Source organism: Daphnia pulex, chromosome 1, assembly GCF_021134715.1.
Source record: "Daphnia pulex isolate KAP4 chromosome 1, ASM2113471v1".
NCBI classification, from domain to species: domain Eukaryota; kingdom Metazoa; phylum Arthropoda; class Branchiopoda; order Diplostraca; family Daphniidae; genus Daphnia; species Daphnia pulex.
In genome coordinates this window covers 1,237,363-1,308,229 of record NC_060017.1, presented here as the reverse complement: position 1 = coordinate 1,308,229, position 70,867 = coordinate 1,237,363, and the positions used below count along the sequence as shown (strand labels likewise).

At 41.8% G+C, this 70,867-nt stretch overlaps 5 protein-coding genes and 1 long non-coding RNA gene across 12 annotated transcripts in view; 2 read left to right on the top strand and 4 right to left on the bottom strand.

The window, feature by feature from the left end:
- Window positions 1-17,247: 17,247 nt before the first annotated feature.
- On the bottom strand, window positions 17,248-17,922 carry LOC124192409 (ATP synthase subunit b, mitochondrial-like; the record flags this gene model as incomplete). Its single annotated transcript, XM_046585663.1, has 3 exons — window positions 17,724-17,922; window positions 17,449-17,674; window positions 17,248-17,416 (listed from the first exon to the last, which is right to left on the bottom strand). Coding segments are annotated over exons 1-3 (417 nt in total), but the record flags the coding sequence as incomplete, so codon positions are not given.
- Window positions 17,923-18,413: 491 nt separating this feature from the next.
- Window positions 18,414-22,189, bottom strand: LOC124197216. Its single transcript, XM_046592596.1, has 6 exons — window positions 22,032-22,189; window positions 21,817-21,963; window positions 21,306-21,709; window positions 19,692-21,232; window positions 18,939-19,617; window positions 18,414-18,874 (listed from the first exon to the last, which is right to left on the bottom strand). The coding sequence occupies exons 2-6, from the start codon at window positions 21,955-21,957 to the stop codon at window positions 18,607-18,609; spliced, it is 3,033 nt and encodes a 1,010-aa protein (XP_046448552.1). The 5' UTR covers window positions 21,958-21,963; window positions 22,032-22,189; the 3' UTR covers window positions 18,414-18,606.
- An 861-nt stretch (window positions 22,190-23,050) lies between these two features.
- LOC124196843 (dmX-like protein 1) lies at window positions 23,051-24,234 on the top strand. The gene is made up of 4 exons (XM_046592110.1): window positions 23,051-23,212; window positions 23,285-23,508; window positions 23,567-23,668; window positions 23,731-24,234. The coding sequence occupies exons 1-4, from the start codon at window positions 23,185-23,187 to the stop codon at window positions 23,842-23,844; spliced, it is 468 nt and encodes a 155-aa protein (XP_046448066.1). The 5' UTR covers window positions 23,051-23,184; the 3' UTR covers window positions 23,845-24,234.
- Window positions 24,235-24,277: 43 nt separating this feature from the next.
- Window positions 24,278-26,571, bottom strand: LOC124196757 (protein LTV1 homolog). The gene is made up of 10 exons (XM_046592006.1): window positions 26,415-26,571; window positions 26,158-26,328; window positions 25,919-26,086; window positions 25,756-25,849; window positions 25,550-25,682; window positions 25,289-25,481; window positions 25,065-25,223; window positions 24,797-24,992; window positions 24,510-24,727; window positions 24,278-24,439 (listed from the first exon to the last, which is right to left on the bottom strand). Exons 1-10 carry the CDS (start codon window positions 26,415-26,417, stop codon window positions 24,326-24,328), a joined length of 1,449 nt encoding a protein of 482 aa, XP_046447962.1. The 5' UTR covers window positions 26,418-26,571; the 3' UTR covers window positions 24,278-24,325.
- A 2,327-nt stretch (window positions 26,572-28,898) lies between these two features.
- Window positions 28,899-46,756, top strand: LOC124196368 (serine-rich adhesin for platelets-like). 7 transcript variants are annotated; one of them, XM_046591512.1, is made up of 6 exons: window positions 28,900-29,176; window positions 33,817-34,157; window positions 37,136-37,396; window positions 37,503-39,179; window positions 39,252-39,438; window positions 43,866-46,756. In XM_046591512.1, the coding sequence occupies exons 3-6, from the start codon at window positions 37,185-37,187 to the stop codon at window positions 44,061-44,063; spliced, it is 2,274 nt and encodes a 757-aa protein (XP_046447468.1). In that variant the 5' UTR covers window positions 28,900-29,176; window positions 33,817-34,157; window positions 37,136-37,184; the 3' UTR covers window positions 44,064-46,756. The 7 variants fall into 7 exon arrangements, with proteins under 7 accessions (XP_046447625.1, XP_046447841.1, XP_046447554.1 ...); XM_046591446.1 differs by having other exon boundaries at window positions 37,133-37,396; XM_046591741.1 differs by lacking the exon at window positions 28,900-29,176 and adding an exon at window positions 29,184-29,647 and having other exon boundaries at window positions 37,133-37,396.
- Window positions 46,757-68,504: 21,748 nt separating this feature from the next.
- LOC124196331 overlaps window positions 68,505-70,867 on the bottom strand; it is a 4,101-nt gene continuing 1,738 nt past the window's right edge. The window contains exons 2-3 of the long non-coding RNA XR_006875668.1: window positions 68,866-68,976; window positions 68,505-68,775 (exon numbers count right to left, since the gene is read on the bottom strand). This is a non-coding gene — a long non-coding RNA (uncharacterized LOC124196331). The remainder of the gene's footprint in view (window positions 68,776-68,865; window positions 68,977-70,867) is intronic.

Sequence of the window (70,867 nt, the reverse complement as noted above, 5' to 3'; positions counted from 1 at the left end):
GATTTCCATCATTCATCATCTTTGACCTCCAGATGTCATTGCGCAGTGATCATTTCTGTTGTTTATTTGTCGTTCACTGGATGGCTTAGCAATAGGGATAATCAAATTCAATTGTGGTTTACCACTTTCTTGGTGCATGCCAAGTGAGAGGGTTGTTATGAAGGAGCAGTGTTTTTTTTTTAATTTATTTGAATGCCGAAGGTCATTGCCCCTGCAAAGTGTATAACCACACTGACTTTTCTTCTCGTCTAAGTCATCGGCATTAGCAAATACTATCAATATCTTAAATTTTATCATTATTTATTGATCAATTTTAAGTAACTTAAGTCTGCCATGATGGTTGTATCTTTTCGATATATCCTGCTGACAAAAAAACAAATCCAACCCAATTCTGCATTTCCTTTCTTCATTCGTTGAAGCCTTCTCTTTAACAACGTATTTTTGATTCTCAAATCAACTTCTTCTACTTTTGTTTACTTACTTTCAGATTTGTAATACCTTCGGCACCAACTGTGTTTCCTGTCTTTAAGAAATTGTCCCTGTTCTTTTACTTTTTGCTACTGATGTCCTTGTAATAGTCAATACTTAACAACTGGTCATCAAATACGTAAACGGACAGCAAAAAAACCTAACAAAAACATTTTCTTCGATAAACCCCTAAAAATGTATTTTATAAAACAGCAATTTGAGCATTTTCGTTCATGATAAAACACAAAAAACATTATGTGATCACATTAATTTTTTTAATCAAGAAGTAAAAAAAACCTTAACGCCAAGGTAGTTAAGCTTTTACTTTTTGCTACTGATGTCCTTGTAATAGTCAATACTTAACAAATTACCCATGGGCAGAGGTGGGAGTAGCTCATTGATTTGAGAGCATGCTCAGAGCTTCTCGCTCAGTGCTCAAAACTGAGTGGAACAACAGCTCTCCTCTCGCAAAAAATTGATCGCATTCGCGTAATTGCTCACCGCTCCAGTACTAAAACATGCCATTTCAAATCTGTATATTTACGTAAACAAAAACAGAAGGCTTCATGACACCAACTTGTCTTAATACAATTAAAGTAATTAAGAAATACACATACTTTATCACTTAGCTAGCACGAAGGATCTTACACTGGCAGCATTTTTTTACAGGTGGGAAATTATGGAGATCTTCCAGGGATCCACCATTACATACGTTAAAAAATCGTTCTACTTAACTAACATCGGTCGAGACCCTCTTTTTCAATCCTTCGAAGAATCTTTTCTTCTTTGGTTTCTTTACTTGTGGCGGCGAAAAATCACTGCAGCTCCCATCGTTATATGGCTGTTTTGTGTTCTACTGAAGAAATTAAATAAAAATAAATGACCAAACTAGCATAATGAAATATAATTGCATTGGGTTCTGTTCTAATTAGTCCTTAGCTCCTTACTCAAGTGTAGCATTATTTCCACGTCTTTAAACTTCTTGCGTCTGGAGGTCGGTGTCGTACACTTTTTTTCTTCGGGAATCCAATTGTCAACTTAAAGTGTGGTCGCTGATTGCTGCAAGATACATAAAGTCGCCATCAAATAACTTATCAAATCTTCTTTCAACACCATCGATCAAGCACGTGATTAGAGGCACCCAATTCGTTAATTTTTTTCTTCTTGGAAACCAATTAGTTTCACTTTTAAAACAGTTAAAACTGGTAAAACACATCCAACAGATATTTTTTATTCATTTTGGAAAACATACAGGGTATCAGCGATTGGTTTCATCACTTTGACGAATTCTTTGAGAATATCCTCTTCCGCTGTTTTCATCCTTTTAACTTTAAAATGATCAAAAACTGTTTGAACTTTGAAGTTCTTCATATTTCTTAGTTACGAAATGTTTCACTTTACATTGTGCATTATAGTAACTGTTTCAGCGTGTGGCATTATGAATAATGAACAGGTTCTCCCGTGATCTTTTTGATGTTTTCGGAGGTTACCGAGTTACGGTTTTGTTTATTCCAGATGGAAGATATTTTTGTATCCAGCTGTTTCTTCTATTTTTAAAATCATTGATTCACTATGTTATTTACGTCGTTCATGGCTAATAGGTTTAAAGTGAGACACGTACAGCGGAAATGACGTTGAAGACGGATCTGACTTTCTTCATTGTCACTGTCAACACGAGTGGCTTCATAACCTCCATATACTCGTTCAGTAATCAGTAGTTCGATATCCTCTTTTGTAAATAGCGGAAGTGTCAGCGAGGATAATAACTTGTTGACTACCTCGAGACTTTTAAAGTTTTGAAGGAGGCCACTAGACTGTCAAAAATATTATTCCATCTTGTAGTGCATGAAGTTGGAAGAGCGATCCCTAATCATGTTCTTACCAAAAACTTCAAAAGCCTCCTCAGAAGCAATAACAGACCGTTCAATCTTATTCCAAGGTCCCATAATCTTAGATAACGCCTGTCCAAGTGAATTTTTTAAGGTAACGATTTCAAATCAGTCAGTGATGTTCCTAAGACTACCTCCTAGTTAATGACTTTTCACGCACATCCAACAACCCAAATTAACAGAATACCGACGTTTTACTGGTTCACTATGTGAACGTTCCGTATCCAAACGACGCCCAACTATCCTGGTGGTGGCCAGCGTGTCTCTATTGCCTGGACGAAAGGAATAAAGCAAAGGCGAGCTCGTCTCGCAGCTGTTACCAATCTGTAAGGACAAACTTGGATCAAGCTTCTAAGATCAAGCGTCAAGCTTCTAGTGGAAGTTTCCGTAATTTTTGGTTCCTTTTTGCTAGGCCTGGAATTTAAAAAAAGAAAAACTATTTACCCCTGGACTTTTAGGAGCCCCTTCCGTTATGGATCAGCATGTCTCTTAAATTCCTAGTTTCCTCTTTTACCTCAAATCATTCTGGCTTTCTCGAGTCGCTGAATGATGGGCGACGCTAAAGGGTGGTTCCTCCCCTCGTGTACACTCTTTCGTAATATGAGGTAAGGATAGAGGGTACGAGATGAGGTCTTAAGTGCATTCTTATATCCTTCGAAGCCAAGGCGTGCCTTGGATCGGCGCCCGTTTCTCTTCCTTATTTTATTATTCCCCCTTTTTTCACGGCCTTCCACCTTCTTGCAATCACGCTCCATACCACATCACACAATTGTGTTATGTTATCCTCCTTTGTGGTTTTGAGTGATCTTGAAAATTCTCACAATGTTTTTAAGTTTAAAATATTTTCCTATCTCATGACATTACTTTGATTTGGGACTGTAGAAATTTGTACAACTATTTCTCTAATAGAAAAGGATGGATTCTTTTACGTTTGAAAGGTTACTACTTTATGTTTTTTCCCTTCTCTCCTTCTTCTCTTTCTACATTTTTGGTTTGTTTTCAAGTTTTCAAAAGGCCTGGGGCCCTATTTTTTATATGTTTGAAGTTGCGGGGTTTGGATTGACATTAAGAAACGTTAAAATGTTTTCAAATTTTTAAAATTATGTCCTTTCTGGTGACACTTAGAATTCTGACTGCAGCATTTGGCACAATCATTGCTTTAATGGAAGAGTTGAATTTTCTACGTTTCGTACGTTGAAAAGTTGCTGTTGCTTTTTCTGCCTGGTCTCCCTTGACGTCAGTTCAACAGCGCTGAATGACCTAAAATAACCTAAAATGACCTAACTAATTTAACCTAACTTTTGTGTGTCAAAACTGTTTTTAACGTCAAGACTTATTTGACGACAAGACTGTATTAGACGTCAAAAACAGTTTTGACTGTCAAAAACAGTCTTGACATAAAAAAATCGTTTAATTAAGTAAAATCAAGTTCTATTTGGTTCAATTGTGTCAGATTACATTAATTAGACCTAATTCTAACGAAAATATTATCCTGTGACTTCGTCACGTAAAAATAAATCACCTTTCCAAGGATGTCAAAACAGTTTTTACGTCAACGGAGACCCTGTTCTGCTTTTTTATGTTTGTGTAATATGTTATATGTCTACATTCTCTCGTGTTATCTTTCTCCATTTCTTTTCTGCACGGAAATAAATTTAAAATTTCTTGGAACATATATTAAAGTAGCAACTGAACTTCTTTGAACACCCTATCTAATGAATTTCATTATCAAGGACTTCTACTATACTGAGACTAATACGAGTCAGTCCTATTAAACAATATTTTCGCAAATTCCTTTGTACAGCAAAAATTTCATCAGCCTACCTTATTAATTGTCTTTCCCTCATTTTAGATGAAAATTAAACAAAACGAATTGTAATTAGGTTTCAATAAACTTCGTGTATACCAAAGAAATTAATCCCTTTTGAGATTTACGTGGAAAAATAGCAGGCTATACCTTGGTTATGGACCTAAAAGTGTTTGTTTCCCGTGGGTTTTGAGCCGGGTTAAGATTAACTGTAAAACGGGCAGCTGCTTCGAGGATAGAGGCTTTATCGATGGACATGACAATAATAATGAGATGGACAAGGGAGAATTTAAAGCCTTGGTGAATGTATTTCTCGATGGCGCAAATAACGAAACTTATGGATGCACCGAAGATTTGCAGTTTATCATCAGGAACGAGTACAACCGCATTAGGAAATTAATTTTTGCCACCCAAAAATAACCACAGTCATTTTATTAAAATCAATAGAAATCCAACTTATGATGAGAACGAGGATAACGATATCAATGACGGTTATTTTTTCGAATCTTTAGATGACTCATTTGGCACACACCAAGAGTCAGATTTTCCCAGCAACAATGAACTAGTAAACGATCAATCATACTGTACAAAAGTTCAGATCTTATCCTTGGTTTTTGCCTTCTTTCTTCGACACAACCTCACTAAGACAGCGCTTCAAGACTTATTGGTTATGTTAAATATACTATCTCCAAATTGTGTCCCCGGTTCAAAGTATCTCTTCGAGAAATTTTTCTTTAAGAATAAACGGTGAACAAGATATTCATTTTTGTTGTCCTTAATGTAAAAATTATCTTGGTAAATTTAAAAATTTCGGACAGCATATATGGATCCTCCCCCGAAAAGACGAAAGCTGAATGTTTCTAAAAGACAAGAACGCAATCGTCTTGCTCCACTTTTTCGATATCTTGCAACCGCCGACGATTCAAATTCTGACAGTGATTATGAGAGTAGCAATAGTAACTCTGGTAATACCGTAACAAGTGAAGAAGAAGGCACACAAATTGTGTCTAACATCTTGAGGAAAACGACAACGGAAAGGACGATCAACCGCCGCAGTCAAATGAAGGAGAAACGTGTGCAGCTACGTCAAGTGAAGAAGATGCGTCATCAGCCCATCAGATACGGACAGATACTATGAAAGAAACGATTCATACGAGTCTAATAGCTGCAGTGACAGTGAACTCAATTTGTTTTACGAGGATGAGGGATTTCTGCAGAGTGAATCTGATGACGAAGAATACGTTGAAATTGATTCCGACTACTGCGAAGCACTGTTGAACCCAGTAATAGAGATTGATGGTCACAGAGAACTCGAAAAGTTTCTCGGAAGTTGGGTCAATCGGTTCAATATTACACATTCTGCGTCGAATGCCCTTCTTAAATAAGGATTGAAGTCATTAAAGAAATAAAATGGAACATTTATAGATCTGCTGCTGGATCCTTGTATCCTACTCAAGACTCCAAGATCTGTTTTGTTAGACAACATTGCAGACGGGAAGTACTGGCATTTCGGCTTGAAACAAGGAATCCATCAGCAACTTGCTAATCTTCCACACAATTCTATTCCCGAATCCATCTCTATATTGGTGAATATTGATGGTATACCATTGACAAAAAGCAGCCGGAGTACCTTCTGGCCAATTCTTGGATTAATATATGGAGAAGAAATACCTTTCCTAATCGGTGTATACCATGGAACCGGAAAGCCCGATTATGTGAATTCTTTCTTGAGCAAATTTATTGATGAGGCTGTTCAATTAGAAAAGGATGGATTGGATCATCGAGGATAAAATGTTAAAGTACGATTGTCGGGATTCATATATGACGCACCAGCTCGGTCTTTCGTTGCTGGCACATCTGGACATACAGGGAAATTCACTTGTCCCAAATGAAAAGCTATTGGAATCAACTTTTTGAAGCTTGGTAAAAAAAGAAAGGGATAGTTTTTCTAGATCTGGAAGTTTTACTTCGCACGCATCAGACTTTTACCGACAGAGAAACACCAGAGCATCATAAAATTATATCAGTTCTAGAAGACCTTCAAATTGACATGATCAAAGACATTCCTTTGGACCACATGCATTTGGTCTCCATAGGTGTGATGGCTAAACTTCTCATTCATTGGGTGAATCGTCAAACTACACAGCATTTAATCACTCCTAAAATGCTTGAAGTAATATCAGACCGTCTAGAATTATTAAGAAATTTGGCTCCAAGTGAATTTTCACGACTTCCTCGCTCTCTTTCGGAACTGTGTCGTTGGAAAGCAACTGAATTAAACAGTTCCTGTTTTATACTGGCCCTATTGTACTAAAGGGAATTCTTCTTTCCCCGCTTTATAACCATTTTGTATGTTTCCATGTGGCAATCAAATTCCTTTGTTCACAACCTCTCTGTTTTACGCAAAATCATTATTGTAAACGGCTTTCGAAACATTTACTAGGGAATCAGAAGAGCTGTTTGGTGGGTATTTCATAACATTTAATGTACACTATCTCATCCACCTACATGATGATGTAATGTGGTTCGGTCCATTGGATCAATTTAGTATTTTCCCGTTTGAAAATTACTTACAGCAATTGAAAATACGGTTAGGCGCAGCAACAACCCACTTGCTCAATTAGTCAAACTTCTTAGTGAATCATCAAAAACTCAAATTATTTCGAATTGAAAACTACCCCAAATTCAGAGATTTTAAAACAAGAGCATAATAATGGGCAAACAAACTTTTCAACCGTGATTATCTCGTGAACGGGAAAAGATAAAAATCCGGACTTCATTCCGTTAGAATCGCCTTGCGATTCTGAACAGATTAGACCTAGTCCGGATTTGTAAAGTTCTTTTCCGGATTACGATCCGAAAAGTACCCCCACCATTTTGGTCCGGTTGAGTGGGAGATCGCTTGTTAAATGATTTGGATTTGTCAAATCCGACTAAATTTTCCAAATCCAGTACACTGCCCTGAACCCATTAAATGGAAAGCGGCTGCTGACGATCAAACTTATATCACATAAACAACATTGACTTCTTCCAATTTACCCTACCACCTAATCAAGTTTGGATTCCCAGTTATTTTAAGGGAAATACAGATCAATTCGGTAACCCTATTCGTTGCAATGAACGAATCTTTGCGAATGGTTATTCAGGAATAAAGAAGGAAAGGAGTTATTACTATAAAGTCTTTTATTGTATCTGTCGTTGCTATGACTCACTCTGCATATTGTTCTTTCTGCTGTACGTGTCTACGTGAGAGACCTCGAAATCATCTTCCTCGATTCTACAACGGTTTTTTAAATTCCGTTTACAACGGGATAAAAACCAGTAACTTTCTTACAAAGATGATCTCAATGGAACATATATTATAGATAACCTGTACTCTCCTCCTAAAAATTCCTATTTTAATGGTATCTTATATAACTGGGCGAGTAGCAAACATCATTTATATGTACATAGACAAGTGCATTGTTTAGCTTTCAATTAGGTTTAAAGTTGAAGCCCCTCTCTCGATTTTTGATCCTCTGAAGCCGTTTTTCCGGGATAAATACACGAATTCAAGTAAGCAACCACGGAAAAGTCATTAACTTATTGTTTACTAGTTTTTATTTTGTTTTGAAGTTCAAAGGGAAACTTTTTATTTACAAGATAATGCCTTTCGAAGACCGAAACGATTTTGTAGTCAGGAGAATTTTGAATTTAGGCAGAGACAACAGCAGAGACTTCCCTTGCTTCTCAGTATTAGACGAATGATGTGCGAAAGCCTGAGGTTGAAAAAAGCAAAAAAAAAATTGTTGACGCATTGGGTTGGGCTTAGAACTAGGAAAAAATGACTGCTAGTTGCCAAGTCCAATAATATTTTGATGTTGTATTGTGTTCAGATTTCTTCAAATATTTCAATTTATCGTGAAGACTGTCGTCTGGGGTTCTTTGGGACAGGCAATTTGGGGTGAAATTAGACTGCAGGGATCTGGAACAAAAGCCGAGATATACATGAAAATTAGTGTCCGTCTTCCATAAATGTAAAATCTACCTTATACCAGCTCTACATTTTTCTGTTGAAAGACATTACCTTGTGTAATAGAGGATTTATCTACCCCAAGAAATAGCCAGTTAAGATGACGTTGAAGTTGATGGAACCGCAAGACACATGATTTTGACATAGGGGAGACCGGGGCTATGTGGGACATTTTTTTTCTTTACGCTGCCATTTATAAAAAATGAGAATTATGAAAAAATAAAAACACAGGGGTGATTCCCTGGCATTCATTTACATTTGGTAATTTTTTCTATTTTTTCGATTGAATATTTGTATAGTTATGGGATGAAATGCAAAAATGCAAAAATGCCGAAAAATAAAAAGTTTAGGGTTAAACGGAACAGAGCCAGGGGTAAAATGGAACATCATTTTGCTTTGCAACGGCTTAATTATATTTACTAATTAATGCACTGGTGAAAAGTAAATTCATTTCCCTTTCAGAAGTGCTTTCTTTTTATTATTTTCACAAAGTAGAAGTGGAGATAATATCAAAAAAGTATTTTTCGATCAGTTTTCCTTGATTTTGTCGCCATTTTTTGGAATTAACATTGATCTGGCAATACCTGTTTTACCCCGTTTTCCATGTTCCGTTTAACCCGAACCCAAACAACATAAAAAAAATTAATTTTGACATACTTAGGAACACATTTTTTTCTAAAAATTAAAATCTCATCTTAAACTACGAAAAAAAACCTATCAAACAGCTATCTGGGTTTTATAAAAATATAAATAAAAGTATTACAAAAATGAAAAACTAAACGTCAGAATTTTTTTTTCCGATTCCGATTTTTTGGTTTTTCCCATAAAACTCGACAAACTCATCGAAATTTCAGGAAAAAAAGTTTATAAGATTAACAGAACATAATTTAACATACGATTTATTTATTTCATAATTTTTAGACAAATCGTTCATATTTAATTTTCCCTGTACATTTTAGCCCCTAGTCCCACATAGCCCCGGTCTCCCCTACAGCTTAAACTAGATAGATTTTGAATAAATTTCTTTTTATAATGTCTAGTAATGGAGAGGATTGACATCTTTTCACAATTACCACTTTGAAAGTACCACGTCATTTCTGCGTCAATATCAGAAACTTTGCTTATTTGTAAAGCGTTGGCAACCAACTCATCTTCTTCCGTTACCTCTTAAGTATATTTGCTGAATATCTAGCTGCCCATGCCTTTAATTTTTGATGTTTTTACTTTTGTCTACATTTAAAATAACTTGAAATAATTTTAAAAAAAGATATTGTCACGCGTCAAACGCATGATCAGAGTCTGAAACCGGAGGATCAGGAGCGGACGGAGCAGAGACCGTCAAACTGCAAGTGGATCGGAAGGAGATGGCGTCGAGTTCCCGAAAAGGTCTTCTAAAAGGCCCGGGAGAAGAGGGCTCTCGCTCTCAGTCTTTCTGAGTCGTCGTGTTGTCGAAACTTTTATTGTCATTCCTGTTTAGCCTAAATACTTTTACTTGTTAAACCCTTGTACCAAGTCACTATGAAGTCACTAGCATTTATCGGTGAAACTTTGTATTCTAGTGAACGTTCTATCTACATACACTTTATTCTAGCGAACATTGCTCAAGTTACTGGGTAGCTACACGGCTAGAACGGCTACGGTCCAGAAAACGACATCAGAATAGCTACTGCCACCACGCGTAGCGTTACTAGAAGTCCTGGCCACAGGAAAAACATCCGAATTTTGTTCAAAAACGTGAAAACTCGCATTTTCAACAAAATTGGGTCTTCCATCAAGTTTTTTTTTTTTGCATAAAAAAATAATAAAAAACGGAAAAAATAAAAATGGTCTAGGCGCCGATTTTCAGAACGGAATATGACCACTCTTCCAGTTAGGCTATTCACTGTTGAAATTTAGTTAAAAATAGCTAACAGCAAAGCCTTTCGGTGTGCAGAACACTAGTCCAGTAAAGCTACGCGTGGTGGCAGTAGCTGTTCTGATGTCGTTTTCTGGACCGTCAGCACTTTCTTTCTCCCCCTCTTCCACCCACCCGGGGTATCTCACATTGAAACACCCCTAACAAAGCTGTTACGAACAAATCCAACAAGGTGAGGGTACCACCTCCTCATGGACCATGGAACCACGATGTATTAGGAGAGGTGGGAAAACGCAGCAGGGCGCCCCCTCTTAAAACTGTGCCAACTTTCTGAAATTGTTTACACTTCTGCCGCTAGGTTCTCTAGTAATAGTGGCCCTGAGATTTGGCGCGAATTCTCAGAAGTAAAACGTCTGCCATTGTTGAAAGTAAATTCCATTTCGTTGTTTCATTTTATAATTTCGTTCTTTAACTTAGGGTGTTGTGTTTTTGATAAATCGTGTTGCGAAATGGTGAAGTGTTTCCTTTTTTGGATGTTCTACGGGATACAAATCAGCAAAAGAAAATGATGCCAAGGTATTTAAACCACCGAAAGAAGAAAGGCAATTCATTTTATGGGGAAAGAAAATGGAAAGAAGTGACAGAAAATTTTCTAGAAAAGATCATGTGTTCTAGACATTTTAAAGAAGAATTCATCATCAAGAACTCTGTTAATGGTGGTGCTCCATTGAGTCGTTGGAAATTGAGAGATGATGCCACACCAACCCTTTTTCTTGGTAAGTTACGCTTTATAAATAATTACTGTATTATTCATGAACTTATTTTAACAAGCAATCCACCACTCAAGTGCACCAAATCCATGGACCCCCCTTATTTTTCCCATTCCGCTATGGGACCTAAAAATCTGAAATAATTCAGGGATATCCAATTTTTTACTCCGGATTCACCTGTTTTTGCAGAATTGAAATATTCCCTGCCGTTCCGGAGATATTTAATGTTAAAGTTTGACTTTTTTCAAATTTTAACAATTTTGGGGGGTCTTTGGCATCGCTTTTTGGGTAAATGCTAACCTTAAAAAACAAACAAATTCAACCAAAAGTTTGCTCGGCCATCCCTTAACACCAATCCAAAAGGAATTTACATTTCGGATTAGATTGGCCGAGTTATTCCCAATCTAGTAAAGTGTAATTTTGACCAGTTTCCCACCTAGACTAGTCGCCATTTTTTATGACTCTCCCTCGCGTTCCTAGCGGATGACAGACGAAGCATACGAGTTCTCTACACCTCGGGCTTCATATTGGCGGTCACTAGACTATATGAAAAGGCCTACAGTATGTCCCCCGGTCTAAAGTGAAGGCCAGGAAAGCGTAGCTTCGTCTGTCATCCGCTAGGAACGCGAGGGAGAGTCATAAAAAATGGCGACTAGTCTGGGTGGGAAACTGGTCAAAATTACACTTTACTAGATTGGGAATAACTCGGCCAATCTAATCCGGAATGTAAATTCCTTTTGGATTGGTGTTAAGGGATGGCCGAGCAAACTTTTAGTTGAATTTGTTTGTTTTTTAAGGTTAGCATTTACCCAAAAAGCGATGCCAAAGACCCCCCAAAATTGTTAAAATTTGAAAAAAGTCAAACTTTAACATTAAATATCTCCCGAACGGCAGGGAATATTTCAATTCTGCAAAAACAGGTGAATCCGGAGTAAAAAATTGGATATCCCTGAATTATTTCAGATTTTTAGGTCCCATAGCGGAATGGGAAAAATAAGGGGGGTCCATGGATTTGGTGCACTTGAGTGGTGGATTGCTTGTTAAATATGCAGGTTACAAAGATGGGGTAGCCCCAAGCAAAAATTATCGGAAACAAACAACCTCTCCATTATCAAACAATGCATTCCATAAACAACCAGAAGAGAAACTTGATGATCGAACAACATCTGATGTCAACAGTGTTGAAGTCCCTCTAGGTGGAGAGAACGGTCTGGAACACACAACCCAAAGAACAAGAGGTGAAAATTAAAAATAGTATATAATAAAGTTGTTGGTTATGATAATTCAAACACACACCACTAGGTGGCCTTCGTACATCTATATACGTCCGTGTGTGCGACGTCTGTGCGCGTCTCTATAGTAACGTCTTAACGTCGTTAGTCGTAGGAGTAAAGGAGCCGAAAATAGTCTCTCAGAGATTAACTCTGTTAATAAAGTGAACCTTTTTACTGCTGTCATTACGTGTAATACTAAAGGTACGAATCAAGTGTCTGATTTCATATACGTGTAACGCATATTTGTGTAGCTCATCATATTACGTGTAGTTGAGAAAAGCCCTACTGTTGATGGCTATGTGTATCGTGTAATTGAGAAAAGCCCTACTGTTGAAGGCAGAGAGAAGCCCACATACTGTTTGTGATGGCTAGCTTAAATAAAGAAAGAAAAGAACGAAACGCCCTTGTTATTTCTTCCGACCAACAAAAGTATATCATGCTCCCATTACTATTCCCCTCTATGACGATTACGTTTGTTAGATTCCTCAATTTTAACTATTTTTCTCCTAATGAACAATAATGACGACAACACTAATTATTTATTTAAATTTATATTATTTAAATCAATAAATTGTAATTGATTTTACGTTATTACAAACAAGCGTGGTGTTAATTTTATTTTTACTGAACTAAAACACCCTTAAACCACGATGCTTTAACCACAATGGTTAAACTTCGCGCCAGATTCCAGGGCCACTAACACTAGAGAACCTAGCGGCAGAAGTGAGAATGATTACCGAAAGTTGGCACAGTTTTTTCCTCTCGCGTTCGCCCACCTCTCCTAATACATCGTGATTGAAAGTAGAAAAATTACGAAAAAATACTTTCGAAGGAATCAACGAACGTATTTCAAATCTCAGTCTTAGAGTTCTTAAGAGATTTGAAAGTAGAACCAAGCAGACTAATTGTATCGCTATTTCTAAATGTATGACTTTCTATTTATAAACCTTCCCAGTTCCCACTAATGTATTTATGCTTCCAGACCTCAACAGTCAACTGCCACCTCCATCATCTTTAAATTTCAAGGAGTTTGCTACAAACAGAACAAGACGTAATCAGTGTGATTCAAAGAGTCGCTAAAGCAACACAATTTTCACCTGAAAGGAAATCACAAGACAAATCTATAGGCAATAAGTGGGAGTTGAAATCGTAAAAGATGCCTACAAAATTATTTGCTGAATATATACCTCGTGATAAATTTTATGTTAGTGCCATCACGTGATGGCACTATTATGTCAAATAAACACGAAAATGGAACAAATGCTTTTTTGTTCAGCTCAACATGGTTAACCGTGGTATGACTTTTCGTTGAAAGCAAATTTTTGAAACGGATTTGATTAGCGTATCTGCTGATGTAAGAATCATATTCTAATAACCAATGTTTATCGATAGATGATTGGAGATTGTGACGTTATAAGGCCCTGATTACACCAGAAACTGCTCATCCCGAATATTAATTTATAGCATGACTAACAGAGATAATTTTCATACGGGATAATTCCATGCAGTTGAAATATATTATGGATTATCATCGACGGCGATTTGCCACTAATCTTTTCTTGGCATGCTTCGTCCTTAACTGGTTGTGATCGACTCTGATGTCTGTACAGTTTAGAGAAACAAAGTGTCTGTCACGTAGGTACAGTATCCTACAAAAAAATCCGAACAGCGATTTTTTTGTTTTAAGCCACCTATCCATATATCGGGAAACTGTGCTTGGCTTTTTTACATAAATTTAGGGGGATAGGAACAAAGCGAAAGGTGGGAATAAAGTAATGTCTCGAATAGCCTTAGGCTCGTTGTAAATTTTTGGACAAGTGACGAGAAAACCTAAAAGCTGCGGGAATAATTCGTTGTTCATTTTTTCGCGCCATGACAATTCCAGACAGCCTGTCTGATTTATTTTTGGGGGGGATGGGGTGGAGACATGGCCATGGGCTAATTGAGCCTATAACTCCTTTTTTCATTCTTCCCAGTTCCCACCATTCGCTTTGTTCCTTGCCTCCCGGATTTAGGTCTAAAGCCAAACAGTTTCCCGAAATATGGATAGGTGGCTCAAAACAAAAAAATCGCCGTTCGGATTTTTTTGTAGGATTACGTACAACTAAATGTGGCGGTGCGCTCCAGGGGTATTTCAAGAAAATAGTTGGAGACCTTCATTGGTGTAACTGCTAGTCTTAAGCCTCTTGGAATGTTACCGCAACCTTTGGCTTTTTCAAATTAAACTGGTTCAAACACTCACGATGCTATTATAAGTCAAGTTCATTGTTTCAAACGTGTGATATCTTATTAGCCCTACATGCAGGCAATTTCAAAATAGAAAGAAAATGCAAATCTACCTGGGGCGAATTGAAACAAGACGTAAACACATCTGCAAAAAAGGAGCTCACCAGGGATTGTTTCAATTGGGAAATGACTCAAATGAGCTGGTGCTTTAGTAGTGAACCAATAAAAATTTGTGTTTTAATTGAACAATAATAATTTAATTATGAAGAATGCGTTTCTTGTAGTAATTTACCAATTTTCCGTTCTCGTATTCAATTGATAATCATGAAATCAGATGATTTATCATCCACGAATGTTGGAACCAATACAATTATATTTATCATGATTATTTAAAATTTTTAGGATGAATGATGTTGTAATCCAACTTAGATGAAATGAAGGGATTCTCTCAAAGTAGGTAAAGACCGAAATATATCTACCCATCACGCAATATCGATTATCAATAATCATGACCTAAAATATAAATTAATACCAACCACGCTATATACATCCGGTTGTAGGATTACGCGTCGATATAAAGTCGGGAGTGAACGTCGAAGTTTAGATATGTTCTTGCAAACTTGTGATACAATTCGTTCATTAAACAAAGCCAAACGAAGGTCTATTGATTGTTCACATACGAAAATTAAGAAGCAACCAATTAGTATAGACAAGTTCGGGATGCTGAGTTGCACAACCGCTAAATTAGGATCGTGCGCCAACGAGTCCTTTTAACGTTGTGGGGATAGTAGAAAGCGGGTTTTTTATTATTTAAGCATAGAATTACTTATCTAATCTTAGAAATGTTCAGGATTATCGTTGTTTAGAACATTCTGCTTTTTATAGAGTAATTTGAAATGTATAATTCAGCTTAGTTTACCCATTAAAATTAAAGAAAGTCCAAGCCTGGGATGCTGTTTAGTCTTTTCTTGTGTGTTTGAGCTTGTCACTTGTCAGCAGATCTGTCAAAAAACACAAGAAAAGACTAAACAGCATCCCAGGCTTGGACTTTCTTTAATTTTAATGGGTAAACTAAGCTGAATTATACATTTCAAATTACTCTATAAAAAGCAGAATGTTCTAAACAACGATAATCCTGAACATTTCTAAGATTAGATAAGTAATTCTATGCTTAAATAATAAAAAACCCGCTTTCTACTATCCCCACAACGTTAAAAGGACTCGTTGGCGCACGATCCTAATTTAGCGGTTGTGCAACTCAGCATCCCGAACTTGTCTATACTCATATTTAACGATATTCACTAAAATTGTCTAGATTTAGTTCTGAACTGATTTAAGAACCGCCCGAGGGAAGTCTTTGTTTGGATAGATATAACTTATCGGTAACTTTTGTTTAGGTAAATATACGGCAACAACGTAAACTCACAACTTTTTTACTCAGATAAATTTAAGCTTGCGGCAAACGTCACGTATATATGGTATATTTATCAATCTACCAGTTATTTATTCGAATTCAGTTGAATAGTATAAAAATGGATAGATTTTGACACCTAATAGTTAAAAAAAGGGCACATGACGGACGGATTGAAGCGGAATTACCTAAATTCAGCCCAATTGACTTGATCACCCAAAATTGTCTTGCGTGTTGGATATGGGAGGGAAGCCCAGCTCCCTCAAACGAGATCCGATCGGACGGCCGGAATAGTTACTGACCTTTTCATTTGGATTGTCTGTAGTGATCAGGTCGTATGAATTGTTTGGCTGATATTTGGACGGATCGACGCCAAAGGAAGACGACGCTGTTTGTGTTTTGCCATCCAACTCCAGCGGAAGAGCGCCAACGTTGTTCCCTTGTTCTGCAATGATTGATGACTGATCGGGAGCTTCCAGTGGGGAACTGATTTCCTCTTTCTCTGGGAGTGCTGCCGTGGATGGTAAGATCGGTAAGATGGTCTCCAGAGGCAAATCGGCAACGGTGATGGGTATGGCTGATGGACCCTCTGGGACACGTACAATTGGATACGTTAGCGGAAGTTCCGCTGGATTAGAATGTGCTTCCGCAGTTGGTGAATGATAGAGTTCAGATGTAGTCATAAGCTCTTGTTCTGGAAGAAACTTGGAATAGGAAGGATCCTCCAGCTTCTGAATTGGTTCTTGAATTGGCTCTTGAACATTAGATGACGTCACTGTTTCAACTGAATCTGAATTGCGTAATCCGCTGTCGAAATCTGTTGGCAGTGCTGGAAGCTCGGTCTCGTCAGACCCATCAGGTGAGTTTGGATAATTTTTGATTGGGCCAGTGTTATCAATTGCTTCCGGTTCATCTAAGGGAACGCCCTCAGCAGTCGTCAGTAAGAAGGATTGGCCAGGAGTCACTGCAACATCAGCTCCATTCTCATCATTAGGAATAAGGTGATAATCTTGATCGCTGCGAGGAACTCGTTGAATGTTGGCCAGTATGTTGCGTAATTTCAAAGCAGACGTACGAGGTGAACGAACCGGACTGGAGTAACTGCAGCCTAGCTTAAATGAAACCAGGCAAGCTACAGCTGCGCTATTTCTCTTTTGCATTAAAAATGGGCCAATATTATCTTAGTGGTTATAAAATGAATATTATAATTTGAGGCCTGATAACGTTGAGAAAATTCATGTTGCAAAGGCTCGGTGCGGTACTGGTTGTGGTGTCTGTTTTAGTTTCTGACTGAATGTGAGTGAACGACTAAGATAGCGACGGACTTATATAGCGCTGGCATATAACTTGATTTCCACCACAGCAGTCGCTTTCTCCGCAGTTTTCCTGCCATTATATAAACCCACGTACAAAAGCCAAGAACCGCAAAAATCATTTTGAAAAATGTTTTGAAGTTGAAATCGTTTCTTGTATACCGTTATCGCTGCCGGTTGCCCAGCAGAGAAACGGTTTCGGGGTTTTCGGAGACCACGGTTTCGTGGGTTTCGGAGCTGTTCGCGGTAAGCAGCTTCAAGCTGAAGGGCCACGTTTTTCCTCTTATTAACGGCGTCAAAAAGCATCTTCATGGCAAGAGCTCGATCCTGTTCAATCTTCCCTGTCGCGATTCTAGCATTTGGATTCTTCAATGTCCATATCTCGATCAGCGTTCATTTCCGCGTAGGATTTATAGTAGGAACATGGGAAATTTCAGGTGTGGGGCTAGAAAGGGATCAATTATTTCACTTACAGAAACTTCAGCGTCAAGGAATTTGGCTGTACCAGACCCAAGTTTCTTCACAGCATACACACCCATGATGGCAATCGATAGACCAGCGTAGAATTCATGTTCCATGATGTAGATTGTCTTGCTGCACAAATAGGTAGCCAAACCCAGTCTGAAAGTGTAGGGACCTGATTTCAAAGCTGCAAAATGTAGGTTTTATCTTTTTCACGCAAAATAATTGAAAGTTACCAATACAAGGGATGAAGCCCATGTGTACTTTGCCAGGATACACTTGACGGACTGGTCTTGGAAAGTTTACCACATCTCTTTCTGGGCATTTTGTTGTAGCAGCAGCTGCCGCTTTGAGGTGGCCGAGGTCTGTGTCATTCGAATAGACTGATTAGTCGATCCAACTAATCAAATGAAAGAGAAAATTTTCGTTTAGCTTACCGAAATGAATGGCGACGATCAAGTAAATTAGATGCGAGTCACAACCGTTTTTAAAAGGCCAGTCGAATCCACGTTGCGTTTTCTCTGCTCCAAATTGGTCATCATACGGGGAGTTCAACGGCTCATTCCACCTGTTAATTACCGGAGAGTAAACACTCGTATCACGTTGTGTCGATTACAAACAATCAAACATATTGCCACATTAAATCGTGCATTCCAGTTGTCCGTCATGATAATAAGACAGCTTGTTAATTCATGATCGAATCATCCCCGTAAAAAACAATTTCATTGAGCGTTCACCTTGAACTGAAATAAATTCAAAGTGGAGCCTAAATAATTGATAAGCAATTAAGCATTAGTACCATATCAGCATAGCGATTCCTGCAGACAAGCACGTAGGCGCAAACAGAATAACAAATGTCTTAATCAATCAAAGTAGTCATTACCCTTTGCATCTTCTGCAGTTTTTACAAGGCCAATACTTCACATTTTTTTTAAGTTGATTAAATACAAAGTGTAATCTTGATTATCCAATACAAAAAAGTTTCAACTGTGCATCAAGACTTCAAAAGTTTTTCGTGAACTAAACTACTAAAGCCATCCAAATAATTAACCGAGTTTTGATTTTAAATTTCAGGCTAATCATAACTCACGGATTAAGCTGCGATAAGTTTCGACCAAATTACAATTTCTTGCAAATGAGTTTGTGCATTGGCCAATGAGAATGCTGACACTCGACACCGCAGTAAACAGTGGAACGGCAACGACTGCAAAACTTCAACTTGTCAGGGATTTTCTTACAAGCGGCACAGCACTTCTCGTCAGCTGGTTCAATCTCGATGCTTTTCGTCAATACGGAATCCTGGTAGAGAGGCGAAAGGAAAGTAGCAAGCCAAGGACTGCTACCTCCTAGAGGAATATTCTTCTTCTGCCATTTGCTGGGCACGATTCTGTTAGCGGGAATTCAGAAAATCAGTTATGTATAAACCAAATTTAAATAAGTAAGTCGAATACCTAGTGGAGTTCAAACGCAGGAGAAAACGAAACAATTGAAATTCTTCGTCGGTCTCAGCATCCATTATCCTCTTAATGTCCTTGGGTGTCCCAAGTGGAAAAACTTTCTCAACAATCTTACGCTGCTCCGTTTCTTTTTCTTTAAGCACATGGAGAGCAGTAATCAGCAAAATTGGGGTTCCCGTTGGGGAAGTAAGAAGGGGCCGATGGAGTTTCAGTAGGTACCGATCGTCATTTCGACCGTAACTGACAAATTCAGCATCACTGGCCATCAATACTCCAAGCTTGAAACGCAATTTATCCGAAGCAGAACACTTTGAATCACGAAAATGGGCAAAACTAATTTCCTTTGATACAAATTGACTTCTCAGATGGTGTTCCACATTCTTGAATCCATCTTCAGAGGTGAGTGGCTCGTTTTTCCAGGGAACTAAATCGCCAATTATCCATTTATACTTTTTGGAGTGAAACTCGCACGGCCAGGGCTCCAGCAGGGATTTCTTCAACAACAAATCGACATGTCGACTTTTTGGATGGAGCGTTGCTTGAACATTTTTCGCAAGGATCGGAAAAGGAAATGTGAGCGATAACGGTTTGATTATCCTGGGTTGAGTCGCTGAAACTGTGACGTCATGGCAGGATTGGCAGGGGGCCTTCTCGCTAGTGGATATCTTCAATCCTATAAAAAATGGAAAGCTTAATAAAGGATTCATAGAATATAAATGCACCAATTTAAAATGTAACATTAGTCACCTGAAACGTTTCCATCACATTCAATGGCAATCCTAAGGGTGTACTGTTCTTCTGACTCAATACAACTTTCGACCTTCATGTACATTTTATTTTTAGGATCCAGCGGAAGTTGAGATTTGTTTTGCACAATCGGAAGATATTCCTCTACCCGCATTGATTTAAAAGACTCTAAGAATAGTAGTGGCTGAATAGTGATTCCGTGGAAAGCATCGATTACAATCGCAATGTACGTTTCATCAAAACCATGATCGCTAGGCAGTAAAAACGACACCGTCTTCACTGCTACTCCTTTTGAAGTATGATTGAATTCAAGTTCAAAATTGTCGATATACTGAATAGCGGCTAAGTCACGATGTTCATCGGGTAAGTCAGGAGGGACAACAACTAGCCGAAGTGTACGGGTACGTTCTTTGATGGCAGTAGAATTCACTTCGTAAATAACACCAGCTGAAAATCTCTTCATTTTCTTCCCGTTCTTCCAATCCTCCAGAACTCTTCTTGCCAGTCTGAATTGGGGAGCAATTTCAAGCTGACGTATATCTGGTAACCAACAATCATGTCTTAGTCGCTTTATCATTGAATCCAAAATGTAGTGGAATGTTAGAGGAGTGTAGAAACCTTCACCTCTTCTACATTTGTCCACCGTAGATCGGGTTATGGATGGGTTTGGTAATTTTGTTTGATGACAAATTTTGGCCAACTTTGTTAGGCATCGATTTAAATCAGGTGAAGGGACCAATTTTATGTTCTGAAAGTTTGGTACTTTTTGCCAGCAGAGAATCACTGGGTGTCTTATTCGAAGGGTACGCAAGTAATCTACGGCAGAATCCCTTAATTCAACATGGTCAGCCAATCTTAACCCGTAAATGGTGGGAATCATACTCAATAAAGCACAAAGGGATGTCTCGACGATATTGTTGATCGAATGATGACGGTCAGTTATTATTTTGGTATAAAACACTGCATTCGGGTTATCCGACAACTTTTGGCAGCATGCAACAACTAAATTGGCTAACCCAACATGACTCACGAAATCAGAGCAGTCGATGACGTCAAACTTGTTTGCGTCTGAATAGCAGAATTCCACTGCTTCTTCTAAGTGGAAAAAGATTTTGACTGTTGGAATCCGGCTGCGATAGGAAGACACCAATCTCTTGAGTATTTCGGAGCAGGAGTGGGTCATGATTTCTTCAACTGAAGTAATAAGCTCTCCTTTTGCCATTGGCAGATAACCTTCAAACGGAGTTGATAAGCAGAGGATTTTCCAATCATGGGTCTCGGGATTCAGCAAAGTTGGGTTGACGCACACTGGTTTTTCGTCATTTTGACGGCGACTGCTGCCGTATCTGTAGCATTCGAGCACTTCAACGTTTATCTTTTTTTTAACAAAAGGAGCCAATCCTATGAAATATTCACGATTTAGAAAAAGCTTAGCCAGTTCATTTAGTGAGGCCGTGAAGAGATCAGCATTGCTTAGTTTTGCTTTCTCTTGTAAAAGTCCTGGATATAAGATATCCCACAAGTCCAACAAGCACTGATTCCTAATAAATAAATATGGAAGAATTAGTCTGCACCACTATTATTATAAACCTTTTTAATTAAAGCCAAAGTTACCTTTGTCCCCAGACTTTTTTCAAGAGTGATTCAGAATTGGTTTTGTTTTTAGAGGAAACAGAATGCCAGTTACTCCACAAACTCTTCAATTTATCAAGGTGACTTTTGTTTGGAATTGAGACGTTATCTGGTAATTTCTCATTCGTCAACTCCTTCACAACAAAAAGAAACCTCTTCCTGGTTTCTTCTGGCCAATCCATATTGTACCACACATCCCACAGAAAACCAAAATCTTCATCATTGTCAGGATTGAAATCACTTGCTGACACAATTTTCAAAATTATGATATTTCGAGCCAAGACAGAAGGATGAAAATCGTTGAGATGAATCTCTAAATTTTGAGGATTCTTGGAAGTTGTTGCTTGAAAGGTATTTCTTAGATCACCACAACCCAATAAAAGAACCTTAGAAATGAAAAACATCAAGAGTAAATGGGTGATTGCTTCAACAATAAATAGTCATATTTAAAAATAAATATATCAAATATTCAACAATAGTTGCGAGCAAATACCTTAGTCACTTCATCCACGTCGCTAATATTTCCTACAAAACAGAAATCCTTGAGAACGTTTCGAACTCGTGCGTTCGGGAAAGGTGCAAATTCCGTTAGGTAATCGCTTGCTTTCAGCTCACGTCTTACCGGATTTAACATTTTCTTCTATTTTCAAATCCAAATAAACTGATATGTTGAACTAAGAATGGTCAAATACTGTAATAATACCTTACGTTTATAACAAGCTATGAGGGTTTCGGACTTTTGGCATGCTTTCTACCTTTCTACAATGGTCGCGCCTATTGCACTTCACACGTGAAGTACTCCAACTGTCAAAGTTGCTATTGCACTTCACGCAGCATTGCCAAACTGTACTTGTTTCTCAAAAAATATTTTGAAGTGCATCTAACCCATGTCCCATGTCTAACCTATATATGATTTTTAAAACCGCCGCAGGTTTTCACCCTCCTTGCTGACGTTCGATATGCTCACGAAAGAGGAGCAGAAAAAAAGCTGGGAATATATAGGGAAGAAATTATAACTGCCAATAACACAAACCAAATAATCAAAAAGTGATCGGTTCAACCAAATTAATGCATAATCTTATTAATCCGATCGCCGTCTTTACTTCGTAGTCTATGCTTTTACTTCCGTCTTTTTCTGCTCCTCACCTCTTTATCTCTTTTTTATTCACTCGTCCTCTGGACACGCATCCCATTTCCTTGAATGTGTTTGGACATCTGACTATTTCTCTTTTTCGTTTTAAAATTATCTGTCGCTATCCTTCCTCCTTGCTATCCTTCGCTATCCCTTCCTACACAAATTCGTTACTCTGTTCCCTCCTCCCACACCTTGCAACCGAAAGGGTTGACATTCCCTGGTTCGCAACATCCGCCATTTTTTCAGCTGGTGCTGCGGCGAAGCAAACTACTACTAACACCGGTAACAGCTAGCGTTTCTTTCTGCTTTGTCTCATCTTCTTGTTTTTTACTACTGTGTGTGCCACTGTGCCTCTACCAAAAATCAATGTTATGCTAATTTAATGGCGTTTTCTCTCATCTGCAGTGGTTTAAATAATGACTTTGGCTTGATAGAAGTCAAGTCTGACTTTTTATTAATGTTAACAATCTATTGTTTTTTTCTAGTTACGGAAACATAAGGTGGATGGAGTAAGAAGGATGACGGCCCATCCGTTACTTCCTTTGTGTAAGTTTGGGTAGACTGTGATCGATTGCGGCAATTAATTAATTTTTTTAAACCATTTAACAGTCACATCAATGTCACAGCAAGGGGACATCAGATTTTGTGTTTCTGGGGTCATCGAGTATTTTGGCCACAACCGGTCACAGTTCAGAGTCCCGCAACGTCGTTTTATGGGACACCCTAATGCCCCAACGCAAAGCAATTATTCACTGTAAGTTGGTTCCTTTTAACGTCAGTAAGGTTTGAATATCGCTAACGACTCTTCTGATGATTTTCCCTGCAGCATTTGTATGTCACGAAAACGGAGGCACCAGTTTGCTCTATGCGTCTCAGCATCAGCTCCTGATATCGGCTGGCCGCAAAGGAATCGTCTGCTTATGGGATTTGAGACAACGAACACTTCGTCACAAGTTCACTGCGCATGATTCTTCTGTTGCGATCAAATGCATGGCGTTAGATCCCAATGAAGAATTCTTTGCCACTGGATCTGCTGACGGTGATATCAAGGTATATAAGGTTCTTATCAACCAATATGGAAGTTGTAATGATTTGTATTCACTGAAAGGTCTGGAGCCTTGCTACACAACATTTACTTTACGCGTTTCCTGCTGAACATTCACGATCATCCTTTTTCCGTTCCATGGGGCAAGGAAATGGCGTAAATCAAGTATGTCCTTACATTTTTGTAAATGTGTGGGAATTACTGAATAGCTGTTCAATTTTTAACAGATTCATCTGGACACGTCAGGACGACTCTTTTCTTGTGGCTCTGATGGTTCAATGAAGCTTCGTCAATTACCCTATGTGGGGAGTAGAGAAACCGCTGTCTCAACTCTTTACTAGAAAAACAAATGTTTAATGGGGGCAGTTGCGGGTAATGGCTAAACGTTTAGTTAAATTTTTTTAATATTTCGATTTACTCGAATCCCTTGAATATTTTAAGGATGTCGTTGATACATGTCATTTATCTGGCTGTTCAGATTACTTATAGAATTGGATTGCGTTGTGCTAGTCACGTTTAGTATGCTATTACCTGTCAACCATTCCACTCTTCAGCGTCGTCGCTCGATGTTTCCAAACCTTTACCTTCCTTAAAACCATCACCACACCACCACACACTTTACTAACAACATTCTGAACGGCTGGTAATATGTCATTCCTCCTATTTTGTATGTCGCTAGCACGTTTGGTCGAGCAAGTGGAATACAAATGCGTTACGTGTGTGCTGATGTATTGAACCGTTTACAAATAATTCCAAAACCTCCGAACAAATGCGTCGTGGTGAATGTACATCTGGCGATGTATTCGAAGTTTGAAAAAACCACTACAACAATTTAATGCCACTAACATTTTTACGGTTGTTTATATGTTGTTTTTCTTGTAGTTTCTTTTCTTCTTTGAAAGCTAACGAGTTGGCTTTCTTTTCCTTTCTTCTTTCCTGTTAAGAAAATATAAAATTCAAACATTAATAGTGAAAACTGACACACGAAACATTTGTCGCTTATTACTTGACGATATTCTTTTACAAGTCGCTTCCTTTCGGTTCTCTGCTCTGGTGTTTCATCTTTTGGTCGAATGGATATAGTCGATAATGTGCTGATGATGGACTGCGTTTCGACACAGTTCTTTTTGGTCCCTTCAGTTTGTTGATCGAGTTGATCTAAGAACTTTTTGGTCAGACCGGGTTTCCCCAGGACATTAAGGGGAACACCTGTTTTGGGACACACTACGAATCAAACGAAATTTTTTAATTAGATTTGAGCTTTATGGACACCAAAGTTAAATTTCTTGGAACCTTTAATAATTCTGGAACTCTGTGGTTCAGAAATGAGTTTAGGATGATTGTAAATGTTAGAGTAAGTTGACAGGATAGACTCGCAATCCCATTTACGTTCCTGTTCACCTTCTTCACTTGAACTGCTGTCATTTTCTTCGTCGCTCTGGTACTTTTCCAAGTACCTTTCTACAGCTCCTTCCACCTCGTCTCTTGCCTAAAATTCGATTCACAAGAATGACGTCGATATTCACAACCTGAGAATAAATAAAAGATAACTGCAACTTACTACTTTGCCAATTTCACGACCCAATCTGATGCCTTCTGTCTTGTCATGTTCATAGGCCGCAGCCAATTTCAACACTTCATCGTCTTGTAAGGTGATGTGTCCTTCGATCTCTTCGCAATCTAAAGCGCCCATTTCTTCGTCGTCATACTGAGCCATCATCTACAAATAAAAATCCATAAATACTGTAATCTTTGAATCAAATGAAAGTGGTCAAATCAGAATACATGTTCAAATCTGTCGTCTAGTAACGAGAGCTGGGCATTTCTTCTGATAACTGAACTGGTCATCGAATATTCAGTAAAATGCGATTTGTTATCGTCATTGAAATCGGGTGAACGTTGTCCTGAGTCGCTTCGCATGTCACACAATACGTCGTCGTTTTCTTCTTCATCGTCACCACTGGAGCCATCATCTTCGCTATTAATCATAATTATAAAATGAATATAAGCAAATCCAAATTCAATTCAATTGTCTCGAGAACATACTCTGTTTCAACGTCAGAAGGTACTCCATTAGCAAATGCAATAAAGTCATCTTCTAGTTCATTATCAGGATCATCGAAATTAAAGTCGTCGTCCAAAGCTGCAACTATGTCTGGGTCCAAGTCCGGCCTCGGTCCTACAATTTTCAGTAACTTTTAAATCCTTTCTCAAATTTTGACATTAAATTCAAGGCTTAAAGAAATGAAAACCTGAGTGGGGAGCAGCTCTATTTAGTAGTCCAACTTTTTCTTCCACTTTTGATTGGAAAACTGAGGAGGGCAGGGCAAGTTTGTAGGGATGGTCCTAACCACAAATAGAAAAAAAAATGTCAACTAATAGTTCTATCATACAGCCAATCCTATAGATCCTTACTGAAAGTCCTCTGGCAACTGGTGCTTTCCAGACTCTTGAATTTTTAGAATCTTCTGCCAGTTCCCATTCAGCAGTTTGTTTAACATCACGCAAGTGCTGCAGGTAATTATAATCATCATCAAAGTATATTCCAAGTTTAGCTAGTTCTTCTTTCTGTTGGGCAGGATCCTGAATATTAAAACCTTTTATAAATCACACTTCCCTTTAATTTTGATTTGTTTATTTTGATTTATTCATACCTTTGGTTTAGAGGATGCAGGGATTTCAGTACTTTTTTCTGGTTTCAGAGCAATTGGAACTAGAACTCTTTGAGGAGCCTGCTCGTCAGCGGCAAGAGGATCCTTTTGACTTCGATGTACCAAGTTGAAGGTGACTGCATTTTTCTTGTCTATAAATTTCTTTGTTTTGGGCTGTCAAAAAGAGATGTCAAAACGAAATGTTATCATGGTATTATTTTCAAAAAGTTATTAATGTGACTAAAAGAATCTTCACGTACCATTTTCCGATAGTGTAAATAGATCTAATCGTAGTTAACTGAATAAATCAACGGACTTCACAAAAAATGTCAAACAAGTACCATGCAAGTACAAGACCACAATCCTTCACGCTTCTAAAACCTGTACATTCGTCTGCTCAACACAGAGCAGTGAAAAGTGATTGCCAGATTTAAAATGTTTTATTTTAATTGCAAATTTGGCGTAAATTTTGATATTTATCTGTTATTGTGGTGGAGTGGAGTAAAAAAAAATCGAATACGGTTAGCCGAAAAACATTCACAATCATATTTGGTGATATAATTTCATTTTTCAACGAATTATTACACGAACTTTGGATATCGTACAGAGATGGCGTTTACACGGAACGAAAAATAGTTAATTGTGGAACAAAAACTGTAGGCAGCGTACGTACGCCGCAAGGTACCCGAAGGGAATGTTAAGGGTATTCTAGTTGGTATAGTAGTATTGGTATAGTTTTACAAAGACAGAGTTATAGAATAGTTATAGAATAATAAAAATATTCCGTTATAAAGGTAGGCCTATTATTAAGATGGATTAATAACATTTAAAAAAAATTTATGCCCTTAGTTTCCGGAAGATTGTAATAAGCAAAAATCGAGAAAGAGATTAAAAGAATATTTCCGCATGTTTCTATCCAAACATTAAATAAAAATTAAATTCCAAAAAAACCTAATATGATATGGCGCGGCGTAGGGGTAAGGCGTGACTTTGGTGCGGCGGAGGCTTCGCCCCACCACCCCACGTCACACCGGATCTTGTTAAAATTAAATTTAAGTAACTACCTATCAGCACTTCTGTTACTGGAGATTGATAGCGTTCGGTGATAACATACAGTGACTTCTATTCTATCATACAATAGTAGTCGATTGTCACGTTACGTTTATATCCCTGTCACATGTCTCTGTATTATCGTCTGCTGTAACAGCTATTGAAATTCTGTCAAAAAGTAACCAGAACTCCGTTTGATCAAATGCCTGAATCGATTGCAGCCAAATTTTCAGAATAGATGTAAAAAATTGTAAGCTACCGATTACTGCCATTGAAATGCAATAAAATTGTTGATTACAATCAATAATTGCCAAAAACTAGTGCATCCATCTATGTAGTGTTACGAGAACTGAGGGTGCCCATGTAAACCATACTGCAAACGAAACTTTGACCAGTAACCCTTCGGGTAACTAAACACAGTCCTTTTACCACTTTTGATAGATTGTTATGAATTACTAACGACAATACGAGCGACCCATTTTCAAAAGCCACACCAGTACACTTAGTGGTTTTTTACTAATTTATGTGGTGCTGTATGACAGAACAGAACTCGGTGGTGACTAGCTACTCTTACGCTTTCCTTTCAGAGATAAAAGTCATTTCTTGGCAGCCGAATAAAGTGACCGACAGCTAAGAAAAGGGACGACGAGGAAATAATTAATGCCAAGTAACGCCTGAGAAGAGCCGAAGAATTGGTCATCGTTTTTTAATGGCATTTGTTTAAACAACTTTCTTTCATTATATAAAAAAACAAATGTTTGTTAAATTTGTTCCATTCTTAATGTACTATGCTGCTCCATTCATATTTTGTATTTATCGCATGGAGCGCAGGGTCCGTCTTTACTTTGAAAGACTTTCAAAAATTTATGCCTCATTAAACTGGATCAATAATTCAAATAGCCGAATGCAAATTTGCGACGGAAGCCGTTTCCGAAGAAGTCTAGAACCAATTAGGGATCTGAACTTCATGGCCAATGAAGTGAAGTATTTTCAGCTTTCAAGACACAGTTAATAAATAAATGGTATCAACTAGTTAACGAAGTGATGCCGTATATATAATCGACATTTGTTACGTAACCTTCTGTTAACTTCGCTTTCGTGCATTGCACAGCGGGATTTTGTCGTAACTTGTTTGTATTTTTATTAGATTGCTGATGATAATTTCTGTGAGATGACCGTGACTTGATCTCCTATGTACTAGACAGTGTGATGATCTAAGACTCCAAGGTTCGGCAGAGAAACGTGACGACGCGCATAGCAGAGCTCCAATGACACGATTGAATTTTAGATACATCTCACGAAAAAACTTTCACTTCTGTTCTGTTGGTCTGACTCTACAAAGAGCAATCTAATGTATATATACGTATATAGATCGTTTGTCACGTTATATCATACGGTAAGCTTTTCGCTATGTGACTCTGAAGAAATACGCGAATAACAACTGTTGTAATACAATCGAACCGGACCAAACTGGCACTTTTTTCCCCTTCATTTGTAGCGCACGTCCTTGATTCCGTTGAGCATCCCAGCATGATCCAACAGTTGAGGACCATTAAAATAAAGAAACAGAAAAAAAACGAACGTAATGCAGCTCAACACGATGGAAATACGCCAGCGCAATATTCACGACGAAACAAAAAAGTGAAAACGCGACGACGACGTCGAAAAACCATCAAAATTTCTCTTTCTCGCCAGTCAGTTCTTCACCTGGATAGAGTACGGACTTAGCGGAAGGGACCATGGGAAGACCGAATGGGTTGATTTTTGTTGTTCTGTTTTTTAGTAGGACATCAGCTCACCTGCTCCTGACGACAGTGTCTTGCTAAAGTAGCACCTATGCATTGAACCCTCATGGGTTTGTTTAGCTGCTGCTGTTCGCCCTGGTTTCCGGCACCACCTGGCCCGACAGATTGTGAGACCGCCACCAGTCCTGATAAGAGAAACATCATCTCATCAAAGCAGTCGACGTTCGGTATGTATACAGGCCAGTGTTTTATTGGACTTCGTTTCCAAACGAGCGACGATCCGCGATCAAATTGTTTTAGTGGATTGTATCCTACCTGTTGGCGTGTGAAGTGTCGAGGCTTGACATTGGGGGAATCGAGTGCCAGTACAGGGTCGTTTTTTATGTGGTCATTCGCAAAACATTAGCGTCCGTCGAGCTTGACTGTTGCGGCTGTCTGTGCATGCATGATGGGCTGGTGATACCTTGAACGAAAAACAAGTCTTGTTTCATCGAGTTTTTCGCTATTGAGTTCGATAATTGTCCAGTCGTCGAGATCCACTCGGCTGAAATGGCCGAGTCCAAACTTTTGTCCTCCTACCTATGAGTGTTGTACAAGCGCATTTCCGCACGGAATATTGTCTCTTCTTTTTTCGCTCACGGAGAGGTGTTCCCCCCCCCCTTTTGTATCCGTCTAGGAATACAGCATGTTGCGATTAGGTAAGTTTTCACCTTATTGATGGTTCTAAAAATTGAAGATTTTCCGAGAAAAGTGCCAAAAAAGAAATCTAAAAACGAACTCGGCGTCCTGATTAGCTGGCGCGATATAAACTGATCGCCAATTGTTCGCCCATTTCCTTGCTGGACGCGATAAGGTTTCTATATAAAGACGACTTCCCTTCAGCTTTTTTTTTTTTTGCTTTCGCGTTCGCAACAGGTTGCGAGAACAAGTACCGCGGGAGTACTGTCGAGAACCAGTCGTCATTTTAGGGACTATTTCTTTGTTATTGTTTTGACATTCATCACATTGTCATTTTCTCCTGGTCGTGGTCGACACAATGGACTTTCAAACACAAGTTGGCTACGCAAGAGTAGTTTCCTCGTCATTCAAGGCATTCAGCCGCATTCTCTCATTTCTTGTAATGGAAAATGAAAACACAGAGAGAGCCCCGGGCAATGGGTGAAAGTGAAACTACAGCAATTAATTGTCTTCCGACTGTCCGTCATGGGGTTCCAGTCGCGTCACAAAAAAATCAATTCAGACTAACTATAGAGAGCGATTACTATACAACTCAAGGAGCCCGGGGATTTTCTTTCTATTCTTGTTTTCTTTAATCGGTCTTTACAGAGCTGCTGGGCTTTGCCGATTTTTCAAATAGACTAACCGCGCTAATAAAAACAAGAGAATTGAAAGTTGCCATTTTGATTGCGCGATTTCGCCTCATATTGGCAGAGCTATATACTTTTCGCAAGTGATCCGCTTGGCTGTAGTTTGTTGTTCAGTTGAGATATGGCCAACTCATTGTGTTGTTTTAGAAATATTTGGTCGGGATATCCCCGAAAAGAACTTTCACGAAATGCATGGTGAAACCTTTTGTCGTCAACAAGGATTAAAGGCCAGAAATGACTTCAACTATAATTCATGTGTATATATACTGAGTAGTTTATTAGGATGTCACAATCTGTGGAGATTTCGGCATCACGATGAAGTGAGTAATAATTATATTATTATTATATCCGGAATGTCATTTTGTCCCTGCTAATTCCCACAGTAGTAGTTGCCGAGTCATCGTGAGACGAATGTCAACGCTGGGAAGTACACGAGTTTCTTTTTCCGTGGCATGGATTATGCATGATTTGGCCGAACCTCTCCTAACCAGCTAATCTTAAACTAACTAGCTAATGCCAATAAAGAGTAATGCCCAAGTTGGGGAGAATAGAGAGTCAAAGTTACAGAGGAAGACTGCGAGGGGGAAAGGGGAAAACAGTGTAGTTGCCTTTTGATGGCCTTCAGCCATGCAAGACGGGTCACCTTCACCGGCCCTGCTGCATTGCCACTGGTGTATAGTTGCACCTGCCCCGTAAAATCAGTCGGCTGTTACGCGGCGAGACAGTATATACGGCACTCATCGCGTTTTTATTATTCGTGGTATTACACAAAAGATTAATTAGATTCCAACAGCAATCGACTGCCGTTTTCAGGATTCGGCCAGAATAGCGGAAAACTGGTCTCGTGATACAGGACAGATAATATACACTCGGATGCATTGTCTTGTGTGCCAGCCATTTATAATAGAAATAATATAATAGAGAAAATTCGCTCGCTATTGTGTTATTTATTCGTGACCTATAAGATACCTAAATAGATTATTGGTTTAGATCGGGGGCAATCAAGAATGAAAATCACCTGTTCGTGTCACTTTTACTTTCCAATGTTGGATAGTTCATAGAAAGGCGTTTCATTTGTCTCTGACGTGAAAGAAAAAGTTTTCGTGAATTATTATCTCTATCGCGTTTCTTTTTTCAGCTGTAATTCCCTTTTCCACCGATCCCGAAATGAGATATAGATGAGATAGACGTCAGCTGGATCGATAGCGGACGACTAAATGAGTAGAGAATAATTCCTTCTCCCAACCTAGTTTACTACTGAAGTTCCATTGCAAAATGAATTTTACAAAGAAAAACAAATTATCTTGTGTTCATATTATAATAAGAAGAAATGACTCGTAGATCCGTGAAGCAGTCTGCTGGAAGCATCTCCAGGTGAGAACCTTTAAATAGAAAAAGGTAGCCAAGCACGGAACTGCTCGGGAAAAGCATTTAGCTGCGATAATAAACGAAGCGAGCAATTCGTTTGTGGGCTACCAGAGTAGATTGCTATTTAATGGACTTTATTGTTTGGGTGTGTTGCCCTGAGATAGTTGCTACATACACACTGGTCTGCTGTGTGTGTGCGGCCGGTGTTAAATAAGCTGAAGGTCTTGCAATACACCATTAACTCTGAACGGAGCACAATATTTGCTTCATCTGAAGATATTAAAAAGTGTGTTAGTGGACAATCAGACGACCTAGTGTATATGTGTATATGTCTAAAGCTAATAGCCAAAGGGTTTCTCTTGCGGTTAAGACTTGACGACGTTTGCTGCTGGTGGGACCTTGAGTGACGACTTAGTTTTATACCGATGCCAAATCGATTAGCATTATAACAAAAGGAGGTGTCATCTGTGGACGTGTCAAACGGCCGGACCACAAGATGCGCACCTTGAAAAAAAGAAACACAATTGAAAAGCAGAAACGGCCAGTCGAACAATCGGAAAATATACGAACAAAACGATCTTGACTTGGTTCACGCGATTTGTCCGAACACGACAAGGAGACGACCGTCCCACTCGTTCATTTCACGAAAGCGGACCGCGCGGGAAAATGAAAGATTCTGAGGGAAAAATCGCTCACGATTGTTCGAGTCGCTTCCCTGCCGTGTGTGACTAGTGAATAAGGCGAGCTAGTCTTTCGTGAGATGTGATTGTTTTAGCCCGCCGAGAACCGCAATATAGGCAAACAAACAGGAAGGACCTCGATGTGATAACGATCGTCAATGGATCAGCTCCCAAGTGTTTGCCTGCCGAGCGAGCTGCATTTTACACAGTCCCGACACTGCAGCTGGCTGCTAGTCGAAGAGATCCGATATAACTGATTACGACAATAAGGAAACCATGGTAACCCGCCTTCCGCGAATCCGTGTATATATCTCCGCCAATGTATAATGCTCCTTGTTGGCAAGTTTCTATTGTCTGGCCATGCGTCGAGTCACTCAAGCAGTTAATTATATATAATATAGTATAACTTTGCCGAGTTCGCCGGGTGTATAGTAGTGTTTCACCGTTGTGCTTTTTTGGATTCGTTATCGTTATCGTTAATCGTTATTTTTTCAATTTTTCATTCGTTTCGTTCTTCGTTTCGTTAATTTAAACGTGTCGCATTTTTCTCTTTTTGCGACCGTTATCGTTTACCTTAAAATTTTTTTTTAGAACCTAGTTTTCTAAGGCCTGTTTGGCCAAATGATGTAGCGAAAATAATGACCTAATTCCTCGCTAGGGGATCGCTAGTAGGTGGTCATCCCAAAATTGAAAATTCCAAATTTTGAGGGAAAAAAAGTTTCCCCTGGTGGTCAAAAAATTTGAAATCTCTACGGTTTTGATACGAAAAATTTAGCAAGAAATTAACGAAAACAACGAAAAAAACAGCCATTTCGTTATCGTTAACGAAAAAAACGAGCATTTTCCAAAAAAGTCGATAACGAGGCTCGTTAATACGTTATTTTCGTTGTCGTTATTAAAACGAGTGAAACACTAGTGTATAGTTTTTGGCTCTTGTCCAAAAAAGTTTGTACGATTTTGAGGGAAAACATGGCAGTTGAGCGAATCCTTGCCGAACTTGCTCTCTTTAATGAGTTTCTTTTTTTCCCCACCGCTGCTGCTGCTGCCGAAAGCGAAATGAAGAAAAGTGAACGTTGGCCCAGGACGGCGGATCGATAGGTCGTAACAACTGCGACTGTTAATTGTATAGTGCCGATTGTTCGAGATCGAACAATGATCGAAACGATCGTGAGATTGTGTCAACAGTGTAATTCCGTGTTGAGACAAGCGGAAAAGGGGGGGGGTGATTTGAAGGAAAGGGAACTTGACGAGGACCAGTGGGGGGGGAACCTACTTTCCACCAAGAACTTCCTCAAAAACCACCTGTTCCGCCCAACGTTATATTACATTTAGAGGAAGAGGAGACTTGAAAGGCCGGGCCAAGGGCTGACCAATCCCATTGCCGCCTACCTTGTTTACTTCTTCTCAAAGAAAAAGAAAAAAAAGGTTCGTTGTTTTTTTTTCTATAACCAGCCAGGTGAATATAGACTCGAGCGTCAGTCGTGTCCGTACGTTTTGTCTATCCACACACAACTGCCGGCCACCCTCCTTCCGCTCGAAATTCAGCCGCAGGAGTTGAGCCACCTTTTCCGGCCAGTGCTGCTGCTGCTGCCGGTGTATAATTGAGGTTCTCATTCGGATGTGTGAGCAGCACATTGCTGCCAGCACTTTGTTGCAACGCGACGACCGACCGACCGGATTATTCTTTTAACAAGGTGCTGCTGACATCAGCCGATTCTCAAAAAGTTTCTCTCTCTGCGGATTATTGCGTACACAAATATTCCTTGGAAACACGTTCGTCCTGCACAATGGAGGTGAGTTAAAACCGGAACTCGGTGATTCATAAAATAGTCTCAAGTACTACTGCAGCAGTGATGATGACGATGATGACTTGGCTTCAATTGATTCTATAACAACGTCCAGTCGAGAGTCATTCCTGGAAGTCGTTTGGGGGGAATACACGCGCTTGATGAATTGTTACCTGGATATTGTCAAGGAAGCAATTTATTAAAAATGAAGACATCAAAGAGAGAGAAGACCCTCTCGTTTTTGCCTTTGTTCTTCCATTACATTACCGGCCGGTGCGAATTTCGGTTGTTTCGTAACAGTAATTGATAGCCAGCGCATATTTTATTTGCATTGTGCGGTTTCGTCATCATCATGACAAATAACTGTCTAGCTACATTTACCGAAATATAAGGGCGAACACTTTGGCTTTCAAACTCCACGTGAAAACGTCTCACCTTTAATTGATCTCCGCCCCAGAGAAAAGTGGGAATATAGTTTTGCACTAAGCTATTTGCGTCTACACTCGCGAAACCGTTCAAGTATATAGCGCATCGTCGCAGCACAATGTGTGTAGGATATGCATAGGGACGTTTGAAATCACTGCGAGCGTTTGTTCCGTGTGTTATTTTCACTTTTGTCTGATTTCGAGTGCGATCTCTCGGCAACAAACTCGCAGCGCGTGAATAGGAAACTGATGGCGCCATGACGTCTGAGTTTCCGCACGTGTTTTGCCAAAAATGTTCTAAACGATACTCAGTTATCCTCTCCCAACAATCACATGCACTCGAGTGCAATCATTCCTAGCATTGCTCCACCAGAACTTGGCGGTATTTGAACTTCTGCTCAAAACCGGTTAGGTAAGAAGGTGGCATCAACCGAAAGGGATAAATCATCTCCGTGTACACCTGCGTTCACATTTCTGCGGGATCAATTGTCACCCGAATATGTGGGAAAAACGCCATTTTTCTCTGTGAATGGGACGTCAATGTCAGTGCGGGTTCGAGAAAGTGAAAAGAAGGAAAACAAATTACGAGAAGGGCTAAAAAAGCAGGATAGGGTAAGTGAAGAAGACAGGTATAAAGCCTGAGAAATGAGGAAAAGTAGGTCGACTACAATAAGTCTAGAAGGAAGCAAATAACAATCTAAAGGAAGCGAAAGGGGAAAAATAGAACTTGGTACGTAGAGCGCGCCCAATGGGTCAGGAGGGTTGTGAGAGAAAGGAAACGGCCACCACCACCACCGTACGCAGCAGGCAGCAGTAAGCAGACAACTCGCTATACAATTGAACTAGTGTACAGGAAAGATCTACAGGTGACTGCTGGGTATAGCAAAGACAGATCGCCTGAGGTCATCGGAAACAGCTGGGCAAGTTTTTCATTCCCAAAGCAAAAATTTGCTCCGTATCGTAGAAAAGGACCTTATACACTCGTCCCTATTGGATTCATCGCATCAAACATAATTGAGCTTTGATGTGCCATTGTCTCTGCCCAAATGCAGACTGCATGACCTCCGTGTGTTGTGCGTCTACCATCCGAGCAGCTGGTTTGATGATGATATTATGAAGCGGGTTGATGAAACAGCGTCAACAAAGTAAAAGATGCAACACAACAGCCGCGACGACAAAGGGCGGAATCCCCCTTGAGCGACATTACCAAGCCGCAGTCTGGCGTAAAAGTAAATTCTATATGGATCGATAATTCGCCAATGTTCGTCGTCTTCTATTGATTTTGTTAAATGCGCCTGTTGCCCTTCGACGGGGGATGGAAAGGGAAGGAGCCGGACTTGGCAACGCGTCAACCAGTTGAGGAAGAACGCAGCGGGAGAAATGCGGGACGGACGTACGGATTCCCGTCTTTATCATTTCAGCGTCCATTCGGAATGCAATCATGCGAAAAGAATATGAACAGCAGCAGCAGCAGCAGTAGGGATTGTGTTCCGTCTATCACAAGATGGGGGGGGCGGGCATTAAAGAGGAGGAAGATGAGGATAGCCAGAAATTCAATCGTGTCATTCGATGTCGATGGGATATACGGAATGGCATTTTCCTCCCTTTCATCTGTGTCTTCGCCACTGTATAGAGAATATTGTGACTGTTGACTGGCAGGGAATTCCAATTCGGAGTCCTCTTAGTCGCCAGCAATTTCTCGGCCAATGACATTTCCTCCTGCTGGCCAAAGTGATTGGGTTGCTATATATACGCGTACGTACGAGTTTCTGCTGTTATATGACGAGGGCTTATAATCCAGCATCGAAGGAATCAAGGAATCCCGTTCAGTTGCTTGCCAGTTGCCATCTTCAGCTCGCCCTGCTTTACGTGGAAACGTGAATCTTCCTGTTGAATGCGAGAGGTTAAACCGATATGATCCATCAACATCTAGAAAAATACTACTTTTCGTGCATAATAAGCTTATTGTTTTCTAGCGCTGTTTCGTTCTTACATCGAGACTCTATATATTGATCTGTTGACAAACTAGTAGACGGATATTTGTGAGTTGCTTTATATGATAAGAGATAACATATTCCCCGGTATACTATAACAAGGTATCAAACATGCCTGTTTGCGTTGACAAGTTTGCCTCGTTTCCTCCGTTGAAGAGTTTCGGTCTCTTTTGGATCCAGCCGGGGGAAAAAAGGAAAGATCGTCAAGACCAACCACTTGACGTCTACATACAAGGATTCTTCCTTGTCCAATAACATCATCCAACAAAATATATATCAGTCGTTTCTTTAAAACTATTGGCCTACAGCAATGTATCGACCAGACTCTTGCTGGGTTGTTGTTGTTCTTATATTCCCTTGCAGTGCGGCCGAGCCGGCCATAGTTGTAATTCAATTTGCGGCTTTTGGATTCTCCGGGATTTACTTGTTGACTTGGCTTGTTTTCAGGGACCTCTTTTCTGTGTTTTTATTCTGTCTATACTCTCTTTTGACAATCGCCAAAGTTTATAGCCTGTCCGTTTTTTGTTTTCTTGTGTGTTTTTCAATTTCGCGGAATATCCAGCAGGGTTTTAACCCTCTCATCGTGAGTCAACGGTCATCGAAGGACGGTCGCCATGCTCAAGTGGATTGCACAAAAGGGGAACAATCCCCGCTCTGCTTCGCCGTCTAGGTCTAATAAGACTCCCGATAGCATTCACGACACTAGTCCTTGGCTTACAGACGATCCCTTGGCGACGATCAACGTCAACACCATCTTGGATATCAACCGGAAATCGGGGGCGTCCAGGCGAAAATCCAAACCGGACCAAGTGTACTCGGTTACCAGGTATAGAGGGGAGCATTTAAATCATTCCTTGTACGTATAATGTTTTTAAAAGAGACCCGTCCATTTTTTTTGTTGGTTTTATTCTTGTGTGATATTGATCGTTTAGGATGAACCCGCTGTTTGTCGACACGCCCAAAGAAATGCTGCCGACAAATTTAAGCGAAGGTGAGAAAAGATTAATGGACGACAGCCGATCGTCCAACCGGAGCGAGCAGTGCCAGACGCCCAGTTCGTCGGGTTACGAGAGCGCCGACCCGGTGAAGCGTCTCGGCAACACGACGTCGAATCATAAGAATCAGCCGGTAGTTCAGCAGCGACATCAGCGTCACCACCAGCAACACCTCGTCGAGCTGAGCCCGGCCAGTGATTACAGACGTCAATTCGTATTAGGACCACGGCTCGATCGATCGTCTCCACCGAGGAAATTGACGCCTGATGTCGCCACCGCAGCCGCTCCTGATGGCCCCATACGGATCGGCAAAGCCAATCTGCTTCATCACAACTCGCACTACGTAACCCGGATCCACATGCATCCGCCCCCCGCTAAGGACATAACCAGCAGCAGCAGCGCCGATGAAGCGTCCAAGCAAAAGGCCGTCGACGACGAATGGGAGAAATACGAGCAGAGTCACACCGGTGATTTTTTGAATGTTTCCAGCAAGATTCCGCATCCCGTTTGGCCGGCTAATAATCCTACAGTTCAGCGCAACAATGCCTCCGTCGCCACTTCGGCCATTGTCCAGCAAAACGAAAATTACGTGACGAAAATTCTGATCGCCCCACGGACGGTCGAGAAGAACAAGGACCAAGGCCAGCAGCCCGAGGCTTTCGATTCGATCGTAACGGATTCCCTGCTCGTCATGACGAGTTATGATGACGGCCAATCGATCGACGATTCGACTCCGGAGCAGATCGTAACGCCCGAATCAGCTGCTGAGCTCTCGGAAATACGTCAACTAAGCCAAACTATTAGCCAAAGTCGGGTGGTGGCCACCGTGTCCCGCGCCCTGAGCAAAAGCGGATCGGCCAGCTCGGAAACGTCGTACCCGACGACTCCGTCCAGCAAGAATACCGAGATGGCCAGTTCGACTGCTTCTTCCGCTTCTTCTTCTTCTTCTTCTTCTGTCGGTGGGTCAATTGCCAGACGAATTTCAATGATGAAGGAGCGCTGGGACAAAAGTTCTCGTCGCCGCTTGTTGACGGAAAGCGACGACGACGATCCGGCGTTCCTTACCCGCCGACTGGATCACGTCTACATCCCCCAGAACGGTGATGTCAATTTTTCCGTCCAGCCAAGAAACAATTCCAACGTTGGCGACTTGCCTTTCTCTTACCTTGCCGGTGTTTACCATCCGGCGACCATCACCGAAGAAGTGACGGCCAACGACAGTCAAGTCCACGCCGTGATCGTGCCATCCGACCGGATGCCTCTCTCTCATTACGATCCGTTTGAACAGGATCGACAGTCCAATTCGTCGTCCCGTTCGTCCGGGTCGAGGCGGGTCACATTTTCGGCTGACACGGTCGACAACGAGCAGTCCACTAAATCAACAAACTCCACGGCAAGTGGAAGCAGTGCCGGAAGCATCACCGGAAGCACCGCCAGTGATAAAACAACGTCTAACCATTGTCCAAACATCATGGAAGAGTTGAAGCTCAATCCGCATTACTTACCGCACCGCTACCAGCCCGCGTCTGGCAGCGCTAGCGACGTCCTCTGCTCTGGCGGCCGTTTGGCTGGCTATTACTCTTACAATTTACAAGCGCAATTAGACAACTACAAGTAATTATAAAAGACGGGCGCATCTATTGATTGTTCCCTGTCGTTAACCCTTTTTATTCGCCGTTTCGCCAGTGCCAAGGGACAGGCGGAAAAAGTGTCCACATGGGAGCATTATCATGGCCAGGATGTTTCGCCTTCCAGCAGCAAGCAACCGACGGGCCCTTATTCGCCGGTCCGGCCATCGTCATCTGGCACTGTCCGATTGGATCCTTACAATAATTTACAGTTCCATCCGAATTACGGCGCCGCCGCCTGTCAAGTAAGTCAAAGAGCGTCACAATCTCATCTGTCTTTCTTTTATTTCGCTTCGTTTTATTGCCGCCCAGACGGGCCGGCCATCTGCGCCCGCTGGTGCACCAGCCAAAACTTTTCTCAATGTCCGGTTTATAGAATTTTCATTCCCCCCCTTGTGAGAGGAGTGACCCCGACCTGACTTGCTGGGTTGATTGATTTCCATTTGCTCCATTGTTCGCTATTCCCTTTTTCTATACAAGGTGAACCGTTGATGAAGCCCATCTCGTCTTCTTGTTGCCTACGTGGGAGTCGTAATAACAAAATTTTTCTGAAAAGAAAACGAATTGAATTGAACTAGGCGCTATATGGATGAAGAGTAGATCACACGGGTTTTTCTACGTTTTCCCGCCCGCTATACTCGGGAAAATGAGATTTTTTTTCTTTCTTCTTGATCGCCCGGTTGTTGTTGAGGAACGTGCAAAAAGCCGTTGGCCATCGATCAATTTCATCTTGTCTCTCTCTTCCCCCTTCTTCATTTTATAACCCCCCTATATGTAGTAAGTCCCTTTTGTCCTCTACGTGTGTGACAAACGGCAAGGAAACAAACACAATCGGAGTTGATGAATTACTCGAGACGCGCTGTTCTCTCGGTTGTGTGTTACGATCGAGTAAATCCCCTCACTCGCTCTAATTGGTGTGTCAGTCCTCGGAACATCTCACTCATCTCCGCCTTTACATTATGTTGTTCTCTTTTCTTCTTCTTCTCCTACTTCTTCTTCTTCTTCTTCGCTTATATTTGCAATTGCGTCGTGTATTATTCGCCCCTATTATCCGACTTTTACAGACGAGCAAAGGCCCCCCCCCCCCCCGCTGGGACAAGATCTCAGTGCCTATTATTTCATAGACGCGTCTCTATATGGATATAACGAGGTGTCATGTGTAGTTCCGTCGTCTCCTTATGTTCGAGTTATCATGTCGTTTGTTCTCCTAATCTGCCTCTCTTTCTTTGTTCGTTCGCTCAGTTCGCCTTCCACGTCTTTTTTATTCCATCTCCTCAGTTTTTCTCTACCCCCTCCCCCCACCCCAACCCCCCGACTGCGCTGTGCAGCGCTCGAGTTCGTTCCTCCTCTTATGGCAGCAGCCGAAATCTGCTTCACTTCATCGCCCTTCATCTTACATCCGCTTTAGTGTCGTGTTTACTCAACACTCCACGTCTCTCTCCTTTTGTCGTGTAATGATGGGCGACGGACGGGATGATTTTCTCAAATAGCGGGAGCCACCGACGATATAATAGCAGCAGCAGCAGCTCGACTTTGTTCAATTCTATAAACATTACGACCTTGCCTGCGCTAAGCTGCTATCGTCACCTCTTTCGTGATGATTGGCTGTTTGTTGGTATAGTACTCTTCCGCAGTGTCGGCCGGACTCGATCAACTTTCCATTTTCTTTTCTTTTTTCTAACTTTGCGCTTCTCCCGTAATATCAGTTTCATTTCTTACATCATTTTCTCCTTGAGCGTCTTTTTTTTCTTGATTCACATAAATATCGGTAACGAGTTCTGGGTGAGAGGGAAAGTGACGTGGAAATTTAAAATTGGTGCAATAAGCTCGGTCGGGAAAAGTGAAACCGACTGGCTGGAATTGACAGTGAAGAAAGAAAAAATTGGAGGAACTGAAAGAGAAAATGGAAGAGCGGCCGGAAGTGACTTTGAAATATTATAGTTAAGAGGCTATGTTGGATTTCTAGGTACACACAGTAAACCGACATATGTATGTGTCTCCTCTCTAAAAAGAAATATAATCAAGCTACGGGACAGGTGTTGGCGTGGTCACTCATCCGTTTTGGCTGGCAAGAATAAAAAAAGAAAAAAAGACAAAAGAATCGTCGAGTTTCGACCGCAGCCGGAACTTGAGGAACTTAAATAATTTTACTTTTTTTCTCCTTCCTTCCCAATTTTTGATGACCGTGAATTACGGACACGCACAGCTGCCCACCAACTCGAGTGTGTATAGTAAAGACTATAACTAGAAGATCTCCGCCATCAGTTTCTGAAATATTTTCCATCTTATTCACCACATCTTGCGAGCAGAGAGAACACGGAAATTGCCATTGTTAAAAAGATTCTTCTAACCGAATGATGAGTCGTGTAGGGTTCAGCCAACCACCCGGAAAAAAAATAATAATATTCCCCCGAATTTATCGATTTTGAATTCACATCGACGACGAAGAAGATGAAGCAACTCAGCTCCTAACTCTCTCCTTATAGAAAACTCCGTGTGAGTTGAGGTTATTAGACTTTTCTCACCCAGAGTTCTTTTTTTAAGACGTCCTTGGTCGTTCCTCGTGAACGGACTGCGCACTAACGCCGCGTGTTGTCCAATTTTTGTTGTGTGTCGGCCAGCGAGAAGAAAAAGAATTCCCATTTTATTTTTCTGACTGGAAATTATAGAAATAGCTATTTTCTTCTCCCTCCGTTTCTCTCTGCGCTGGACTCTGTGGGTGATGTCCGTTACGGTCGGATGATGCGACCGGTCGGCCACGCATCGCATGTGACTTTGAGCGGATCCAGTTGAGCGAACCCCTTTTTTTCACGTTCACTCACGCCGTGTTTCCTTTCCGAGAAATAGTACATGGAAGATGTCAGACATGTAGGATGGGATAGAATCTGACGCGCGCGGTTCGCAATCAACTTATATAACATGCGTCTGCTGCTGCTGGCTCTTCAACTTTTGTGTTCGGCCCTGTTGTTGTTGTTGTTGTCCGTTTCCGGTGTCTGCCGCCCGGCAAGAGAAATGAGAACAACCAACAGCCAAGAAGTGGAAGTCAGTGGGAGACCATATAATAGGATGCGTTGGTCGCCATTATTCGTCCGTGACAAGTTGCTGTTCTATTATGCACTCGGGCTTTTAAACTTGGTGGGCGAACGGCATATGGAAAGTAAATTTTCGTTTTCCATTGAACGGCGGGATAGTTGTCACGTTCCGAGGATTGCCACCGGTCGAGAGTCGGCAGACTTGCATTCCGGGTTACGCAACATCCGGATGTTGTTGTTGGGTCCAGCAGCATCATGCAGCACGGGTGGAGATTTCCGACGTGCTAGTTCTTTGACATCCATTGATCGAAGCGGAGTTCACTGTCCATCTTCCGTGTCTTATCCTCTTTTCACGGAACGGCGCCAGACTCTTTCCGACGTGCGTCACGCTGCCCGAACAATCTCTGCAAATCTTTGCAGGTCTGGCAGCAGCAGCTGCTGTCAATTGGCGTTAAATGTGCAGTCCGATTTGGGACACGGCGCACTCAAATGAGACTGAGTCGCCCATCAAAATCAGCCAATTGTATTTTGTCGCATCCAGCAAAAGCTCCGCGCTCCATACGCTCACGTGTAGACACTTTTGCCTGCTGCGATCCTCTCAAACGAATAAGCGGCTGTCTGACGCATCACACTCACGTCACCTATAAATCTCTGCATTTCTGTTATTGCTTTTTTTTTTCATCTTTTTTCTCTCCCCCGGCACTCCGGCAGGCTCAAAATCTGTTTGATGAAGAAATTGCTTGTTATATCTAACTCGCTCTCCGGGTCTATAAACGCAATAATCACCATCAGTCGGGATCGATGGCCGTATATTTCGAAAGACAACACGTCAACTGCTGAAATGAACGAGGTGCCAAAGGAAGAAAAAAGGAGCCACCATCCATCAAACGGGGAAAAGAGGCTGGAGCTCTTTTCTATCTCCCAGCGTAATCAGCAGACACGCATCCGCAATCAAAGTTGAAGCCGGAGAAAGTAGTAGTAGTAGTAGTAGAAGTAGTACCGGGCGCTATATGCACACACTCGGGCGTCCGACTCTTTGTGCCTGTTCGATCGGATTAACTTTGTGAGAGCAGCAGCAGAAACTGCCTTGGCTGGCCCGTGTTGTATCTGCGTATAAGCTCTAAGCTCTTCTCCGGCGGGCTTTGACAGCGACGGTACATTTATAAATAAGAGAATCTACGCGCGCAGAGATGGCAGAGCTCGCGCTTTATTTATAAGCTCGAGAAGAAGTAAATAGCTGGTTGACTTGTATGTATCTAGCCTTTACTAATCAATACACGCAGCCCCCAAATATTGGGAGTGCTGATAAAATAACGTCAATAGCGCCAGACTGGATATGACGCAATAACCTTTTCTTCTTTTTTGGTCCTTTCCCCCTTTTCTCCGGGCCGACACTTTCAAGTTTATAGGGCGGCACGTGTCGGATGCGGATTATAGACGCAGTATACATTTATACATTTATACTTATTTCTTTTTTGTTATGTCTACACTGTATACAGCACTGCAGTTGATGTTTTATGCGTCAAGTGAATTCGTTATTACGTTGCCATTCTTTCGAATAATTGAGCATTAAAAATCAAATCCCAACGACATTTTCTCCGTATGTCTAACTATTTTGTTGTTTTCTTTTCGAATGGCAGGAAAGGTCAATTTGCGTGGACTTTACTCTAGACGGCGTGGAAGAGGCTCTGCTTCAGCGTCGCTCCGATAGCCACAAACTTCGTCGCCGGATCTGCTGTTGTTTTCTGCTTTTGCTCTGCCTGGTCGTCCTGGTCATCGTCGTCATCGTCATTTCGCTCTATCTTTCCCAGGGTCAGCGCATCTTTGGCTCCGTGTAGAAAACAGCTGGCCGGACTTGTATCCGGCTCCGCGCAATCTGCAACACTGAAAACCTCTTCATCCACGCGCCCGTCAAATCTAATGTCCGCTGCCGATTCTATACGGACCCAAACAGAAGCAACCAGATACCCGCCCTTTTCGGCTAATTCTATTTCGCTGCGCTAGCTGATGGTAAACCCCGTTGAAATCCAAGTGCTTGAAGAAGAGAAGAGAAAAGAAGCAGCTCGAGTGAAATGTGCCTCAATTATATAGTGCGCCAGTGCGTGAGAGTTAAGGCAGTCGCTGTACTTTTTGACTATAAATGTACTCTAGACAGTTGTGGAAGCGATTCGTCTGCTGCTGCCGCATCCGTTTCACTCACCTTGACATCACGACATTATTCGAGCGGCCCATTGTGTCCGAAACCCGGGACGAATGCATATAGCCGGAATCGCGGCGATGCTGCCGGAATAAGAATGAAAACGGATAATGGCGATTATAATATATATTCCGGCCGAAAAGAACAAGTTCCATGCACATGCAGCCCCGCGCGCCCTTGCTTCTGTTATTATTATGATGGGCACGCTGCGCTGCTGTCCCTAGTGGAGGAATCGATTTTCCGATCTATAAGACGAAAATAACGAAAAAAAAAGAGGACGAAAAAAAGTTCGACAACTTTGTAGTCTTCAAATGTATTTTTGTTGCGAAGAGAATAGGCAAAAGAAGACGAACGTCAACGCTTGAAGAGAACCGTTCATGCATATTATACGAGCCCATTTCTCCTGGTTATATCGTATGTAAAGCTGGAATGAATCCCTCGTTTCCCATTGGCTGCATAGTGCCGCGTATGCAGGGCCGGAACAGCAAAAAAAGAAGACGAAAAGGGGCCAGCAGAGACGTTGGTTTCTTCCTTTTTTTTCCTCCCGTTTTTTTGTATATGTAGAAACGAAGAAGAGGGAAAAAGAAGAAGCGAGTTGGTTCATCGTTCCCGCAGCCTGACCATTTTGTACAAGTTGTTAACAATGTGTGTCCTACTCCGCTACTCTTTCTCGCTGCCACTTTTTTATTTTATTTTATTTTATTTTATACATATATGTGTGTGTCTGTGTGTGTGTTCCTTTGACTTGTTTCTTCCATTTCACTTGGATGACGCCTTGTCCTTCCCGGAAAAGACGTCAAGATGAAAAGAAAAATTGGAAAGAGAAAGAAAGAGAAGGGGGGCAAAAAAGAAAGAAAGAGAAGGACAACAACAACGACGGAATATGAAATTGGCGTTTAGGAAGATGACGACGGCGACGACTTGGCCAAGGTCGGCCAAAAACTCTATAAGGTCACATGATCGAGGAGGTACACGAACGAGCAAATCGCGTCATTATACGCGGAAAATGCGCCGTTCCTCCTCATCATTCGGTTATTATGTATTCTTTCTTTCTTTCATTTTCTTCTTCTAATATTATCATTTGGCAAAGTTATATATTCCCGGAATGAAGAGAGAGAGAGAGAGACGAGAGTCGAATATGTAAAGATATATATGTTTATTTGGCTCGTGAACTACACCTTATTATTATTATTAGCCTTGCAAATTTGCGTGCAGCTTTGATCCTATTCTCCCTCACTTCTCCCATTGTGTGCGTTTATATTTCTATTATCTTTCTTCATTTCCCCCCTTCATTCGGGCGCTTCTTCATGCTCTTTTGTTTGGTTTTGTTCCTTGGTTTTTGTTGTGTTTTGTTTCCTTTTTCCCTTTTTCTTTTTGGCTGGCCCTCCTCCCCATCACACTGTTACAAGTTCACGTCGAGAGAGAGAGAAAGAGAGAGAGGAAACATTGGCTCCTACGCGGAGAGGAGAGCTCATCATCAGTTCTGCTGATGAGCCGAGCAACTATTTACGATGAAAAAGAATATAATCTGAACGGATTGTATAAGCCCATCTATGGACAAGAAAGGCGGGCGCGGTTGTGCGGTGAGCTCGTATCGAGCGACCGATTCTCCTATCTATAATGAACGCACCGCCACGACAAAAGAAGAAAAGAAACGAAACGAAACGAAAAGAAAAGATTCAAAAGAAGAAAAGAAGATTGTCTGTCTGCATGGCGGCAACATCATTTGCCACGCAGCTTTCGATTCGTGATTAAAGTTGCCGAACGCCATACAGCAGCAGCAGCCTCATCCGTCAGAATAATATGAGATGGTGTAACTTGATTGAACTCGACTCGAGTGAGCGCTGCCAAGATGGCAAGATGCATCACGATATCACCGTCTATCGTCGTCGTTGCCCTCTCTCCCTGGCTTTTGTGCTCTGCTCAACTATTACCGTCAAAATGAAATGGAAATTGATTTGCCAATAACTGATGATGTTTTACGAGTCCCGCACCGTATAGTATAAGGTATTTAAAAAAAACGACGTGTGAAACGAATCCATTTAAATTTGGCGCTCTCTCTCTCATTCTCCCTCGTCTAATGTTATAATATATTTTCTATTTCGGTCGGGATCTAATCATTTGTTATAATATATCTATTTTTGATTTTGGCTGGCTGGTTTTTCGTACACCGTCACGGAATCGGAGAAAAAGTCAACTTTCATCGACTCCCTTCTTCTTCTTCTTTTTGTTTTTTGGGGCCGTGCTTTTTATCTATGAATGACATGCGGCTAACAATATGGCTTACGTTTGATGTGTGTACATGTCTTATTCAATACATGGCCTTTCAACGCCCGCGACTACGTGAGCCATTGCACATTTCCTCTGTCTCAGCAGCAGCAACTTTTCCTTTTTTGTGTGTGTATTTTTAAGGGAAAATCCAGCGAATTTATTATGCCTGTATAGCAGCATACGTAGACACCATCCAGCGACCGAATGCGTTGTGTATGTACGTAGTAGCTGTATACGAATCAACTATTCCAGGGAGAGCGGGCCATGCTGACTTTTACAAACGAAACAGACGACAAGGGTACGTACAGGCGTATACCGTATATAGTATAGTGTTGGTGGACTAATACTCTACACACGAATATAATAGGCTAGCCACGTTGATCTCGGGCCCTGCTGGAAGCGTTCACTACATAGAAGCTAGGAGGACGGGCGAGCCAGCGTCGCTTATAGCTTATGCTTTGAATCAAGCGTGCCGTGTGCTCCAAGTTGCAAGTCGCAACGGGAGTTCCCAGTGGAACTGCACGCATCACAAGAGGGGGAGATATACTCAACAGCAGCAGCAGCGACGGCACACAGCAGTTGCCGGACGTGTAATATATTGGCGCCTATTGCTGAACTGCGCTGCTGTCATGCCTCTCCCTGATGCATGTTCGTCCGACATCGAAACTGACGGCCAGTTGGCGAAATTATGATACATGCTGTCTATCTTTCTTGAAACTACTGCTGTGCAGCCTATAGTCTCGTTTTCTTTTGGACTAGATTCCTGGCCGGCGCGTATGGCATTATTCTTTACACGCTCCAGTTCAAGTGGCCGCATCAGCCTTTTACGTACCCCCACCGTAGCCTATAAATGGCTGCATACAGCAACAACATATTTTTCTTTTCTCTGCGAACGAGATATCGATGAGTTATGGCTTTGGCCACGTAGCCAAACATCGGGCGCCCTATATTGAAAAAGAAAAAAAGAAAGAGACGGAACGTTTACATAACAACAACCGCCAAGAGTATTTGCGCGAGAATCGATTTCACGACGACGCGTCCTACGTACACTTAACGTCATTAAAATCAATTTAATTATGTGTTCTGGGAAGAGTCAAGTGCAAGCGTCTTATGCAAGAAGACGACATTTATAAATTGGGTCGGCATGAATTAATTAACCTTTGCTTAGCAGATTGCTGGTTGCTGATTTTACAGGCGCCATTGTTTTTCTTCCAACTTCCATTGGCAAATCGAGTGCTGCCGACTCGAGTTGCCTATTCAACGCGGCGAGAGAAATGGCTCATCACATAATAAGAGGCTGCGTGCCATTTTTGTGACGGGATGTAAATTGCGGCTCTTGCCGCACGTGTCAAGAGAACGGCACCGCTCGGTCGTGAGTAGGTGGTGCTCTGGTGCTGTGTGCAGCCTTACAGAGCAGCAGCAGCAGCAGCGCGACGAGCAACCACTACATTATTAGGCGCAAGGTCTTTAATAGATCCTCTTGGCTCCTGGTTTTGGCCTTGCTCCTTTTGCTGCCTCTTCAGATTCTCCCGGCAACCAGCGACCGACGAGACGAAGCAAATTCAATTAAAGAAACAGCAGATGAGATTTCCCCGATCCTGTGACAATTACGTCGTCGCATACCATACAGTTTTTCCTGGATGGCCTTCATCGATGATGAAATATTCTAGATCCTTGCCGACGATAACATATATAGCTATACTACATCACTCGCTTCAGCGTGATTAAATCTCTTTCGACTCTTATTTCCAAGTGCGCCTATAAAATAATCGAAACAAATCAAGTAAACGAAATAGAGTTCACGTTTCATTTTGTATATGCGTAGGTAATATTACGCAACGGCATAGACTTGGATGGTCACTTATAGTTGTGGTCAAGGGAATCAGCTCCTCGAAAAACACATGAGATGTCCTTCCAGCAGTTGGCTCCTTAGCCGTTCGCTGCGGCTGGCAAGAAGTACGACGAGGTCCGGTTGATTATTAATTTCACGTTGGCTGCTGATGTCTCAGTTGCGCGCCCACAACAAACCGCCGACCACTCCAATGACCTTCTCTGTACTCGTTACCCTTATATGCGTGCTGCTCCTATATTATATCGATGCAAATCAAACAAATCCAGTAATTAAAACCGACTCTTTATACAGCCATCCGTCTAGAGATAATCGCCGGAGGCTGTTTCCATCAGACTCAAACGAAGGACAAAATTGAGCGATTCGATGGATTTGGCACCATCACCACCACCAACAGCATCCGAAAAGGCATAGGGGAATAGATTATGTAGGCTACCGTACATAGATGAGCTACAGTTCCCTTTTTTGTATTGATCTAGCTCTCTGTCTCCGTTTAGATATTGGCGGCTCACCGAACACCGCAGATTTCCTTGTAGGGGCCGGGATTTTCGGCCGGCCTCGCCCAAACCATGTACTGCCATTATACACAAGCCGGAGACTCCCCCAATGCCTGCTACACAGCCCAGTGCGTCTCCAACGTGACGCGGGCGGGGAAGGGGCTATATATTTATGTCAGATATCTATGTACATGACGGCTCTAGCCGAGCAGACACACACATCACCAATGCGCTTGCTGCTGCTGTCGTTCCGCCTCTGTGGCTTTGTTATGACGTAGTATCACAGGAGCTGCAACCGCGCGCTTTATATAGATATATACTGTAGATAGATATACTCTACAATACAGTGTCTCTACAGTCTACACAACAGGGACGATATTGTTCAGCTGGTCGGCTCTGCACATCGATATTATATCCACTATTTCTCACGCAACTAGTCGAATATTTCCTCCCCCCCCCCCCCCTTTTTGGCGGGACGAGTTGATTTTCCTGCTTTTGAACGTTGATATTTTCCTGTTCACAGCGTTCACTTGCAGCTCTTAAAGCCGTGTAAGTTTAACGAGTGTCGAGAGAGAGAGAGAGAGAGACTTATTGAAAGTTTTATCATGCGGAGCCATACAGCAGCAACACAGACTGCAGTTCAGCATATCAGCATTTATCCAGGAGCAAGAAAGGAGCGCGGGAGGAGCAGCCCGCCGCTCGACGTTCTTCAACTGTGAAAGCCACAGAGGAGCGGAGGGGGACCTTTCAAACCGGAAAATGGGATATGAAATATTGTGTTTTTAAGATAGGATCCCATACTGCAATAGGAGCTATCAGTATTGTTTTTGTGTGTGTGTCTAGTGAAATACCACGAAAAAAAGTCCGCCAAAGCCACTGCCGAGATCCCAAAAAAAGAAAAGAAAAAGATAGAAAAAGAATCATGAAATAGCTAGACTCTAGAAGGCAGTGTAGCACAGTAGCTTCGTATTATCCGTTTTCTAGCTCTTTCACATTGTATTCACACTGACGGGCTATAATATATAGCCTGGTGCGCTCTTAACTTGTCAAACTTTTGGGCCGCTGGATGTAATATAGGGCAGTGCGGATGCAGTAGCAGCTCTCTCCGTGCTATATAGGTGATGCGCCGTTTATAGCCAAGTGATTTTCTATACAGGCGGAGGCGGCGGACGCGCTTATTTCACGCAGGACATATACCATAGTATTGTCTGTCCGTCCACATCTCGTCTCTGGTCTGCTGCTGTTGCTGCTGCTGCTGCAGGGTATACGTATAGTATATAAGATAATAATATAGCACACGGAGACGAGTTTGTCTAATCGCCAATCAAGAAGTTTAAAGACCAGCGGCCAGCGAAGATATAATCAACGTTAAGTGGGGAGTTGAGCTGATGCTCTTCCTTCTGGTGGTGTTATATGTAAACATTTCGTGAGACATTGAGCTGCATTGCGGGTGTAGTGCACACATACAGCGCAGTCCTGGGGCGGCCGTTGCCGGCACTCTGTGCTACGGTGTATTATGGCCCAGCATGTGCTAAGGTGCCCATTTGTCGTCCCTCTTATCTCCCAACATCATCGCCTGATTTGCCTCTTGATTCCCCTCCTGGCCTCTCTTCACTCACAAATAAACACGACCGCACACACAATGTCGGAGCTGTGCACAGCCAAACGACTGATGGACTCATGTATGGTCCCCTCTCTCAGCAGTCCGGTAACAGCACATATAGTTCTATGTAGACTTTAGAATGATAATAATATTTGTTATGATACATATACTGTGGGTCGCAAATGCTGGGCGACATGCACGCCGGGGGTCCGTGTGTGTCTATTGTGGTCACGCAAATATTCCCTTCCTCCCCCCCCTCCCTCCCTCCACATGTATAGGTCTACTTGAAGTGGGTGTATACATATATACACGACTTTACCTTGTCCGTGTGTTGCTGAGCTGTGCGAGTTTGGTCAGGGGAAAGTTGAGCGCAGCAGCTGCTGCTGAGCTGCTGGCAACATGCGAAACTTATTGTGCTGTGCTGTGTGTTGGGAGAGAGGAAGAAGAAGAAGAAGCGGCACTCCAAGAGCCACTGCAGCGGTTGACGAGGCCAATTCATGCAGCGCTGTGCGGACATGTAATCCGTAATTCGATTGGCATCGTGATTGATTAGATGTATACATATAATAACTGGATGGACTGGCACAGCCAGTCTTCTTTTGGCTTGGCAAACATCAGCGATCGCCCAGTTGGAAATGAAAACTTTGGCGGGATTTTTCTGTCTTCTCCGGCTTGATTCTCTTATTTGCTGGCTTGCTGCGTTGCTGGTTGCAACCCCCAAATTGTGTCCAATCACATCACCAGTCTCTTCTTTCTTTTTTTCTTTTTTGGTCGTCGAAAGCAAACGCGCAGAAAGGGGCAAACTCGATATGATAAACAAGTCAAAACGGGGCCGGTGCCAACCATATTTACATCCGCCGCTACTATTGACAACATCGACGGTTTTCGCTCGTGCATTCCTTCATCAGTTTTGCCGCTGGTAGAATGTATACACTACAAAAAGTCAGACGGCAACAAAGACATGCGAGGGCATATTGTTTCATCCAGCCATAGTTCTATTGTCTAGACTACATCACGTCTTTTAGACATACTATATAGGAAGGAAGAACTATTGTTGTTAGATTCTTCTTCTTCTTCCTCCCTTATATAACCGGGTATGGTATTATTATAAGAGCGCGCAGCTGATAATAATGGGTTCGGGCCCTGTGTCACATCATCGCGTGTCTACCAAATAAAACACACATGATTCGATCGAGTTGTATATACACAGTCAAAAGAAGAAGAGGGAGTCGAGTCGTGTCGGGAGACAATGTTTCTATCCGGCGTCGTGATGCGGCAATTTCTATATAGAAGATCCTCCCCCCGCCCCTCATCTATACCCTGGCGTCGTCGTCGTCCCGGCGGGGTCTTCTTCTATTTCGCCGCCCGAATCGACTCGAATTCAAAAAGTCAAAAGACGCCAACTCTTTTTTCTCCCACAATGTTCGATCTGTATCAACCGTCGTTCGCCTCGTTGCATCGATCAGTCCTCGTTTGCAAGAATCACGAGAGAGAACAGAACAGAACAGAACAAGGGGCGTAATATTCATATAAAAAAAGTGGGATTAAACGCAGACGACCGAAACCATTTCTCTCCTATTTCCGTCTCATAAAAACGTAGAGACGAGATATCCCATCCCGTTTTTTTTTCTCTGGTTGCATCGACGAATTATTCATCGCCCCCTCTCCGTGTATCTTCTATATTCTATCCCCTGGTCCGTCTCCTTTGAACGCAACGACCAAAGAAGACGAAGAAGAAGAAGAAAATGAATCCTTAAAAGTCTCATGGCATCAAGGGATTTGCATCCAGCTCGGTAGTAGTATTCGCTCTGTATCTTGTTCTGTCGAGAGAATTTTTATTGAAATATTAATAAATAAGTCACCAGCAATGAAATGGCTCTCGTGTTTTATGTCCCGCCGCTGCTGTTATTGTTTTCTTGTCGTCGTCATGTCCTCTTCACTGACTTGTTTTTTTTAGTAGTATTTTCCCAAAGTATTTTATTATTTCCACCATCTCCGGCCTGACGTCTTTTATTCCAGCATCAAAAAATAAAAATGATGACGTGCATCCCTTCCCCCAAACAACAAAACTCAACTTCTCCATTGACGAATTCCCCCAACAGGAGGAGAGATTAGATTCAATGACCATCTCCGACCTCTGCTCTGCTGCTGCAGACGGTCATGCATATGTGTGTTCTTCCTTTATTTGGTTTCAAGAACAGAGTATAGACCATCATAGCGAGCGGCGAGCCCCGCTTTTCCTTTTATTCTGCAAAACACCCGTGAATGAGATGATGATGTGTTGTATCTTGGATGAGACTAAGAGAAAGATGGATGATGATGCCGTCTATACTATCATATCATACAATATTATCTTCTTTTAGTAGTTTCCCGACATCTATATCCAGATCGATTTTGAGCTGGGCTCCTCTAGCTATTGCGACGCGTCTAAGGTTATTCCTAAATATCCAGCATCGCATACATAAAAGTCCTTCGATAGACGTGGAGGAGTATCGTATGTAGATTTTATCGACTCCGCCCACACACGTTCGTTATTCCTTCAGTCAGCCACCCGAGTGTCTCTCGGGTTACCTTTTCTCTCCATCCCGATTTGATGTCTATATATTCCCGGTGCCAGCTTCTTTGGCTCATCGCATAGATCCAATGACGTTGGCGAATCTTTCGGCAATAACCGCTCCCGTTTGTACACATCAAAAGGCCAAAATGCAACAACAGCACCAGCAACATAATAATCACAATAATAAACCTCTGTTGGTTTTGTTCCTCAAATAAGATTAAATAATCTCGTTTCCGCGCGCTACGGTATATCGAGCGCCGTACGATTTGGTTGGTTGTGTGTTGTCATCACCAAGCACACACGATTCATCAACTCTTTTGACTCTCGTCCATCTTTTTACATCCGCTCCCTATATATACTGTTGGGCACATCTAGTATATGTACGTACCTCCCAACTCCTCCGCCCGGTTTGTATCTTCTTCGTTTGTCAAAGTTGGTACAACGTCAATGTTGGCGGGAGTTCCGGCGGAGTGAATGACTGAACGACCCGAAAAGAAACCGAGCGCAGCAGCAGCAGCAGCTTCATCGCACAAAGATTCAAAGAAAAGAGAAATTTGACATTTGACGTGAATATAATATCAAAAAATGAGTAATTGTTCCACAGTAGTTTTTTCTTTTTCTTTTTGGGGCCATCAACGGTGGAGGGGGAGTATACAATTCGTCATAGTTTTTTTTGTCTTTTTCCTATTTGTGACACATAAAAAAAGGAAACAGAAAATAAGTTTTTTTTTCCCCAATTGAGTTGGATCTAGAGATTTGTGAACAACCCAGCACATTTATTGAAGTGGACCAACGCAAAAAAGTCTAAATTAATAAGGGTTTATTATATATCGATCGCTTGTGAACGTCAGATGATGAGTGGGGGAGTACATGTGTAGTGTATGTAGTGGGGGTGGATGAGAGGGTCTGATGGATGAAATGATAACACGGCGCGATTATTATATATGGAGTATATAGAATATGACATGTTGTTACATCATCATCATCATGGCGGCGCGTACACAGTGAAAATGAGTCTATGTATCAATATATTTATAGGACATTTCCTACGTGGTGAGTGTCATTATACAGCTCGGCGGGATGGAGCAATATTGTACAGAGCACAGCGGAAAGAGGAAACAATTTTCGGGTTATTATTTTTATTTTTGATCTCAATTCCAAATGATGAAAAAAAAGGAGCAAAATATATGATGAGACGAGAATTTTGCTGTTTGATGATGTGCACGGCGTGTCGGTTATTTATTTTTTTATTTATTTAGAAGGAAGGGAAGGAAGGAAGGAAGGGGTAATGTGCTGTGGTTCTATCGTACAAGAGCAGCAGCAGCAGCAGCGTCGAGTCACTGGTGCGGATGGTATTCGCCGTGTAACCGGCGGACGAGAGCGAGCGGCTTATCTCATAATATTCCGCCGGCGCCATCCATTCGTTCGTTCGGGGTGAGGCTCGTGGCGGCGCCTTGTTCTGATTGTTATTCGTCCTGCTCCGGTAATTAACCCCAGAAATCGATGGCCACGAATCTATAACTTTTATTCCACCCGGTTGTAGTAGTAAGGGGGGGGGGCAACATTTTCAGACAAAGTGAAAATGTGGAAAAGTGAGAAATCAACCGAATTGGGAAGAAAAAGGCAATGGAGCCAGCAGCGCACAACCAACTTATATAATCGCCAATGGTTATTAGATATCGCGCGAATACAAATGATACAATACAGAATATCGCCATTATTGTTTTGACATGTGCTAACATAATATATTGTTCGGCTACATTTATAAAAAAAAAGGGAAATGTCCATTGCGACACAATCGGAGCGACGACTTTGGCCAGGCGATGCTGTTGGATGACGGAGCGCTCGGGATGAAGCGCGCCTCTCCTCTCCTCCCAGAGTTCAGGGAGAGCGGGAGAGACGACGACGATACGGTGGACTGCACGGAGAATCTTCTCTCGGTTATTGATCGCCTTCGTTCACGATCTTTTGGCGCAGCAGGGGGTGGGGGACTGAGAGCTGCCGGTTGAACGTTTTCGGTATATATAGATAGGCGACAACGCAAAGCCACGACCCAATATCAGCCGTTCGGCGTCTATAGTAACGCCAGTTGACTGGATGCAACACGCACAGGGAAAGAGAGAGAGAGAGAAAAAAGGAAAAAAACAAGTAGGAAAAAAATAAAAACAAAAACAAAAAAAAAAGAGAAAACCGAACGATTTCCCCGATTCAACATTGGCATGACGCACGAAAGAGCAGCAGCAGTATAGCACTAATCCGCGTCGTCGCGTCTAGCCCTGTTTTTCGGCCGGCGACGATGCGTGTACACTGCACAGAATTATGTCCACTGTCGCGGGAGAAATCACTTGAAAACGACGGTTAACTTTTGTTCTTCTCATTTCATTGCCAGACGAAAATCCCCCGGCCAAGAAACTACCATACAGCTGCTGGCTATATACACACCACCCGCACACACACACATATGAGCATGAATTGTCTGCTGTGTCTGTTGTTATTATTATTTGTTTTTATTCGTTTCTTGGTGTTTCCATCAGCGCGGTGGCTCTGCTGCTGCTGCTCCGCTCCACTGCCGTCCTCGCTCCCGCGTCAATAAATTATCTAAGCCATTTTGCTGTTTTGAGCGCTCGATTGCCTTTCTCTTGGCACTGGGCGTGTGCGGTCGTCTCTCGGTCGTTTTTAGTTTGGTTTTTTGTTTGTTGTTTTCTTCTCCGTTTCATTTTCGTCTGTTGTGTCACGCCGGGATGGACATTCTGTCGGACGCTCTTAGGTCGGTTACCGACTGAACGAACATTTCCACATGAAGAACCAGGAGGCCATGACGACGACGAGCATCGATATGACCAAGGGTCTCCTCTCCGACGACGACGACTGGCCGTGCTGCATCGCTGCTGGATGTTCGCCTGATGAACAAGAAAACAACAAAGGAAACATTTTGATTTATGACTGCAGTCTCAGTATATAACAACGGCCGCCGACAGAAAGATAACGACGACGTCGCTGCATATTGTCTTAATGATTTCAAGATTTGACGGCGGGCTCTCTTCTTCTTCTTTTTGTGATTTATAACGCACACAATTCCGTGCATGCGCTGGCTAGAAGTATTCGTGTTTTCAATGACACGAATTGCGCTCGAAAAGTTGAGTCGACACTGCTGGCAACTGAAGGTGAAACGTGCGTGCACAGCAACAACCGGCTCATTATTATTGGTCCTCAAACTCTCTACCGTACTTCTTCTTCTTCTTCTTCTTCTTCTTCTGGTAAAAGTCAATATTTTTGGCCCCAAAAATCAAAGTTGCCAATAGGAGGAGGTTGTCTTTTCGATCTGTGCGCTGTTTAATATCGACGTTATCTGGCGTGTCTATAAGAGCCGTAAAGCGGAAAATGAAAGTTTCTGCCGGAGATGAGAGATGACAGTGTCAGTAATGAGTCGGATTCCTTGTAATTCGTTGCGCATTTCCCTGCCGACCGACTGTCGTACACTCACAATAACAAGGGCGAAGCCGTAATGGGAAGAACCTTTAAACACGCAGTTTACATAAATAGGAATATGAACAACTCCAAAAGGGCAGATGTCTACAACTATTTTGTACATCGTCGCATCAAGTCGGTGTGTAGGTAGAAATACAAGTAGAAATAGACACAGACAGACAGCGGGCGAGAAAAGAAAAAGTTTCGATCAATTCCGCAGTAGTTGTTGTTGTATATCCACTAGCGCCACTAGCGGCATACTGATCGAATACAAAGAGGCCTAGCCTCAGTCACACTTGGACAGCCGAGTCTACTACATGGTGTCAGAAGTAAAGTCGATCGATCAGCCCAATTATTCAGCATGGCGAGTGAATTGCATCCACCGTCATCCTTTTCGTTTGATGGTGATCTACCTTCTAAGTGGGCACTTTGGAAAAAGCAATTTATGTGGTATTTAAAGGCCACAAAGAAAAACAAAGACGACGAAGATGTTCAAGTGGGCGTATTGCTCACGTTGCTAGGCCAAGAAGGGCTCCGAATTTACGAAACGTTCACGTGGACAAATATTGCGCGGCGGCCATCGAGCCGTTCACCTCCGCCATCTCAATATACGGCACAACTGCATGGGCGCTGTTATGATATCGCCAAGAGCGCGTATATACTATATATTGATCCTCATTCAACAACTCCTTCTTTCACTTCCGGATTTTTAACTCCATCAGTATGTGAGACGGCGGTTGGCATTGACTGTGGGTGTCGTACTACATCGTCCCCAAATAATATTACCTAAAAGGGTATGGCGCGAATTTTGGTAATTTAAAAGTCATAACAAAAGGTCGCACACGACGAGGCAATTGCACACCACAAGGCATGTTGTACGATTGACAAGAGAGACTAGATATTGAATTCCGGCTGGCGGCTTTTTGCTTATTATTGGAGAAATTCCTGCACTCGCGTGCTGCTGGCTGGACGGCGGATGACGTCACTGTCCCCGGCCGTGCACAAGGTCCCATATAAAGCCTGATCAAAAGGAACTGTCGAAACCCTCAAACCGAAATTCCATTTTTTCTCACTTTGATTCTCTTTGCGGAGAAAACCTTGAAAGTATTAGAAGAGAACCAGCAACCTTCATCTCGATTTCAGCTTTTCTTTTATCCGACGACGCCCAAGAAGCCTAGTCAGTCGGGCACGTTCTTGCCTCTATCCTTCATCTCGAACGACACATCCCAAAACAAAACAAAACAAAACAAAAAATTGAAATATGCAAAGTACGAGGCGAAAATTCCGGTGATGTTGCCTCCACGCGCGACAATTGTGGACGACATCATTCGCCTTTTTTCGCGGAAATGCCACGCGCAAGTAAAAAGCTCCACCATACATGTACACCTAATGTAGGAAATGTAAGCAGCAAATGGGAGAGATGGGCTGCGAATGATGGGTGCTGGATATATTGTCGCGCCTCCTGAATCCTGATGGATTTTTCCTGTGGTAATCCATCAGCCCGAAATAAATTTTATCGCAAAAAGGTCGTCACTGTCGTTTTATTTCAACTGAGCATCAAGCGCGAGCAGAAAAGTGTCGTCGTCGTCGTCTTATTAATAGCGCACCGTGCACATCTCCAACGTCGTCGTAGGCATTGCCGGGTTGTGGTTGTCAGCCAATAGCGACTCAGAGTGGCGATGGCATACGCTCGGGTGGTGGTGTGCTGTTGTTATGTGCGACGAGCCGGGAACCTCCCGATACATTGTTATTCCCGTGCCGCCACATTACGCCAAAATGCTACAAGAAAATTCTCCTTTCAACTTCAGACGTGACCTGGAATTTTCACTTATTCAAATATTTGTTGCGCCGGTGTTGCGCGCATTCACTCGATATTTATTTTCGCATTATTTCATACTTCACCCCATAACCTTGAAAGTATAGATCTAATCATCTATTACAATCTGGATTAAGATAATCAAAGTCGACTATACGACGAGTTGCTGGGCCCTCGGAAAACGTCGGATGCGATTCATCAGCAGTGGGTGGGCGACGTCGTCGGGACGAGTTGATGCGATTGCTCCGATGATTCATCGGGAGCGATCATTAGTCATCGACATTCGGTGTCAAAGCAGAACCATTCTTTGTTGTAGATGCCTGATGGATGTACAGTTTATGATGGACGAAACTGCTGGTGACATTTCGTCGAGTGACGGAATAGAATCATTCAATTTGAATGATAAGAATAACACAAATTGCGATTGGGAATAAGTCTCCCCCCTCTAGCAGCTTAACCAATAATACGCACGGTCCATTTTATATAGATTTTATATTATTCCCTCGTCTAATCTGCTGTGCCCCCCTATAAACGTGTGAATTTTATTGGATCGACTGTAATTCTTTTTCGTCCCCGGCTTAGATGCAGAGCCCAGTCAAATTAGATTTTCTGGCCCCTCCAAAACGACTTTGACTTATATGGACTCGCTTTTTATTTGATGTGTATACGTACATATAAAAGTAATGCCCTAGAAATGTTTATTAGAGTGGCCTTAGAATGATCCAATTCTTCTGTTCCATGCTGCCCGGCGTGAAAGCCAATGCCAAAATAAGGAGAGATAATAGATTTAATGGGCCGGCGTACATACATCACATACTACCCTGGCATCACCTATATAATATTTTACGCGGATATGATTATACGGCGGATGTAAAATGACGTGTTGACGTCGTTTCATCCATCAATCTGCTGTGAGAAGAGAAAATTTACTTTGACAGCCCGTCATCATATCTGGCGCTGCTGCCGAATGCTGATGGGAAATCTATTCAAGACCCTGCCATTTCTCTCTCCATACAATCAACATTCTCATCCGCATATCTAATGATTGCCATGAAATATATATGGATCAACATTGGTGGGCTAGGTCATCTATGTAGTAATATAGGGGCCGAATAACCAGAGATTGCCATAAGAGTCCGGCAGCAAAGACGGCCATTAAGGAGCGGACAGATAATAACACGCGCCAAAGGGCTGTCCGAAGTGGCGCCCAAGAGCACTTTTTCGGGATCCTATACATTTTGCAGCGGAGCAGTGGAGTATAGTCGGACTAGTAAGTAATGGGCATAAATCTACAGACGAGGCTGGCCGTATAACTTTTATTTATCTTGCTCGTAATAAAATAATATCGCTCTGTTCTAATCTGCATTTCGATCGATCGCCCATAACATGTGTCGCATTATAACTCACCGTGCACTTAAAAAAGTGGGACTAACAAATAAAAGACCTGATGATCTAATTCCGAGTTAGATCTTGAATTATTCCCTGTCCCGTTTTTATCTACCCCAAAAATGTCGTTGAGTAGCTAAAGCGTCACAGCCTCACAGGACGACAGGGGCACAGAGCCTACAGTCATGGACTATACTTAAGCTAGAGGACGGGTCACTCGTCCTATCCCGCCGTGTTATGGCTTGTCGGGTGGATTTTTAATAATAATTTTTAAAGAAGGATCAATCGATAGAGCTTAAAAAATGATTCTAAGTCTCCAAAGCACCTTTCTAGTAAAGATGAGAAATTAAAAGATATTGCGTTTAATTTTGAGAGGACGGGAGAGGTTTTCGTTGGTTGTCTCCACCTAGCGCTAAGAATTCCAAACTCTTCTATGGTTTTTAGAAAGAAAACAAGCAGAATGCAAAGGTTAAATCTATTGCCACGACATGATGTCGTGGCAATAGACAGTTTCGACCGTCGCGCCACGACATATGTCGTGGCAATAGATCTAAGCGAATGCAAATCAGAAACACAAGAATCCAGAGAATCACAGATAGCAGACGCACCTAATCATACCAAACCAAACAAGAATCAGAGTAATCAAAGGGTGGTCAACCAACAATCACCGCTAGGCAGGGACAACCAACGAACACCTACGTCAATTTCTAATTAAAATACCACCGAAATTAAATTTTTCCCGCATAGGGATAATTTAATAGACTCTAGCTCATTTTTGAAGCTCGATTCATTAAAGTAACAAAAAAAAATTGTAGCCGACATAGGAATTGTCGTAGTGACCCATCCTCTAGCGTAAGTAGTCCATGCTACAGTCTAATAAGACAGGATAAATGGTAACGTTGCTTAGCCTAAAAGACAAATCAGACCGATCAGGCCCGTCAAGTGAGAAATCAGTCAAATTAGTACAGTCAAATTAGCCATTTGACCCCCAACAAATTATTAGTACTTTTTTTTTCGTGAGCACTGTTTATCACTACAATATATTTCTGTTTGAAACCCCCAAGAAAAATATTCATGGGAACATGTTTGAATCGTGATTTGAATTTTTTTACCCGTGTAAATATACTTTCTGGTGAAAAAAAAAACGACTTATAAAATATAAACTGTAGCACATCTTTCATTCTCCCAGTGCACTAATTTTGGTGCTATTATGAAGAGATTTAAGGCTTTCAGTTTCCCTTCGTCTGAAATAGACACATGGATCGTGTTTGCTACGCGTAAAGCCAAAAAGGATGAGGAAATCATTAAATTTCTTGTTCCAGACGGCTTGTTTAAGTCCGTAGATACATTTTAACAATCTTCCAACCAGGTGCTCACTGCCCGGCAAGATGAAACCTTCGGGCTGTTGTATGTAGATCTCTCCGTCTACGAGGCCGTACAGGAACGCTGTCTAAATGTCTAACTGGGCCATTTCGAGAACGAAGGTCACACAGATTGATAGAATGACTCGAAGGGAACAGTAGCCAACAACTGGTGCATAAGTTGCATATTCGTTGAAGTCAATACCTTTAACTTGGGAATTTCCTTTGGCTACAAACCGCGATTTGTAGCGAGTAGAGGTGTCCAGATGCCCGGGTTTTACTTTAAACACCCAGCGAGTACCGATGGCATTCCGGCCAGGTGGCAGAGGGACTAGAGCCCATGTCCCGTTCTGAACGTGAGAGTCAAATTCGTCATAGGTGAGCTTCACGGCAACCCATTGCCTCCAGAAAAGATCCAGGCTCAAAAGGCTGACCGTCAAAATCCATTAGATTCATGGATTGAATCAATTTTGGCTTGCGGTTCCGGAGCGGATAGCGTCTGTTGGTAATCACTGGGACGTTGTCGCGGTCCTCGTCACTGAAGGAATCGTCCCCTTCCACTACATTTTCGTGATGCTTAGGATAAAAGTCGTCTTCCTCGAATCCATGAAAGGCACCCGATTCGTCTTGTTCCTCGATAGATGGAGGCTCATTGATCAGTGGCTCGGGCGGGAGCTCAACTTGGAGTTCAATGGGAAAATCAGCTTGGAATTCGACTGAAGGCTCAGCTTGGGGTTTGACTGGAAGCTCAGCTTGGAGTTCGACTGAAGGTTTGACTGAAGACTCTAACGGAGGCACCTTTGGCATTGGTATCGTCTTTTGTGTGGATGGTGAGTGATTGTCTGCTTCATCGGTGATTGTTTTTTCTTTTGCAAAGGGAAATTCCTGAAGAATGGCATGGTTTTGTGGTTCATGACTGTCGTCATCTTCTTCAAAAATAACTTCATCGCTAACTATGACTTTGAAGGTTGCTAGGATGAAGACACGGTATCCGGTCGAGTTGTTGTCGTAGCCGAGGAACATGCCTTTCTCTCCTTTCTTTTCCAATTTTCGGCGTTTTTGATCTGCTATATGGACGAAAAATGTAATGCCAAATTGGCGCAAGTGTGAGATATTAGGTTTTGTACCGTAAAATTTTTCAAACGGCGTAACATCTCTGGTGCGGGAAAGCGTCCGATTTAGTGTATATACGGCGTAGTTTATCGCCTCTGCCCAGAGCCGTAGTAGTACGGGAGACGAGACCGGATGTTTCCTTCCGCACTCCGTGCAGCCTCGACGATAGTCCGGTTGTCACGCTCAGACGCGCCATTTTGAAGTGGGGTGAAGGCAATAGTGTACTGGCGTTTGATGCCCATTTCATCCACCCAGATCAGTCTTGGCCTTTGAATTCTGTACCGTTGTCTGTGCGAATAGTTTTGATTAATTTACCGGTTTCATTTTGGAAAGATGGAATGCAAATTTTGAATTTACCTGCAACTTCCGTCTTCTTTTTGAGAAAGAAAACTTGACGGAAACCACTTGCTTTTTCTTTTATCGCCAGGTAGTAGAGTGCGCCACTCAGAGACTTGTCTTGCATGGGGCCGCCAACGTCTGACACAATGAGCTGACCAATTTCCAGTGCTTTTTTGTGCTAGGGTCTTTGTTGGAGCATTTGAATGAGCGACAACACATTTTTCCGTAGATAAATCCTTCACAAACAGCTGGTAGGTTGCGATCCGTAATCTTCATCCCTTCAACTGCGTTGCTTGCTTCCATTTGTTGAATTGTTTTGCAATTTACGTGAGATAGACGGCGATGCCAGGTCATCAATGAAGCCGCTGACTGTTTTGCTATGATGACGCATTCCTGTTGAGGTGGTTCAACTATGACTTTGATGTCAAGTTTGTAAAGAGTACTTCCTGTTCGATGACCAGTCACTTCCACGTTGTTGTTTCTTACAAGCTCACATTTTGCGCCAGAGAAATTTACACTTATGCCCAACGCAGTGATTTGGCCGACGGAGACTAAGTTGATTCCGGTATTCAGGGCGTAAAGTACTCGCCGGAGGGGCTTTTGCTTACTTTAAGCTATCTGATGAGAATGATCTGCTCCTTAGGTATAAGCGCAACGGCGGGTGTGTGGGGAAGTAGGGTATAAGAATGGAGGGAAAAGTGGAGGAGTGGCAAGGAGCGAGATAGATATATTAGCTCCGATTTTCTCTGTCGATTCGTAAAGTTGGCTTCAGCCCCAGAGAAAATTTTCCATAGGGGGAGTTAACATGGCAGTGGCGCTACCAGTATTCTATAGCTCAGCTATAGGGCTGTTCGACATTTTTTGACATTTGTTGCCATCGCGGCAACGCAGCATTTTAGTCAAGATGATGTCTGCTACAATAGCCTAAGACAAGCGCCCCGCGCCCCGCCTTGTCTGACCAATTGACGTAGGTCACATGACGTCAGGTTTTGCAGGTAGCCGCGTATGTCAACATTTTGTCCGGTTCTGTCTTTCATGTTCCATGACCACAATGGTATTATTTTTTATTATTATTTATTAGAGGCATTACTCGGATCTCGAGTGTAGCCCAGTTTATTCAACCAAAGTTGAAAACGAACTTAGTTACAAGGAAGAATAAAACAACGGGCAATATTTTCACATATTTACATATACAATGGAACCGCTGGTGGTGTGTTGGGGTGTCTGAAAGCAGCTCTGATGCAGACAGCCTGTGGAGAGGCCAATGGAGGCGATAATGTACCTGTCCGGTTTGGTAGAACCTTCTACACCACCAGCCGGTGGACTCCGGCATAGATACAGCCTCCATTGGTGACCACAGGTGCAGTTACCAGAGCCCCGCCCTACGCACTAAAATGGTTGAGAGAAATGCGAGTAATATACAAATGCAGGGGAAATAAAATTACGCTAGAGAGTTGTGCAAAGCCAGTAAGCGAAACGCACTGTAAAATTGAATCACGCGCAGAGGTGCGGTAGTGGCAACCCGAGGCGAAGCACCAGTCTGCGTCGAGGAACACACATCGCACATGCGTTGAACAGAGATGAGGCACCCGTGGTGTACATTATTTCGCGGAGGCTTGTCTTGCTGGGACCATGTCCACCACGGGCGGAATAAAACAGAACAAAACTCTAGATGCCTGTCAACTCAAGATCATCGAAGAAATGGCTTCCCACGAGCAAGACGCTTTGTGCGTAGGAAGAACTTAAATACGGAGTTCCAGAGGAGGTTGAATTTACAAAAAAAATAGAGCTCGTGGGCCAAGGAATGTTACTTGAGGTAACTGCATCGACTAGTAACGTCCTGTGCGCGGAATAGATTGGGCAGTGGAAGAGAAAGTGAGTCAAAGACTCAACTGGGGCACCGCAAGAGCAAGAGGCGGAGGACATGAAACCAAATCGGTGTTGATGGGTGTTGTGGAATTAGTGGGCTGTAAGAACCTGAGTGGTGATCGCATTGGTTCACCGGGTTAAGAGCACCTTGGCAGAGTGTACATCCGGAAAAAAAGGATCTAACGCTTAAGTTTACTTGAGAAGACATCCACTCGTCATTCCAAATTCCGGAAACGTGAGATCTAACCAGGCATTTGATAAGGCTAGAAGACATGCTTGAAGAAGCAACCAAGAATGGAGCGGCTATTCGCCCAGACGCTAGCAAGAGCAAGACCCGGGGAAGCAGGATCTAGTGTTTGTTAAGACATAACCAAAGCTCCCAAAAGAGGCTAAGGCGGCAAATTTGCTCAATTCAGAAGGAAATAGAGGAGTCGCAGGTTGTAAATAAGATTTGTGTTGGCTACAAAAATTTCACAAGAGCTGTGCGTAGACCTGAACCTCCATGTAATGCGCTGCACTCAGTGCAAGGCTAAAATCAAATCGGAAGGAAATTCCCGTTGGTAGGGACCAATTTGAGATCTTGAGGACAGCAGTGGAGTAAGAGAGAACCACACAACACCCAGCCCTGTCACGTATGTGATAGACGCCGATAAATCAGCGGAGAGTGCCAGATAAGTTCGGTTGCAAAGGGACTACCGAGGAGAGAATTGAGGACCCGTAGAGAAAAATCCTCCACGGAGGATGTTCCAAGAGGAGGGGAAGGTGGGCTTTCATCCAAGATGGGAAACTTGATCGAAAGAAACACGATTATGAATGTAGGTGCGCGAGGAGCAGTAGAAACACTCATTCGCAGGAGTGGCAAGATAACGAAGAGTAGCAATTTCAAGTATTTTCAGATCAATCGGAAGTAGGTTTGACAGAAGAAGAATGAGCGATTCAGTAGGAGCAGTCTTAAAAGAGGAGGTAATCATCCGGCAGATAGAGCGCTGAAAAGACCGGATCTTCTTAACACTCGCCTTGTTTCTGAGGAAAGACGCCCAAACAGAGAAGCCATAAGTGAAAATTGGCTCTACCGTAGTAGAATATGAGGAAACTAGGCAAATAGCATCGAAACCGAAAGCTAAACGTAGGCAGCTACTGGCCGCCATCATAACTCTCTTGGCAGAGGCATACTTTGCATGCCTGTACGTGGTTCGACCACTTTAAGTTCGAATCCAGAATGAGGCCGAGAAAAGATGCAGAGTGGGTGGGAGAAATTTTCACGCTGTTGATGCGAGATCGGTCAAGGAAAGTGTCTTGTGGGAAAATGCAACGAACACGAATTTGACTGCATTGAGAAAAAGTTTCCTCTCTTATAGCCATGCGCTAACAAGGTATGTGTGTGGCGGTTTTTTTTCTATGAATTCTATTTTCATATGGATCTTTATCATGTATCAAAAGTGGTGATGAAAACAAGTAAATTACAGCAGCCCATGCTGCACGTAAAATCCTCATAGAAAGAGAGAGGATTACTACTACAATTCTCATACACTCACAGACTAGTCACCAATAGTTGTAACGTATCGACGTGTTCCATTAAACGTTTTTTTCGTCCCCAACGTCCCTGTGGAATCGTCTTTTAATAAACAGTATGTAGGCTAACTACGTCTTAAAATTGGCCAACACGTGACAGGGAGAGATTGATTCATCTTTGCCTATTTTCTGCAGAGTATTTATCAGAATTGCCAAGGGAAAATTAGAGGAAGGTCGTCGGCCCATCCCTTTCGGGCCGCGAATCAAATAAAGTTTTCCGACGCTAGACGCCGCGTAAACACGGTTACAAAGAGGATTGGCTTTGTCCAGAAAGGCAATAGAAAGCTCCAGCCAATCTTGTCGGGGTTGTCCCGACTGGTAGATAATAGGTTATAGGGTCGGACATTCGATCTGCAGTTCTTGCTTTGGCTGATTCGGTTATCTGGTTTAGAAAATAGTATGGATGATATGCTGAAGAGTGTGCTGCAAGTTACTGTTATTTTGGTGAAGCCCTCCTTGATATGGATCGCTCTGACCGTGTCCGATCCAGTTAGTGGAAAGACGAATTTCAGCTTGGAATGCTATTCTTGGGCAGTATTTAAATAGATACTATATGGTGTTCAATGTGTTTGTTCCGACCATTTCCATTCAGGTATTTTTTTATTTAAAATAAATATTACTATTGCAATAGTTAGGTAATTAAGGTAATATTTGGTAGGTAAACCATCATATCTGAACAATGAACATGATGTTGATTGGGTTCCGTCCAAAATTTATCCAACCTTCAACAACATGAAGAATCTGGTATTGAGAATGTGGCTGATTGCAGCTTACAAAGTGACATGTCAATGAATGACTGAGTGATGAATTCCACCTCCATTACTAATGAAAACACAGCACCAGATAATCCTTTGAATTGCAACTTATCAATTAATAGTAACAGCATGTGTGAAAATTTGTTTTCAGAAGAAGAAAACAGTACATTTTGTTATTTACAATTTCAAGTTTTAGTTAATTACCCTACTAGCACCCGTACGTTCATAGAACGTTTCAAATCCGTCCGCTCCGTTTGGGCTGGATACCCGAGACGGACGTTATTTTTATGGACATTCAATAAACAAATGTACCCGCTCATTGTTAATCTCTTAAAAAAAAGCACAGCTTCTTCGTGTAGCTCCTGGGAAAACACAAAGTATTAACAAATATTTATAAAATATTTTAACCCAAATCATTTTAATACTTGTACAATGTTTTTTTCTGGTATGAATTGCTGCCCATCTAATTCAAATAGGATAGGATAACTGAGTATGTGTAAAAAGTATTATATGGCTATTAAAAAGTTTTTGTGAGGTATAACATTGCAAAATGATTTACACCAACACGATAATGCTAGGGAGATCATTTTAAAACCTAAAATTGAATGCAATTGTATCTTGATCCAACTCATTAATGATATTTGTTAAAATAAGCGGGGGACCCAAATGAGCGTATTTGATTTATCTCTTTCGATGACAAAATCAGCAAGACGAAGGGTTGATTGCAAATGGATAAAAGCATGCATTAAAAAATTATAAATATGGTACCTTTGTTCATGATTTCTTGCTGGATTGATGCAGTTTCTATTCCACAGAATCAGACACCTCTAGCTTCTAGATAAAGACAATAACGTTTGTCGATGTAAGAGACTGTACTTGTCTGGACAAGAAGTAATAAATTAAAAAAACCGAAATATTTGGGATGCAGCCTTTCGTTTAACCCGACAAAATCATCAGTTTATTACCCTTCAACATTATGGACATCCAAACGTGGCCTCCGATAGTCATCCAAAAACGGACATCCATTGCACGTTTTCCCCTGGTCCATTTACGCATCCAAATTTTTTCCGTAAAGGTACTTCTTTTAGAAATTGATACCAACCAATAAATTTGAATATCAATAGAGCAAAGAAATGTTTTAAATGATTTTTTATTGAATGAGAACTTGACAAAGTACATGATTGAAAACAAAACAACATCTAAATGTCTAGGCTGCAGTCGGGTCCTTAGTTGATGGAAGAAACGCGAATCTCATTGTTTAAATCGGCACTCGTCTCTTCAAAATTATTCCATCCAGGTTGAGCTTGATTGCAAAGCGTCTGTGATGGAAAGAAAACAGAGATCTCAATACAGAAAATTATATTTGTTTAGAATGTAACACATACCTTGATTGAGACTGAAAATGTTCCTCAGTTACATCTTGTAACATCATTTTTTTCTTGATCAACACTTTAAAATTGAAGGGTTTCTCCAGGTCCAGGCTCCAGGGGTACTCCAGGTTGAATTCTTGAATTATACGATAATTCTCAATTTTTGCTGACCAATGATAGCTGATTCTCTCTCACTGTCGTTCAAAAGCTCTAAAACAAAATAAAAACAGATAAAAACTGTTGGTAACTGATGGGAAATTTGAGACACTTACCTTAACATCGCAGACTCACTACCCGCGGAATTGCCAGGACGGTTTAAGGTACTGTCAGTTTCACATTCATTCAAAATCAACTTTTCAGCCGCACATCGTTTTCGATAATTATCGGGCATTGCTTTCATAATCTTCTTCGTTTCGGTTTCTAATTCAAAGTTCTTTAAAGTGCAATCCAGATATGGATCGATAAAAAGCTTCTGTGAAAACGACTGTACTCCAGGTGGTGCCTCAAACGTAGAAAATTTTGCGATTCTTGAAAGTAAAAAGACTTTTAGATATCAGCCTGGACGTGTGAGCGGCTTCACGTTCGGTGTTCGTATTCAGACAGATCCAGCTACTAACCTTAACTTCATCGAATGGGGATGCTCAAACGATACAGACGAATACATGTTTCAATTGCGAGGCAGTCAGTTTTTTATTGTAAGACGCAGTGTTTTTCGTATGCCTGATGACCTGTTAATTAGACAAGGTCTTTTACCATCAAACCAATCTGTAAGTGCAATTTATCCTAAAGGTGTGGGAAACAGTTATCCCACGAACAAAATTTAACGGAGACAGCTTACTAGGTACGGGCCCCTCAGGATACATTCTATCGTTCGAGAACGTTACGATGTAAAAGATTGAATACTCTTGGTACGGTGCGATTGGTGCAAAATTCTATGCTTACACTCCATCTGATAATGGAGAAGCACGTTGGATTTTGATGCACACTTTCATTATCGAGAACGGTCTGGGTAAGCCTGTACTAAAGAACCCAGACTTTAAGTTCAAGTACCTGATTTCTGCAGCCGATAATGCAATTGTTAAATCTCCTATCTATCTGTATAAGTACGGTAGCAGTTATTATGTTGATGGCGGTGATGAAGGCACCATCAGCTTAACAACCGTTACTGCCGATTCGAAACAGTTTCAGAATAGAACTCCTATTATCGGAGTATTGCCTAAGCAAGAAATTTTGAATCAGAATGGCGATGGTTTACCAAACTTTAAGAAGGCATATCCATCAGTGTTATCGGTAAGCAGTGATCTTGCATGCCGAGTTGATATTGAGGAAATCACTGGCTCACCAGACGGAGTTCATTATAACTACTCTACTTCATTAGCAAATGGCAAACATCCTTTATTGAGAACTCTGAATTTTCAATATCAAAGTGATACCCTCATTGATATCCTTGATGGAGGTCTTAGCGGCAACGCTTTAGTTGAGTCCGATATGGATGCCAAGATTATTGCCGATGGCGTTTATAATGTATACGTTGAATTCGACGATGCAAACGATGGCAAAAGCACGAATATTAGACGTAGAGATATAAGTCACAGTTATGTCAGGGATGAAGTCATTAAATCGATTACAAGCGCTGGTGCTATTCTAGATCCTAAGCAAGGTAGTAGGTTCACAGGAAAACGTTTGAACTATCACATTGTCACTGCATCAACCGTTCCTATCACTGCTAATAACTTCAAGATTCACTTCTTAAATCCATTTGCGATGGATCCTGATGGTGGAAACAGACACTTTGCCGAGTTTGGAGTTGCAGTGACGCCATTTAAGCCAGAGATTGATACACTTAATAGTGGCGCTCTGAGGTTTAGGGATAAAAATACTAATCTGCTAGTTCCGTTTGATAAACAAGCTGTACCGTTTGTCGAATGGACTCAAGTCGGAACACAATTCAATTACGAGGCTAAGGCCGAAGAGCTTGAGTGGGATCCGGGCTATGGCTATAGATTCAGTGTTGATGCTAGACTGCCTCAACCATCAGGAACAGACTCTGGATACATTTCTGCAATACGATGCGAAGTGAGAAACGTTCCGTACGACATCGATCTTATAGAACCAGGAACAGGAGATTTTGCCGGAAAGTGGAAGATTACCTTTACTGATGATGCACCTCCTGCAATTGTACTAGATATCTCTAATCAAACTTCCGAGGTTGGAGTAAACGACATTGGTCTAGGCATATTCTATGTTAGTAATCCATTTACGGAAAACTCTAAGGTGAAGATATATGTTAGCGGTGACCCAACGAACAACGGCACCGGTCCAGGTACCAGAACTGTTACTCAAGTGCAAGTTAAAACTGTCACGCTTTATGACGATTGGCAATTGAGTTCATTCGAAGATGATGGAACACCTAAATTTACCTATAGAACATTCGAGAACTCAAAGGCCATTAAGTTTAATAGCCAACCATTGTACGTAGTATTCGCACTAAAGGACTATGCTAGAATTAATAATATCGTCATAGAAGAAATCACCGAAAAGTCGGTCAAAACTCACACTCCGGGATTCATTAAGGATGCTAATAGGCCAGCGCCAGCCGCTGGTAACACTCCGGCCTTT

Coding starts and splice junctions, on each gene's coding strand:
- LOC124197216 (XM_046592596.1), bottom strand. CDS start 21,957: ATGTTAAATCCGGTAAGACGTGAGCTGAAAGCAAGCGATTACCTAACG. Junction 21,710..21,816: donor ACGTGGATGAAGTGACTAAG/GTATTTGCTCGC, acceptor TTCATTTCTAAG/GTTCTTTTATTGGGTTGTGG. Junction 21,233..21,305: donor AAAAAAGTCTGGGGACAAAG/GTAACTTTGGCT, acceptor TTTATTTATTAG/GAATCAGTGCTTGTTGGACT.
- LOC124196843 (XM_046592110.1), top strand. CDS start 23,185: ATGCCCCAACGCAAAGCAATTATTCACT. Junction 23,213..23,284: donor ACGCAAAGCAATTATTCACT/GTAAGTTGGTTC, acceptor TTTTCCCTGCAG/CATTTGTATGTCACGAAAAC. Junction 23,509..23,566: donor CTGCTGACGGTGATATCAAG/GTATATAAGGTT, acceptor ATTCACTGAAAG/GTCTGGAGCCTTGCTACACA.
- LOC124196757 (XM_046592006.1), bottom strand. Junction 25,224..25,288: donor TAGACGACAGATTTGAACAT/GTATTCTGATTT, acceptor TTTTATTTGTAG/ATGATGGCTCAGTATGACGA. Junction 24,440..24,509: donor TTGTAAAAGAATATCGTCAA/GTAATAAGCGAC, acceptor TTTTCTTAACAG/GAAAGAAGAAAGGAAAAGAA.
- LOC124196368 (XM_046591669.1), top strand. CDS start 37,185: ATGCTCAAGTGGATTGCACAAAAGGGGAACAATCCCCGCTCTGCTTCG. Junction 39,180..39,251: donor GCGCAATTAGACAACTACAA/GTAATTATAAAA, acceptor CCGTTTCGCCAG/TGCCAAGGGACAGGCGGAAA. Junction 39,439..43,865: donor ACGGCGCCGCCGCCTGTCAA/GTAAGTCAAAGA, acceptor TTCGAATGGCAG/GAAAGGTCAATTTGCGTGGA.